At 37.0% G+C, this 72,089-nt stretch overlaps 1 pseudogene; it reads left to right on the forward strand.

Annotated features, from left to right (window-relative positions):
- Positions 1 to 33,844: 33,844 nt before the first annotated feature.
- Positions 33,845 to 44,813, forward strand: LOC120247671 (annotated as a pseudogene).
- Positions 44,814 to 72,089: the final 27,276 nt, after the last annotated feature.

Consider the following 72,089-nt stretch of genomic DNA (forward strand, 5'->3'; position numbering starts at 1 on the left):
CTTTATAGTAAGGTTCCCTCCAAATTTTGCTTTAACTGTATCTCACAAGTTTTGATACACAGTGATTTTATTTTTGTAAAAGTTCTGAATTGTGTATTCTTCCTTAACCTATATTATTTAGAAATAAAACTTAATATTACCAAATACATGGCACTTTTTCAACTAGCTTTTTTACTGACTTACGGTCAGAGAGCCAAAATGTGTGTGTGTGTGTGTGTGTGTGTGTGTGTGTATTCTCCATATTCTCCACTACTGGAAATGATGTAGATATAGAGGTACATATGGTTAAAGCTATGCAGAGAGTTAAAGATACACAAAGAGATTATTATTTTTCAATGTTTCTATAACCTTATGTGTTTTTATATTCTTGATCAGCTTAATTATTTATATATTTATATATGTGTATATATATATAATATATAGAATAGTTTAAATTCTATTTCAGTTAAAGACCTCAGGTTGTTTTTTTTTTCTTCTTTGTTGTATTTGCACATTAGATCTTTTGGCATTCTTGCAATTTCAACTTTTCAACATCATTTTGGTTCTGCTATTTCACTTGGATGCAGGGTAAGGATCCTTGAGTTTTATAACCAACCTGATAATCTGACTTGTAACAGATGAGTTTAATCAATGTACATTCATTGTGATTATGGCATCACTGGTGAATTTGGACTTATTTCCATTTTCTGATTTATTTTTCGCTTTTTGTTTTCTTTTTATAATATTATTTCTTGATCCTTTCTTAACTGACTCGCTTCCTGTTTGGGCTGTTTATTTTTATACTTGGATTTTTCCACCTATTCATTTAAAAATCAGATTGCATTGTTATTATTTTGGTGATTCATAAAATCTTGAATTATGTAGTATGTTTACATATAATTAAAACAATGAGTACAGCACCCTGAGAACCCTTGAAAGCTGCACATCTTATTTTTACACAGAGCTCCACTTTTACCCTTTTAAACAAATAAAGCATTTTTTTGGTAATCAATAGTTAATTAAATTTGCCAACATATTTCATTAAATGCTGTGTTCATTCTTGTTTCTTATGCTCCACATCTTCCCTCTGTGGTCACTTTTTTTTTTTCTTACCAAAGAAAAATTCTTTTAGTGGATGTGAATGAGAAATTCTCTTACACTTTATGTCTCAGATTCTCTTCATTTTGCCCCTACTCATGGATGATTTTTTCATGTATACAATTTGACATTTACTTATATTTTTTCTCAGCACTTCTAAAATACCACTCCATTCTCTGTGGCATCAACTGTCACACTAAAAGGTTGCTGTTTGTCTAGTTGTTGTTTATTTGCAGATAATTTTTATACCTTCTCTGTTAACTTTTAAGATTTTCTTTTATTCCCAATGACTCATTTCATATAATAAGTCATAAAGTGAATTTATTATGACTTTATACTCAGTATGTGAGGGATAATCTTAAATTCTAGAAATTTTATTAGAAATTATTTTTCACATACCGAGTATTTAATATTTCATTCTCACTTTCTTTGTAACTCATACTAAATACATACTGGAGCTTCTCAATGTCATATTTCTTAGCTGCTTTTCCACACATTTTTGTCTATGCTGCATGATAAATGAGCACTTCAGTTCTCCAAGTTCACTTTTCTCTTTGTGACTGTGTCATTTCAAGGGTCTGTCCAATATACTGTATTTTTATTTCTTTGAATGCATTTTCATTTCCAAGATATGTGATTCAATCTACAAGTACATTATTTTATTCCTCTCATTTTGTCTCACACTTTTCTGTTCTTTTAACAACCATTTCAGGGGTGCCTGGGTGGCTCAGTTGGTTAAGCGTCCGACTTCAGCTCAGGTCATGATCACACGGTTTGTGGATTCAAGCCCTACATTAGGTTCTATGCTGATGGCTCAGCTGGAGCCAGTTTCAGATTCTGTGTCTCCCTCTCTCTCTACTCCTCCCCACTCGTGCTCTGTCTCTTTCTGTCTCAAAAATAAATAACAAACAAAACAAAACAAAACAAAAAACCCAACCATTTCAAAGTCTTTCTCAGGCTTCTCTACAATTAATCAGTGGTTTATGTTGTGATCATTTGTGTTCTGTTCATTTGGTTGTCTTTCTTAGCATAACATTTTTTTCATGAGTTGAAATTTTGGTTCATAAGCTAATTTCTAGTAGAGATTTTTAAAATTTTATTTCCTTTTCTTCTTTCCATTCTTATTCCTGCATGTCTAATGGACTGAACTGCAATAGCCTCCATCCAGCCTATACAGAACTAGCTCTTCTGATAGTAGAGACTGCCATGTATGACATTAATACTACTTCCTTCGGAACATCTTTTGTGAAGTCCACATCTAGCTTAGGTGTCACTTCAATGCTCTTCCTCTTGGATACTATAATATAATTGCTATTTCTCTTGATTTCTGCCCCCAGCAAGACTGCATGCTTTATAAGGGCAAGGACCTCACCATCTGTTCACTGTTATATAACCAGCACAGCAGACAATGCTTGAAACAAAGTAACACTCATTAAATAGTTGCTGAAAGAAAGAAACAAATGTTTGCACCACTGAGTAATGTGTCTGATGGTACTGCCTCTGCACCATTTTCTCAGGACCCATGTGGTTAATTTTGGAGCTCTATGGGTCATGACTTTTCTAGGTGGCAGATGCTTACTTCTAAATAGTGATTTAGTAAGCACTTGGCTTCTAATTCAATCATTTCTTCTTTCTGAGTTTTCACACTGGATGGATCTGATGGGCCAGCAGCTATGAAACCTGGTAGGTGAAAAGGATAATATCTGTACCCTACATTTTGTTCCATTGGTATAATTACTACGAAGGTTACAGATTAATTAAACCTGCTCCTGGTTATCATAATACACACTTCGAAACCCAAAGCTCCTGGTTTCATTCTACACAGTCTTGTCATTTCTTTCTGAATAGAAACCAACTAAAATTAGCTCCAAATCATTACTGGGCTGTCAAAATGGGAGTGTCTTCAGCATATTCACTTTCTGTCAATACTACCTGAACATCCTAGAATCATTTAAACCTCACAAGCAGCTATCATTTCCTTGTTAACTCTATAGCTTACTGAAGGTCACAAGGAGATAGTCTGTAAAAACACAAAACAATGTCTCTTGATTTTTACAAAGTATTCTAAATGATTCTATAAGTACTCTAAGGTATTATATATTTATTTATACATACTGTTTTGTTTTCAAGACCTCTGATAATTACTATAATGACAAACATACGTGTTTCCTTCTTACCCATAAGAAAATTGTTTTTGTTTTCCTTTGTTCTCTTTCAGATTCAGTAGTAATCTTTATCCCAATATTTATGATAATATTTCTTTTCTAAAGAAAGCTTAATTTTTATTAAACATGCACATTTAATGAAGACAAGTCATCATTTTTTTAATCCTTTAGAACAGACACAGAAACACTATCTGCTAATAGGCCTTAAAATCTATATTCACCCTATTTCTGTTTTTTTTTTATACAGTGGGGAAAATATTTTTTTAATGTTTTTTTTTTAATTTATTTCTGAGAGAGAGAGAGAGAGAGAGAGAGAGAGTGAGCAGGGGAGGGTCAGAGAGAGAGGGAGACACAGAATCTGAAGCAGGCTCCAGGCTCTGAGCTAGCTGTCAGTACAGAGTCCGACACGGGGCTCAAACCCACAAACTATGAGATCATGACCTGAGCTGAAGTCGGAAGCTTAACCAACTGAGCACCCAGACACCCCAAATATATTTTTAAAAATTTAGTTTTAGATTTTTTTAATCTCTGAGGTATTTGAATATTTTCCTAAATTTATCATATTTCTGATAAATTTTCAAATTCATCATAATTATACACAGAAAGATCACAGCCATGGTTTCTTTCAACTATTATAGCATATTTATAGTACATCCTTCATGGCCTATAGAAACCAGCTTAGTATATAATTTATGTTTTCAAACCTCAATTTACTTGAAGCTTTCAGAAGTCATTCATTCCATATTCCAACCTCTCAGATATTTTCCTAGTTGCACATCTTTTTATACTAAAAGCCATTTAGTCTTTAGTGGGCTACAGATTGGATTTCTTTTTTAGTTTTATTTTAACTCCAATATGGTTACCATACAGTGTTGTATTAGTTTCAGATGTACAAGGTAGTGATTCAACACTTCCATACATCACCTGGGGCTCCTCCCAACAAGTGCACTCCTTCATCACCACTACCTATTTCACTCATGCTTCCAAACAACCCCCCTCTGGTCACCATCACTTCTCTAAAGTGAAAAGTCTGTTTCTTGGTTTGCCTTTCTCTCTCTGTCCCCCTTTGTTCATTTGTTTTGTTTCTTAAATTCCACATAAGAGTGAAATCATATGGTATTTGTCTTTCTCTAGGTGACTTATTTCACTTAGTATTATACTCTCCAGCTCCACTCATGTCATTACAAATGGCAAGATTTCATTCTTTTTATGGCTGAGTACTATTCCATTCCATTCATCAATCCATCGACACCTGGGCTAGTTCCATATTTTGGCTATTGTAAATAATGCTGCTATAAACATAGGGCTGCATGTACCCCTTTGAATTAGTGTTTTTGTGTTCTTTGGGTAAATACCTAGTAGTGCAATTACTAGATCATAAAGTAGCTCTATTTTTAACTTTTTGAGGAAACTCCATATGATTTTCCACAGTGGCTGCACCAGTTTACATTCCCAACAACAGTTCATGAGTGTATCTTTTTCCCCACAGCCTCATCAACACTTGTTGTTTCCTGTGTTGTTGATTTTAGCCATTCTAACAGAGGTGAAGTGATAGCTCATTGTATTTTATTTTTTAAGTTTTAATTTAAATTCCAGTTAATTAATATACAGTGTAACATTCATTTCAAGAGTATAATTTAGTGATTCAACGCTTCCATATAATATCTGGTGCTCATCACAAGTGCCCTCCTTAATCCCCTCATTGTAGTTTTGATTTGTATTTTTCTGATTGTTAGTGATGAGATGCATCTCTTCATGTGTCATTTGGCCAGGTTACAAGATTAGATTGATGGAAGAAAATTATGATCAAGAAAAGATGATTGATACACCTATTAACTTCTTCCAGAAGCTGCTCCTTTCAGAAGGTGCACATAGAGAGTCACTGAAGTTCACATAATCAGTATAATCACATTAGAAATCACAATGACAACGTGAATAAAGTTTACTGCAACCATGGATTATGAAACACTCAAAATTCTCAAAAGTTATAAATTTAAATCTGAAGACTATCAAAAACAAAGTATATTTAAGTAAAGTATATTGTTGATTAAAGTATATTTGATGCTTAAGTGTTGAAAGATAAAAGGGAAAGTCAGAAGCAAAGAAAACAAACAAAGAAACCATAAATTCATATACTATAATATTACACAACCACCTAGGGAACAACAGATTAGGCTACAAACTATGTGAAGAATTTGAATGTCAGTTCTTAGACTCCTGTGTGTGTTTCTATGATGATAAACACATCATTGTAACTTAAAATAATTTCTTTCTACACAAACTGTTAAATGCCTAAAATCCACAGAGTGAAAAAAGACATACACTTTGCCTCAGAGAATTCACAGACTAATAGAAAATGAAGACGAATTCTGATGATAGATACATTTTTCTGAATAAATCCCCAGTTCTTCACATTACTGAATGATGCATACACTTCTGTACTTTATAGTTACAAATAAGTGATCTCTTTATACTAATCAATAAAAACCTCCATCCCAATCAGGCATTAATATAAAGCCTGTCATTCCCATTTGCTGATGCACACAAGAAAAGGACACTTAATTGTTGAGTGTCACAAACTGGATATTCAGTTTGAAAAATAAGTACTAAAAAATGCTTATAAAATATTTGGTTAGAATAAATAATCAGGTGATGAAGCTTCATTTATTCTTTATTAACATAAGAAATATTAACTGGCTTCATAATGAACAAACTACAGAGAATCTTCTGTGTCTGCTATTTTCTTATCCCAAGCAGGTCTCCTATATTATGTCTCCCCTGTTTCAAAAATTTAAATAATGAATCATCACCCACTCCAAAAAGGTTCATCAAAGACAGTAACAGTAGGGGTGCCTGGGTGGCTCAGTCAGTTGGGTGGGTTTTTCCTCTTCCGTAACCTGTTTTGTGTTCTCTTGCTGTCAGACAGCACCTCACAGGACCATGGTCTACTGGGATAAGCCAACCTTCCCTCCCAATGTAACTGAGCCCTTGGTGGCTACTTCAGGTTGCAGTTCCTTTTTTTTTTTTTTCTTGGCAAATAGCAGGAAGAACTATCTCTCTTTGGTATGATTAAATAAACTGACCAATATAGTCCTTATCTCTATGTAGTTCTCTAATGGCACAGAGAGCCCCTGAACACCCAGGTAGACATGTCAAAGTTCAAGTTTAGTGGGGTTGTTATAAAGTTCTAATTGAGGTTTACAGTGTGAATCTATCCTCTCCTCTAGATTCATAGAGCTAACTAGGTATAAAGTAATTGTCCATTTGTCCAATTTGTAAACCAGTCCTGACAATGCTGCCTCTTCACACAATCTCTCTCTCAAGAACCCATCCCCTTGTCCTACCTTCACTTGTCACAGCATTGGTTCAGCTCTTCATCACTTCTCACTGGGGCCATGCACTTAGCACACAGTTCTGTGTGGGACAATTTGCCCATATTTCTATAAGGGGATATTTTATAAGCCCCCTGTGGGAAAGCATCACATCTGACATGACTTTTTCTGTCACATTATAAACTTCCAGGCATATACTCGATAGTCTGAACAAATGTTTATAGAAAGAGCACATCTCTCGGCATTTCTTCCTCTCCTAGGTCTCGTCCCCCCAATCTAGCTTTTACAACGCTACCCAAATTATCTTCCCAAAATATAAATCTGATCAAGGTATGCCCCTGGCTAAAATCCCTTTACTATGCCTAAAAGCCTTCAGGATAACATGCCAACCACCTGCCTGTGCTGCCCCAAGGGAAATCTCATTAAACTCCATCCCTACCAAAGCAGTGCCCTACACACCATACTCTCTCATGCACACCTTCAAGACTTTATCCAAGCAGTTCCCTCTGTCTAGGATGCCCTTGCCACCTTGACTCCCCAAACTAATATCTACATTGTTCAGAGCTCAAAGCAAGTGTCAATCTCTCCAGAATTCATGCCCTAACTTTTCTGTCTGGATCAGATGCTTCTCCGGGCTTCCAGAAAACTCCAAGCATAGTTTTAGCACAGCATTTATCACATTGAATGATAACTATCTGTTGACTCATACATCTCACCCACTTTGAAAACTCCTTAAAGGCTTGGGTATATCTCATTCACGTTTGAATTTCTGCTGCCTGGCACAGTGTTTGAAAATATATTAGTTGTTAAATAAATCGACAAATGAATATAGGAATGAATGAATCATGCTTTGCATGATTTGTCATTTCCACACCCACTGTGCCATTTGATTCTCTCTTTAGTCCCATGAAATTAAATATACAGATACCTGAGTCCCTATTATGTTGATAAGAAGACAAAAGGGTATCTACCGCAAGATCATGCCACCAGTAAATCAAGGATTGAAGTTTCTTTTTTATCTAAGATTTTATTTTTCTTTCAGTACTCTGTACACCCAGTGTGGGGCTCAAACTCACAACCTGGAGATCAAGAGTGTCATGTTCTACCAACTGTGCTAGCCAGGTGCTCCCCAAGGATCTAAGTTTCAAATCCAAGTCTCTCTGGCTTCAAATGCAGTGTCTATAATGTCAGTATTTGAGGATGCCTTAGCAGTTCCTCAGCACAGAAATTTAGCCACCTCATGGGCCAAATTGCCCAAAACTTATTCTGTACTCTATGAAGTACATGGTTATTCACCTCAACCTACCTGAATTATCTGAATTTCTTCTTCATTCATCTGCAGTCAGCACTATGCTGGTTCTGTCTGTAAGTGGCTAACTCAGATAATCAGAGCACTATGCCAAGGATAGCAGAAATCTAAAGTCAGGACATATCTATGAAACTAGGTTGGATTCATTCATCCAACACTCTACACATCTTCTTAACTCACACCAACTTCCTAGCAAACAAAGTCTCCTAGGCAGACAGAGACTAGTTGAGATAATGTGGATTGATCCTGGCAGATAAAGAAATCTGTTCACTGAACCTTACATTTTAAAGTAAATAAGAAAATGAAACAATTCCAGAAGCCAATTACTCTGCATATCCAGGAAGACAGTTACAGAGGCAAAAAGAGAGAGAATTTCCTCCAGCTTTTGAAAGTATTTTCTTAAATTCTAACATCTGTTCATTACTGCTGTAAAGAAAATTAGTAGTATCTTTATCCTTTTAAATCCTCAGTATTACCTACTGACACCATTTTTTTTCCTCTTTGCTTAAGTCTTTTGTAAACTGGTAGGAGTCTACACACTGCATTTACTAACTGATTCAAAGGAAATTCTAGAACATTTTCAAAATAAAAGCTACAGTTACAGTAACTCCTATTTATAGAGTCTATTCTGTACCAAGAACTGTGGTAGAGGCTAAATATTTGTTGACTTACTTATGAACTCAAAAAACACATAAAGAAGTATTATTTATCCCTTTTTAAATATGTGATAACTAATTTGCTGAGAGGTTATAGGGTTTTCTCAATATCCTAAGTCTACTAACTAAAAGAATTTGACTTTGAACAAATATATCAGTATGGTACACAGTAAGTACTCAATATTTTTATGTAAATAAGCCAGCTGTGGTTAAACCTGTTTTTACCCTAAGACGTTGAAGCTATTCATAAAATGATGCTTACTGACACTGCATTAGATTTGACTGTCTAAAATACTTAGTTAAGGAATGTACTGCAAGGGTTTTGGTGTTTTTTTTTTTTTTTTTTGGAATGTACTTTGGGGTTTAATCACATTACTTTCACCTCAGTGGCCAGTGTACCCTGAATGTTTAATTATGCTACTGGTTTTATACTTAATCAATCTTTTTCATTAAAATCCAGTGAAGCAGACAACTGAGATAATTACTGCAGAATCATCTTAATTAAAAATTTTAGCTTCTAATTAAGAGTCATTGTTTATCTCATCAGGAAACAGGACTCATGACAGGGTTGCCCTATTCGTTAAATTTTTTAGCCATTTTTGAAGTTGGACATAGCATATGATACTCCTACCTACATGAGCATCTATGTTCACACGTGCACATATGCTCAAATATATTTAGGAGTGTTTTAACTGTATCAGGGGAAAATAATAAAAAGCATGAACTCCAATAGAAATTCTGTCAGTGAAACCCTTGATCCAGTATTTATGTCTCAGCTAATTACAAAATGTTCAAAAGTGAATTATTTATACTTCCATTGCTAGTTTGAATACATAATTATATTCACAACTGAACAAAAGCTGCCTTAAAACTTCTTCTTACAAGTTATGAATTTAAACAAGGATTGTGACCATCCATTCAAGTCTCAGCAGCATAAAGAAATAATTATTATTTCCCTAGACTCCCATTTCTGGAAAATTTCTTTGCACCATGAGAATCATACAGATAGGACTTCAGAAGTAAGTCACAGTCTCCTTGGGGCATAGGAAGCTCCATCCATCCAGATGGTAAATATAGCCATGATACCTTGTCCCTGGAGAAATGCAGCTTCATTTCTTCCTGCAGCTGCACAGAGCCTACAAGTGCACGTGTACTGTGATGTAAGTCATAACCATACACTGGCAAATGTTTTAAGTAACTATCTTTTGCTTTGACAGTATGAGACCATTCTTAAAATTTCACAATGATAATTCATGAATCCAGTGCTCTATTAAGGGTAAAATTAGTCACTGGAATAGGCTTAAGGATAATTTAAATGTGATACATAAAAACCACACTAAAAATTCCTATGTGGAACTATTTGTAAGCCAAATGGATTTCATCAGCTATGACAACGACAAGCATGGCCTCTCACAAAATCAAAGTTGACAACAGGCAGGCAAATATTTTGAGCTTACATGGAAAAATTACTTGATTTTTCATGCCAGCAGTTAGCTGACATAAAAGGTATGGAGAAGGGGAGTGGGGAGTTAGAGGCAAGAAATAAAGTTCAATTCATCTACAATAAAAGTTATAAAACTGTCCCCTGAGGAGGAAAGATGGAGGAATTTGGAGAATGACAACCTACCCACCCTGCAACAATCAAGTGCTTTCTTTCTCTCTCAACAACTTATATTGCTCCCCACCCTCTTCCTCCAAGAGCAGTGAACACTACAGCTTTCTAATGAAGTAAGCAAATACTTGCTCTGCAACTACTCTTGGACAAGGGACATAGGATGATCTTTGAGTGCTTAGCATCCTCCTAAATGACTTCAAAAATCCTTTCAAATTGGAAAGGGGATTAGGGTAGAAATATAAAAACTGAAACTTTCCTTGAAGAAATCTTGGAAGTAATTAATGCTCTCAGTAAATGGGGGAGGGGGGGAGATGGAGGTAGAAGAGAATTATAGTCTAGGGTGGGATCTTTTTCCCCAAAGTTACTAAACACACCTGATTATATTATACCAGACTCCCTTGCTATGAAGCTTTATTTCTCGGACATAAAACAAACAAAAAGCATAAGCTTAAATATGCACATAACGCAGACTTCCAAATAAATACCAGCATTCAGATTTTTATACACATTCAAAGGTGCATTTTCTTCTGGGAGCAATTTGTACATAGTTCTAGATGCTTTCTCTTCCAGAAAATAAGAAACACTACTTAGCATCCATTTTGCCAGTGTAAGCAATGGGCATGTTAAATCCTGTCTGCTGCACCATGGCTCACTGTTATTACAGCCAACACATCACCTGGACTTGTACTGTATATTGATGCTGAAAGAATCCGTTCAGAGAAATTATTGACTGGCAGCAGATAGCTGATAAGGAGAGAGCATCATTATTTTGCAAAATGGTCATTGCAGGGTGCTGTAAATTAAAAATATAACCAAGGAATGTTTCACAAATGTAGCACGTTTTATAGCAAAGGGGTGGATGAATAATGTGCCTCTGGAGACCACGCACTTTTCTTTCCCTGCACTGTCTGTGACATACAGGACAGTGTTATGTTGCTGGAAGTGTCCAGCTACCAGGGTTAATTGGCTTATAAATTCTTCTGGCAGCAGAATACTGATGGCTTGATAACGGATTATTAAAATAAAGGAGCAAAAGGGCATAAGAAGAAAGATTTTCAGAAAGGTGTTGAGGTTTCTAATTCCCAACTCAGCTGTTATGGAAAATAAGAATAACTAACATTAGAGTTACAATTTCTTGAGTATTTACTATGTTCCAAACACTGGATTTACATACCATACAGTTAATTTTATGTGTCAACTTGACTGGATCACAGTGTCTGCAGGTATTTAGCTAAGCTTTATTTCTGAATGTGTCTTTAAGAGTGCTTCCAGAAGAAAATAAACATTTGAATCAGTGGACTCAGTAAAGCAGATGCACCTCCCCAATACGGGTGGGCATCATCTAACCCACTGAAGACCTCAATAGATCAAGAAGGTGCAACACCCAAAAAGCAAATTTAAAAATGGGCAGAAGAGATGAACAGACATTTCTCCAAAGAAGACATACAGATGGTCAACAGATACATGAAAAGATGATCAACATCACTCATCATCAGGGAAATGCAAATTAAAACTATAATGAGATATCATCTCCCACCCGTCAGAATGCCTAAAATCAACAACAAGAGAAACAACAGATGTTGGTGAAGATGTAGACAAAAAGGAACTCTCATGCCCTGTTGGTGGGAATGAAAACTGGTATAGCCACTGTTGAAAGTATTGTGGGGTTTCCCTAAAAAGTTAAAAATAAAACTACCCTATGATCTAGTAATCACACCACTGGGTATTTACTCAAAGAATACAAAAACACTAATTCGAAGGGATACAGGCAGCCCTATGCTTATAGCAACATTATTTACAATAGCAGGATATGGATATGAAAGCAGCCCAAGTGTTCATGTATTGATGAATGGATAAAGAGCATGTGATACATTGGGACCCTTGGTTGGCTCAGTCAGTTAAGCATCTGACTCTTGATTTCAGCTTAGGTCATGATCTCACAGGTCATGAGTTTGAGACCTGAGTTGGGATTTTGTCTCGGCTCAGGATGCTCTCTCTCTCTCCCTCTCTCTCTGCCTTTCTCTCTGTCTCTCTGATCTCTGTCTCTCTGTCTCTGTCTCTTTCTCTCTCAAAATAAATAAAGTTAAAAAACAAAGATGTGGTATATACATACAATAGAATATAATACCATAAAAAAGAATGAAATCTTGCCATTTGTAATGATGTGGATGGGGCTAAAGAGCATAACACTAAGCAAAATAAGTCAGTCTGAGAAAGACAAACATCATATGATTTCACTCACAAATAAGCAAGGGAAAATGGAGGAGAGACAGACAGACAGACAGAAACCAAGAAACAGACTCTTAACTACAAAGAAGAAAATGATGGCTATGGGGCGGGGGGGGTGGGTGATGGATGATATAGGTGACAGGGATTAAGAGTACACTTATGATGGGGGCACCTGGGTGGCTTAGTCAGTTAAGCGTCCGACTTTCGCTTAGGTCATGATCTCACGGTTCGTGGGTTCGAGCCCCGCGTCGGGCTCTGTGCTGACTGCCAGCTCAGAGCCTGGAGCTTGTTTCAGTCTGTGACTCCCTCTCTCTCTGACCCTCCCCTGCTCACGCTGTCTCTCTCTCTCCTAGAAATAAATAAAAAACATTAAAAAAAAAAAAAAAGAGTACACTTATGATGACCATTGAGTAATGTACAGAATTATTGAAGCACTACATTATACACCTAGAACTAATATAAAGGGGTTTTAACTATACTGGAATTAAAATTAAAAACGTCTTGAAGAAATAGATGAAGAAGGTGGAAAAGGAAAGAATTTGGCCCTTCCTGCCTGGTTGTTTGAGCTGGAACATGGATCTTCTCCTGCCTTCGATGTTCCTGGCTCTCAATCCTTCAGACTTGGGCTGAGTTATAGTGAATTATGGCTGAATTATACCACTGGTTTTCCTGGGTCCCCAGCTTGCAGGTGGCAGATCATTGGACTTTGTAAACTGTATGAGCCAATTCCTTATGAGAAATTTCTTCCTATGTATACTATTGGTTCTGTATTTCTAGAAAACTCTGACTAACAGACATACATCCCCTTATTTAATTTATGAAGAATACTCCTGTGAATAAGATATTATTATTCCCATTTTATAGATAAGCTCCATATTCTTAATTACTCTGCTCCACTGAGTCTGATCTTCAGAATATCTTGGAATATAAAAATTCCAGTTTTCTTAGAAGGCAAGGATTGTAATTATCAATATAGGTGCTTAAAGAAACTAAAAAACAGGGGCACTTAATTCATTTTTTAAAATAACCCAATAGCAAACAAACAAACAAACAAACAAAAAACTATAGGACAAATTTCACTAACTTACACTGAAATGCAAAGTAAAATAATTATTGTGAATTTCACATTATACTTTTAGCAGTATTGATGTTGGCAAGCATGAGCTGATCAGATATCTTTCAAAGCCTTTCACAAATAATATAAAAACACCACAAAGCACATCTAATGGAAACACAAAGTAAGTTGCTATTATTTTGTTTGTAATATTATACTTATCTATCTGCACCTTCAGTTGTGAAACACAACAATTTATCTCAAAAGGAGTGGAGACCTTCAGCTAACATAAGTTTCATGTTCACAAAATGGTAAAATTTCCCTAGAAAACTCAGCAATTTGTAACAATTTTGTAACTTTTAATTTACCAGAAAGAGAAAAGATGGATAGTTAGATGGATGGATAAATAGATGAGAAATAAAACAACTAAAGAAATTTTCATTTACAAGCAAACATTAGAATTTTAGACCCTTAAAAGTTACCTATTCCTAATTCCCCAAACACAATTTAGCCTCTACAGGGCAAAGTAGACAATATTTAGCTTAATAATTTCCTATTGCTCCTGTAACAAATTACAACATAACAACAACACAAATGTATTATCTTACAGCTCTGAAGATGAGAAGTCCAAAATGGGTTTTATGAGCCAAATTCAAAGTTTTTGCTGACCTGCATTCTTTCTGGAGGCTCTGGGAGAGAGTCTACTTCCTTGCCTTTTTCAGCTTACAGAGGCTGCCTGCTTTCCTTGCCTGTGGTCCTGTCCTCCATTTTCAGAGAACATCACTTCAACTTTTGCTTGCAACATCACATCTCTGTTTCCAATTCTGTGTCTCTTGCCTTCTTCTTATAAGAACCCATATGATCATGTTGGGTAATCTGGGCTACTCTTCCCATCTGAAGATCCTTACCGCCATCAACATGGCAGTTTTGCCACAGAAGTTAACATACTCACAAAGTCTGCGGATTGGGACGTGGACATCTCTGGGAGGCCATGATTCGGTCTACCACAAACTTTCTGTTAGACAACTATGACAGCTCTCTGGGGAAAGGAGGGAAGCCACGACCTCATTTATCTAAGGAAGTAACTTATTACTAATCATAAATGTAGAGAAAGGAAGCTAGACCTAAGGGATCTCCCCTAGAGATATTTACTCATTTGGTGAGCTCATCCAGTTTAAGTCTTAAATACCATGTACATGCCAAGGATTAAAAAATTACCTCTCCTGATCAGATTCTATAACCAACTACCTACTCAACATACCCACTTGGATGTCTAGTAGGCACTCTGACTCAGTATATCTAAAACTGAGCTCCCCACTCCCTCTTTCCCAAGCCCGCTTCTCTTGCAGTCTTCCCTACCTCCATTAAGAGCAAACTTCTCCTTCTAGTCATTCAGGACAAAAACTTTAAAATTATCCTTGCCTCCTTTATTACTTTCACAGCCTACATCCAATCCATCAGCAAATCCTGTCAGCATTCCATTCAAAATGTATCCCCAGTCCCATATCTTCTCATGTCTCCACCCAGATCCAAGCCACGGCCATCCCTCTCCTGTGTTCTTTCAATAATCTACTAACTGGTCACTTTCCCTTTCCTCTTCCCCCTATGGCTTATTCTCAACATAGCAGCCAGCATGGCCTTGATAAAACCTGAGTGTGGTCGATGTTATGGGGTACCACTGAGATGCCCCCTTCAGAACTGAACTACTTCCTATGAGCAGCCCGAAGCATTGGCTGCCAATGGCTTACAGCTGAATCTTCTCTTAGACTTGTCCTCATCCAACAGGAGCTGCCTCATTGACGTTTTGACCTTCCCTTAAGGTGTAAACAATGACTCATCAATGTGGAGATGCAAAAGCTCCACCCCTTTTCCTCAATGTGAAACACATCTAAATGGCCATGCCAATCGCAGGACCCTCTGTGGATCAGCTGAGTTCTCTGCTGCAATTATTTCCCATTTCAGCTCTTCCCTCTGCCAGTCCTGCTCCCCAACTCCCTCAGAGGTGTTGCTTCTGAGAACATTTGCAAAATAAATCTCCTAAACACAACTATGCATCTCAGAGTCTGTTTCCAGGAGAACTAGACTTAAGACATTAAATCAGATCACATCACTTCTCTGGTCAAAAACCTCCAACTACTCTCCATTTCATATAAAAGCTAATGTCCTAAGAATGGCCTAAAGGTCTTAGGTAAAATGGCCCCTGTTGCTTCATCCCCTACTACTCTTGTCCATGCTACAGTAACCAACCACACTCCTTCCACTGGCTGTTCCCTTTTCTGGAAAGTTCTTCCTCCACAAATCCACACTGTTTGCTCACATCCATCTTTACTGAAATGATACTTTCCTAGAGAGGCCTTTCCTGACCATCCTATGACAATAGAATTGCCCTGCACTCCCACACTCCACACCCTGCTTTGTTTTCCTCCACAGCACTCACCCTAACATATGCGGTAAGACACTATTTACTATATGTATTATCTAGCTCATCTCACTATGAAGCATTTTGTCTTTGATTTGCTGCTATATCCTCTATGCTTCAAACAGTGCCTAGTACATAAGAGGTCCTCAAAATACTTGTTGAATGAATGAATGAATGAGGGCCAATTGTGTACCAGACACCTCTCTGGGTTTATTTGCATATATTATCTCATTTCATACCTACAACGACCCTGAGAGAAAAGTAATAGGATATCCATTTTCCAACTGAGAAAACAGTCTCAGATAATCACACTGGAATATCACATACAGAAGTGATAAAGCCCAGATGTGAACCCCTGTTGGTCTAAACACAAAGCCATATCCTTTCCACTATACTAGGCATTCAAGTACACACTTCAAGCACATAAGAATGACTACCTGATTGACTCAGAGAACCTGTCCCACTGCAGCTACATTACTCTCTTCCCAAACAAATGCAATCTCCACTGAGAAGACAATTTTAAGAAAAAGGTAAAGAAATTGAATGAGACTGAAAGCATGATTGTCCATTTTACAAAATGTCCATGTGTTTACTGTTACTGTAGATGGTGTATACAATATTTAAAATTCCTAGCTTTCAACAAGAAACAATGAAATCTGGCCATGTGTAGCAACATGGATGGACCTTGAGGGTGTTATGTTTAGCGAAATAAGTCAGGCAGAGAAGGACAAATATCACATGTTTGCACGTATAGGAGGATTAGGAGGAACTTAACTGAGGACCATGGGGGAGAAGAAGGGAGGAAATGGTGGGGGAGAGGGAGGGAGGCAAACTATGAGAGACTCTTGAATGCTGAGAAACAAAGTGAGGACTGATGGATGTGGGAGGGAGGGAGGAGATGGGCATGGAGGAGGGCACTTGTGGGGATGAGCACTGGGTGTTATATGGAAACCAATTTGACAATAAACTATTTGTAAAAAAAAAAAAATTCCTAGCTTTGTAGTAATTGCTGTTGGATGTGCCCACAAAAGACTAATTAACATGCAGATAACTTCTTACACACACCAGACCCTTCCTCAAAGCTAATTACATGGTTAGTGGCACTTGGACCAGTAGGGGGCGGGCAAGAGGCACATGTGTTGATAGAAAACAAAAGCATGGGTTTTGTATCTGAGTTAATGGGAAAGAATAACTCTCTTTCTCCCACTTAGCAAAAGAAAGCTTTCTAAAGGAAGTGGATTACAAGAGATTTCTGAACTCCAGAGAGAAGGAAGTTTAGCAAGTTGACACTATGGTCTTATTCAGTGCTCAACACCCATTAACTTCAGAGAAAGCTTCTAGGCTGGATCAGTTGGGCACGATGCAATGCAAATGGGAAATGAGCCTGACCCCACCACAAAAACCTTTAGCTCCATATACATGTGGGTCTGATGGAATCCACTGACATAAAAGGAAGGTGAGAAAGCTCTAAATTGGCTTTTACCATCTAAGGATGTTCACACACAAAGCATGCATTGTACTCACTAATGAAAGACATGTGCTAGAGTGGTTACACATTGCAACTGAATGAAAACTAATGACATGAAACAGCCGCAGTGCTTCTAGACTGACCCCTGTAAAACCTCAGGCCTGACTTGTAACAGGCAGCGCTAAACCAATTTATCACTGAATTATGCATCATTTAATAAAGACTGGTGTGACTCAACCTGCCACAAATGCTAAAAGTTTGAGGAAATGGCATCCAAAGTCCCCTTGTCCTTTTCCCAAGCTCATCTTTAACCCTTCAGTGACGGATGGACTGACTGAAGTAAAAGTTGAAACTTTATAAACTATACTAAATAACCTTAGGGTAGTCTGACCTTGTGGTTCCTGGGGTCACTTACTTGAAAAGTACTACCCTGGCAGAATTAACTCCTGTTTCTGTAGTTCAATGGAGTGTGAATTAACTGCCCATAGTTTAGGCTCTGCCCATAGTTTTACATTTTAAAAAAGAATCGTGTTAACTCCATCATTGTCACAGAAACAAACAAACAAACAAGCAAATCAATGCATCACAGGAAGATGTTTCAATAGGAGTGAATAATGCAGGGATGAGACTAGGGACACCCACATTAATTTTAGACCACTGGAGAGAAATGATTTTAGCAAAACTGCAGTGGAAGTCAAGGAAATCATAGTAATTTCTACCATCAGTCCCATACAGAAGGTTTTTAGTAATACTCAAAGAATATAGTTAGATATGCTCTAGAAATTTCCCCAAATCTTTCCTTATTTTATTTTTCTTTTCAGGTATACAATCATTTTTTATAAGAAAAAATTTGTACCACTTTAGGAATGTTTAGGTGCCTTGAAGTCTTAGAAAGCTTCTTTTTTTCTTGACAATGCACCAAAGATCATGTTTCTCTTTAAGCAAAGAAAAAAAGTGAATGAAGCCAAAATGCATTTATTATTAAGTTCAGCAGCCATAGGTTATGTTGAAAACTGTAGTACTTGCAATGCTCCTTCATCTGGGAAGACACTCTATTAAAAATCTTCCCATTGTGCTTTTGCATTTCATCCCTTCTTTTTCTTCCACCAAGGTAATGAAAGCATCAAGAGTCTCTGCAATATTGGATAAAGAAAATCGAAAGGAGCATTCACAGTCCAGAAAACTGTTACCAATCATTAAGAGTTTGTTATTAACTTTTGTTTTTCTTGAAGTACTTTATTATTTTAGATGTTTCAGACCAGAAAAAATATCTGGGATGAGAGACAGAAACTATTCTAAGCACTTTACATGTATTAACTCCATATGTACTCAGAACAATAATAAAGATCCTATTATTATCGCCATCTCACAGCTGAAGAAACCAAGGCACAGAGAGGTAATTTACCCAAGGTCAATAGCTATAAGTGGTGGAGACCAGATTCAAATCAAGGCAACCATACTCCAGAGCCCATGCACTTATTCACATCATACTATCTTCAGAAAGGCAGTGAGAACAGCCTGAAGCTTTCATTTTAATATCAACAACAACAAAATTATTCAGTCTCTGTGTATTCTTATTAAGGTCCCTACAGGTGAGATTATATATCTCAGTGAATTTCTCTCAAGTAAAATAAAGTGGATCCTAAATGCATTTCAAAATTTTATACAAAATATGAAGTATTCTTTTACTAGGGTAAAGGTGGTTAATTTCAGTTAAAATAACAAAGCATTATAATGAGAAGAGCCAGGATGAGCTGTTCAATCTTTTAGCTTCATTATTTTCTGGGTTTAGTAATTTCATGTTTCAAAATCACCACATCAGAGATTCTCAAAGCAGGTGGCACCAAAGCAGGTTTTGACTATCTCCATTCCAATCGTATTTGGGAGATAAGCAACATACAAATTAGAAGTCTAGCAAACAGAAAATAGAAAACAAGGCATGTTCTTCTGCAAAAACTGAGTAAATCCTAAATTAATCATTTCAAAATCAAATGTCTACCTTTTAAAATTTTTTTTAAAGTTTATTTATTTTTGAGACAGAGAGAGACAGAGGATGAGTGGGGGAGGGCCAGAGAGAGAGGGAGACACAGAATCTGAAGCAGGCTCCAGCCTCTGAGTGGTCAGCACAGAGCCCCATGCGGGGCTTGAACCCATGGGGGGGTTCATGACCTGAGATCATGACCTGCGAGATCATGACCTGAGCTGAAGTCGGACACTTAATCGACTGAGCCACCCAGTCGCCCCGAATGTCTACCTTTAAAAAACAGCAAAATGGAAACAAAATTTGGCAGGAATATGGATCCTCTCTTTCCAATCTGCTCTATGATTCAGCCTCAGCTTTCCCCTCCCATTTTTGGATGTTTGACCTCCTAGCAGCTTTGATTTGCATTGGCCATGATTTGAAAGGGCCTTACACATCTTTTAAGCATTTTGATTGTTTACATGGAAAATTTGAAATCAGTATCTCCAGGAACTCTTGAGAAATCTGAAGAGGAAAAAGCTTAAAATCAATTTCTAAAAACCAAATTCCAGAGTAAAATAATAAAGTCACATCCAATAAACAAGTAGAGAGATGATCATCCTCTACAGTAAATATTATTTTCTTTGAACACTTTGCCCTCTGTTATTGCAAACAATAAAACAAATGCACATGCATGTGTGTGTCTGTGTGTGTGTGCATACACCCACATTCTTTTCTTTTCAAAGGATTTGCTCTTGGCAGAAAAGAGTAAGGATCCTACTGAAGACCTTGGGTCATGAAGGAAGTAGGTGAGGGGCCACTCTCTTGGCTTCTGTTTGGTGTCTGAAGATGATCTAGAAGTAATACCGAAGGGTCTTTCTCTCTTCAAGGTTCTGGAGGCCTGTACCAGTCTGTTCTTTATTTTACCTTCTTCTGATCCAGTATGATGCTCTGTACTTCACAGGAGATTGATTACTGTTGACTGGTTTATATTGTCTGGCAGAGTTAGGGGGAAATTTGAAAGTTAATGAACAATTTAATACTCCAGAGGATATCTGAATCATCTGGAGAATTTCAGTAGTATAGGCATGACAGCTCTGATATACGTAATTTTAAAAAACACTGGGGGTACCGGAAAGCCATTTCTTATCACCCAAATCACTTTAGAATGAATCTTGACAATGATCAGCAATGATACATTATGGGTGGCATGCCAACAGAGCCCAAATGTGAGATGTCAACCATGAGCTAATGTTTCTCTGATAGGTATGATTTAAAGATAGACCATTATGGTCTTCAACTATGCACAAAGATCCATTTTATAAAATACTATTATTATTTAATTATGAATGTGGCAGTAGGCTCCAGGCTTTTATGTATGCCCTGAAGCTATCACTAAAATATTTCAGATAATATAAAAGCATGTACCTGTGTAAATGCTAATAATAACAATACCATGGCAGAGCAGAGCAGAAAGTTAAAAAAATAGACAGAGCAGAACTGTATGTGGGGGCTCTGGTAATTGGAAGAGTCAATGGCCATATGATTCAAGAAAATAGTCTCCCTCGAGAAGGAGACTGATTGTCCTGCATTTATACAGCAGCTAACCAACACTAAGCACACTTTCCTTTGCATATTATTGGTGCCAGCCCGATGAGGCAGAAAATTGCATCGTGTCATTTAATTTCCCAATCTTTGTTTTCATTGTATTAATCTTTTGGCTTTGCTTCACTTTATAATTTGAAGGCTCAGCAAGAAGCAAACCAAATGGAAATTCAGCTTACTTTCATGTCTAGCTGAATGTGTTTGGTGCAGTTTCCAAAAGTTTAATTCTACGTAATACTGTCCATGAATAATAATAGGCTTCTTCTGTATGCAGACCTATTAGTGTTTATTAAGAGTTGCCTTAAAGTTTCTGGGAAATGTGCCCAAAAGTCAGTCACCAAAACATGATTAACAAATTGGTTACAGAAGGAGAACAGATAATTTTTAAAAACAGAAGTATATCATCCTGTCAAGAAATAAGAACTAAAACCCTCAAAAATGGATTTAACCTAAGTGAACTTATCTTTTTCTTTCTTCCTTCTTTCCTTTTTTTATCTTCCTTCCTTTTTCCATTTCTGGCATTCCAATAAAGAAAATAAAAGGAAATAAATACAAAACAATGTAGATAATTCAGATGCCAGTGAGGTGCACAAGAAATCAGTATCTTAGAATATAAATAAAAGCCACTCATAGTTTTTAATGGGTGACAGTGGTATGTAGAACTTTGAATTGCCTGGACTTTGGAGTGAGACCAACCTGGCTTCATCTCCTGCCATCTCTACTTGCCAGCTATGTGTGCTTTGATGAGTTGTTTAACTTCCCCAAGCCTCATTCCCGTGTCTATAAAATAGGGACTCTATAAGGAGTATCTGACAGGGTTGTTATGAAAAGTGAATATAAAATGTGTATAAACACCTAGCGCTGTACCTGGCACCTAAGACACCCTTGATGGGGCCTATGTGACATTGCTGCAGAGGCTGCTCACTGTTGCTACCACTGTCATCAATGTGTACTCAATAAAAGTGAATGAAAGGGTGTAAAAATCAGCCAGGTCAGGTTGCTTACCTCTACCACAATAACTCCAATGTCACAAATATTGCATTTGAGAATGCTGGGCTTTTAAGATGGAGTTTCCTTTTCCTCCTGACTTGTGTTATTTGTGATGACACTCGAATATACCTTCTATATCACTTTCATTGTTATGAATGTTATTATTCAACCTATCCACTTCACCAAAGATGCTGAACTATTGATTCCTTTATGTTTGTGGGTCAATCAAAAACATGGTTTATAATGAGGCATAAATAACAAAGAAATACCAGAGAACCAAGGAGGAATGCATGAAATCACATCTGGAGTAGACACTGGGGTCACTAAGCTTCTCAGATCTCATAATCATTAAGTCCCTCTTTAAGGCAATATTCTAAGAAGTCCAATGGATCTTACAAACATGAGTAAGAAGAAAAGAAATAAAGAGGGAAATCTACTACACTTCCTCAAATAAAAGGAAGGTTCATCTGAAAATCCCTTTCTAATTAAAATTGTCTAGTTCTTTACTGGTCACCAATTCCTTTGATAGATCTCGACTCATGTGGCACACCAGCCAAAGCAGGTGTCATTGAGTCCATTTTATTTTTATTAAAAAAATGTTTTTTAGTGTTTTATTTATTTCTGAGAGAGAGAGAGAGGCAGCGTGAGCAGTGGAGGGTCAGAGAGAGAGGGAGACACAGAATCTGAAACAGGTTCCAGGCTCTGAGCTAGCTGTCAGCACAGAGCCCAACGTGGGGCTCGAACCCATGAACCATGAGATCATGACCTGAGCCGAAGTTGGACGCTTAACCGACTGAGCCACCCAGGTGCCCCATTTTAAAGATGGGAAAAACTGAGGATGGGGAAGGTTATGTGACATGTCCAAAGTTATATAACTACTAAATGGCAGATTTGAGGCTTGAATCAAGGTCATCTGACTCCAAATACAGTGTTCACACATCACACTGGTGCTTAACCCTTCACAACTTAAAACCTTTGCAATCTCTATTCAGAGAAAAATACAGTGATTAAAGAAACAGCCTGAATATCCATAGAAATGGACCAGTAAAGGTTACTTTCTTAAGAAGAACATTGACTGTGACGTAATTGTTTTTAAAGAATTTGATAAGAAATAGAGGTAGAATTTTTTGGTATTTATTTTTGTTACCTTCCCTTTGAGAAGAGATAGAGGTAGAATTTTTTGGTATTTATTTTTGTTACCTTCCCTTTAAGTAAAAAAAAAGTGCCACATCGTATCTTTTTCTTTTTAGCTCAAAAGATGGGAAACACTGTTTTCTCATTTTCCTCAGATTCCTATCATGCTATTTGTGCCAACCAACCCATTACAAACTGTAGAAATGACATCCTTCCCTGAGCTGAACTCCCCAGGCATCCACAAGTAGCAACTGAAAGACCCTTGGCTTCCTGTGACTTAAACTTTACTTTTTCAAGAGTCCCTGTAAATAATGCCAAATTACAAGAACTTGCACTCCTAGTCAGCTCAAAATACCTGCTAAGTTTGTTACTATACATTCTTCTCAAAGTGAGTCATCACTGTTATAAAATGAATTGGTCTTATATAAATGTCAATTCTGGGTTATATTTGTCAAGAAACCCAACCTGTTTCTAATACCTTGTTTGAAATCAGAGGATGGATGAGCTTCTGTCATACAGTATGACATGGTATAAATTTATCTAGCCTATTTTTGCCCAATGGTGAAGGTGCCTTAGGAACTTAATTACCAGCACTTTGTGCTACCTGACAAGCAACTTCTTAGCTCCATGAATGCTATCCCAAATAGTTAATCATGAAGCTATCACAGATAAGGTAGAAGTATGCATGCATCATCAGGACAAGTAAGTTATATATGTAAAAAAAAAAAAAAAAAAAAGACCATTATGAGTTCTGTAGTTAATGTTTAAGATTGTTCTTTAATGCTATTACCAACTGCCTTTTCAATTTTTCCCCAAGATTTTTTTACCTGTTAAGGTATCTTTTATTAGCTCACTTCATTTCCTATTAGCCTTGGAATTTAACAAGGCTTCATGGCAAAGCAGGTCTGGAAGAAATCTTATTAACTTTCCCTTAAGATAATAAGTCCCATATGGAATAAAGAAAGAAATCCAACTCCCAAAAGACAGCAGTCATTAGAGTCAATGGAGGGTTAATGTGATTTTTAATAGGAGACCCATTACAATTCTCAGGACCCATAAAGTTGGTACCACACTGGGCATCTATTTAAATATAATCAGAGTGGTTCCATTATTACCCTCCCTTAAGGAAAAAGTAACATCTTTCTCCCTACAGTCTCAGATTTTTCTCAGGGAATTATATAAGGTCTGTCATCTCTTTTCTTATAAATAAACATGACACTCATGTTTGTCTTTCCTGAAAATCTTTCACTAATTAAAAAAAAAAAACCTTTGTTCCATTGCACATCAGAAAATGAATTTGAATTGAGAATTAAAATAAGTGGCTCTAGTGTGAAAATTAGTAACATAAAATTTATATTTTATATAATTTTACATAAGGTATGCATGCATGTAATGTATAAAAATATGTTTTCTACCATAAGGATTGCTGAATATTCCATACTTCATCTAGAGCCTCCTCTGGAAAGCATCAAACCTAGAAAGAAAAGATTGATGATACAATGCAAATAACTAATTCAGAAAACTAAGAATAATTTCTATCATTGAACTTGCTTGAAAAAATAAAGACTGCCATTTGGAAAAGCCTCTGGAGAGTAAAAGTACAGTCAAAGAGAAGTTATATTAGAGATGATAGGGCAAATGTTACTTTTGGGTTTGTTTTTAATTTTTTTAATGTTTATTTACTTTTTGAGAGAGAGAGAGACAGAGTGCGAGTGGAGGACGGGCAGAGAGAGAAGGAAACACAGAATCTGAAGCAGGCTCCAGGCTCTGAGCTGTCAGCACAGAGCCTGACACAGGGCTTGTACCCACAGACTGTGAGATCATGACCTGAGCTGAAGTCAGATGCTCAACTGACCGAGCCACCCAGGCACTCCAACAAATGTTAGTTCTGGATTCAGAAAACCTGGGATTGGATACCCTAACTGGATGAGTGACTTTGACCAAATCATTTCACTTCTATAAGCTTTTATTTCCTTGTCTGTAAAATGAATCGGTAGACATGATCAGGGACAACAAATAGATATCTGAAGTCCCATAAATAGTAAACTAGTAGGGGCAGACTGGAGGACAGAGTGAACCCACGCTCAGCAGGAAAGACTATTGTTCAGTCAGTAATGTCTGCCAAGGAAGAGGAAAGAGGGGGCATGTGAGCACGAATTTATCATCACCAGATTAAAGGATTCCTAAAATTCTCTTTCAAATTCTCACTTTACTTGATTCTATTAAACTATCACCTAGAAGAAATTTATTTTCTGGTCCAGTATTTTTACTTGCTACAAATGAATGTTCATCTCAGCTCATAGCAGAAAGATGTGAGCCACTAACTTTGGAAATATTGAACAGTATGATGCCCAAATTGACAAAAGAGAGACTCAAAATAAAGAAAATGTGGAAGAAAAGTTGGGCACAGTGGGTCTGAAGATTCCCTATGTGTCTGAGAAGTTTCTAAATGGAAAAAACACTGTTACTCCATCTTGCCCTCCCTCACAGACAAACAAGCAAACACCAAATTAACTCCATAAAAGAAGAAAATTGTTTAAGTTGGTAAAGATTTCCCTGGAAATGATCCATTTCCCCCAATCCAATGACATAGCAATATTCATTGCTTATAATGAAGTATAAAGACTGGATAATGCAGATTAAAGTATTGCCAACGTCAAGGTTTACCAATAAGCTGATTTGCAAGACAACAATATTTCATATCATGTGCTGTAATGTTATATATCAATGTTTAATAAGCATTTCATAAGTTTTGGCAAGCAAATGAGAAATGGATTACCACAGAGAAGTGATGAAATATTTATAATGTACAATAGCTACTATTACATTGTAGCTGTTCAAGAAATCTTAATAGTAAATTGAATGGAAATATAATGCTGTAATGGATGTGGAAGTGTTCAATCGGCCATTTATAATGAAATATGAAAGTGTTTAAAGAGAGTAAATACATTTGTAATGGTTTTTGATTAGCTATAACTATATATGATTCAACCATCCATTATGAATAGTGTACAGATATTATGATGGTGTATAATATTAGAATAAAGTGGCAGCCTTGGAGAAATTTTTTAGGAATCTTTAGTAACTGTCAAAAATTAAATCTTTTTCCAAAGTATCATTACTTTGGAAAAAATTCTTACACTTACCATACTTTCCTAAGAATTTTAAGTTGCATTTCTTTAATAGGTGGTCCATATTTGTGGCTAGTGGGACTGTTTTTCATTTTTTATAAATCATATATTTGACCTCTGTTTTTGTTCATATAAGACTTTCTATTTATAGTGATGGGCCAAAAACAACAAAGAATTATATCATGCGTGCTCATTCACACACACACACACACACACACACACACAAACACACTCTACCAGGAAAGAAAATATTCTCTAAAATTAAGACAATTGTATAGAATCATCAAAAAATTTCAGTCTCTGTACTGTTTAGTACAATTACTATATCTCAAATGACCCTTCGTTCCTTCAACAAACACTTCACACCTCTGTTTAACACCCGTAAATAGTTTTCTGTTTCCACAGGAAACAGACAACAGTCCCTACTAGGCCTACAGACTGTGTCAAAGCTCTTGTACAACCTGTAGCCTCATAACTCCATTCTGGTTCTCTAAGCTCCAGCTGCACCTGCCTTCTTTTGAGACCTCAAAATAAGTCCATCTAGTTCTTGTGTCAGATGCTTCACATATATTCCCTCTGCCTGAAACACCTCTCCTGCCACCCAGCCCCATTCTTGCTTCAGAGCTCAGTTCCTTCATTACTTCCCACATGCTGGGTCAGGCTCTCCTACAAGGCTCTTTCAGCACTCTCTACTTCTCTACTTAACCCCTTGTCACAATCATAATTAAATAATTAATGGCATCTGTAAGTTGTTTCACATCTAATTCTTCTACTAGAATGTAAACTCCATGAGCGAAGGGACTGTGAAATGTCTTATGTCTCAATTGTCTCCAGCCTGGGGAATGTATCTTGCATATAACAATCTTCAATGAATATTAATTTATTCAAAGGGTAAATTAATGGGTATATAAACAAAAAGCCCACTCACAGACATTGTGCCAGTTACTAAGAAGAGAGAAACAAGGTAGAACCCAAAATTACTTCTGGGGCACCTTGGTGGCTCAGTTGATTAAGCATCTGACTCTTGGTTTAAGCTCAGGTCATGATCTCTTGGTTCATGAGATGGATTCCCCTATTAGGCTCTGTGCTGACAGCATGGAGCCTGCTTGGGATTCTCTCTCCCCTCCCCCCCTTAAAAATAAATAAATAAACCTTAAAAAAAAAGAACCCAAAATTACTTCATTAAATCTGAGTTTGGTCTCCTAGAAGCCAACTGCTGTAATCAGATCAGAATATTATTTGTAAGTTCAATTTTTTTTTTTTTTTTTTAGGCTTGTAAAGTGTTCCTGCCAGCATACTGCAGGTCAGAACCTATGATATTTTTACCTAACCCATTCAATTGCTTATTAAGACAGATCCTGGTTCAGGATCTGGCCTATTTTATCTATCTTTGATTCTATTAATAGCTAAAATTTCACTCTCTAAAGGTAAATCTTAATTGTACAAAAAAAACATTCTTGTATACTTCACCTCTCCTTTATTCTGGGCAAAGCAACAAACAAGAAAACAGCATAATAAGAATAATGGGATTGTGCTAGTCAGAGATTTCCAGAGAAACAAAACCAAAAAATCTATTTATGTAGCTATCTGTCTATCAAGAAAGAGAAAAAGAAGAGATTTAAAGGAATTGGCTCATTTATCTTAAAAGGCCACTTGGCCTCTCAATTGTAGGGGCTGACAAGTCCAAAATTCAAAGGGCATAGTGGCAAGCAGGAAAATCCAGCAGGATTTCTACATTATGATCTTGAGACAAACTTCCCTTCCCTCCAAAAACCCTCATTTTTTACTCTAAAAGTTTCCCATTGATTGGATGCATCACACTCATATTATGGAAGGCACTCTCTTTCACTTAAAATCAACTGATTGTAAAAGTAAATCACATCTACAAAATACCTTCATAGTAACATCTAGACTATTGTTTGATGAATTGGGTAGCACACCCTAGCCAAGTTGACACATCAAATTAATCATCACAAGGACTCAGACAGATTGGATTCTTAACAAACATTCATTCCTTCCTATCCCCAATGAGAGGAATATACTTTCCTGCTCAATGAATTGACAACATTTGCTTTGGCAAATAGGATACATGCTCATTCTGAGACAACTTTTTCTGTGTGATTTGATGGCCTGACTGTTCCCTAGTGTCCTGAGAATGGGTTTGTTACACAAAGGGACTTTCTTTTATTTTAGACCCCAGAATTAAGTAGAGCAGACCAAAATCTAGGCACCAACCTGGATCAGAGATGAAGTATAAGCAAAGCCACTATCACTGAGGCACCACCACTGACATGTAACATGAGGAAAAATAAAACCTTATTTATTACATAAACTACGGAGATTTGAGGACTGTTTGTTTTACAGAAATATCACCAGCAAAAGCTAAACTAATACAAACACTTTTGTGAAGCCTGCCACATTTGATAGTACAGCTGATCCTTGAACAATGCAGGGATTAGGGGTAACTGACCCCTGTACAGTCAAAACTCCATGTATAATTTTTGATTCACTAATAGCCTATTGTTGAACAGAAGCCTTACTGATAACATAAACAATCAATACATATTTTGTATGCTTTATGTAACATATATACGCTATATAAATGTGTGTGTAATATATACTGTATTCTTAAAATAAAATAAGCCAAAGAAAAGAAAATGTTAAGAAAATCATAAGAGAAAACACATTTGCAGTACTGTATTTATTGAAAAAATTCTGTGTATATAGTAGATCCATGCAATTCAAACCTGTGTTGTTCAAGGGTCAATTGTGTAAGGCATTGTATTCAATCCACTTATGCTTTCCAATAAACCATTTATGTTACCAATGATAAATATCCATTAGCTTTATGAAGCTCATTATTACCTGGATAGATGCACAGTATGGCCTCTATGGTAGAGATTTTATGTTTTACACAACATAATGTAAGCAGAGCTATTTAAAATTTCCTTAGGATTCACTATGTTTCAGACAATCCTCTGAGTCTAGCATCTACAAAGGTGTGTATGACAGTTTCTCCCTCTAGAAGTCAATAGACTAGGGGCACCTGGGTGGCCTCCGACTTCGGCTCAGTCATGATCTCGTGGTTCGTGGGTTCAAGCCCTGCGTCGGGCTCTGTGCTGACAGCCAGCTCAGAGCCTGGAGCCTGTTTCAGATTCTGTTCTCCCTCCCTCTATCTCTGACCCTCCCCTACTCATGCTGTCTCTCTCTCTCTTTCAGAAATAAATAAAACATTTTTTTTAAAAAGAAGCCAATATACTAGTGAGGAAAACTGTACATGACAATGTGTAGAATTACAGGAGTGTCACATTAAAGTATACCTTATGAATTATGGCTATGCCTCTCTGCTGCAGCCTTCTGACCAAAGCCTTCCTCCCATGCCTTAAGACTTGACTTGTTACTACTTTCTTCTATTGGCTTCTGAGAAAGATCCATTGCCTTAAAACCAACATCCATATACTCATCTTTTCATCTAGACATATATCTTTTCTCTTTGTTAAGAGAACACAACTGAATGACAGACACAGTCATGACTCAGAATCCCATCTTTCCTCCTAGTCTATGAGTTCCTTTTGAAATTCAAATAGAAAGAGCTCTTCCCAACATTCAAAGTGTCTGTCGCCTGTCCCAGCCAACTCTACAACCTTACCTCCTACACACCCAACATGAGTATTCTACTCCAGTCAATTTCCTCACTGCTGCCCCAATGTGCCCACCATGCTGAGTACAAAGAAACTTTTGTCTGTCAGCTTCACACTCAGACTTCTCAACTTAGCTTTGTGGTGTTGGCACTGGGCTCTACAAATCACGTCTCTGTTTTGCCAGGCAGGGGCATTCAGGGAAAGGACTGGGAAAAGAAAAGGCTCTTGCTATTTCCTATTTCCTCCCTGCTTTGGTCAGACTGAGGAAGAGTCCTTTGCCCTAGAAGGTTGCAGTGGCAGTTCTAGTTTGCTGCATTTTTTAATTCCCAGACTTCCAGAGCCAATAGATACCAGCACAGTCCCTCTTCTGTGGCCTGAGTCTTACCTTCTTGAGATCACTCCTCCAAACTTATAAATTCTAATAATCCCAAATTCTTCTCTTTGTTCTACCAACCCTACAGATGACTGCTTCCTGCAGTCAGTGCTTCTTGTCACACCTCTTCATCTTCTTTCACCTTTTCAGCTTTCCAACACCTGGTCAGTAATTCTTTACAAGAAATTCTCCCTGATAAATAAGTGGTATGGTTTATGCTACCTGATTGGATCCCTACTGATACACCCTAATATAGCATACTTCCTCTTAATTCTTGATTTTTGTTTTGGTTTTGCTTTTATTCCATGTTTTCTCCTCACATCAAACAAGTGGCTGCACCTCTTTTATCCTCCAGTACTTGACTCTAGTCATGGGTCCTTGTGGAAGGCTTCTGCCCCAACCATTCTCTCCCTCTGAACTCCAACAGTATGGTGCTTACAGGAAGATACACTCTCCGTGGAATGCAACATTGAGGACTGGAAAGGAACATTTCCAGGTCTCAGAAAGCTGGTTCAGGGCACTTGGGTGGCTCAGTCAATTAAGCCTCTGACTTCAGCTCAGGTCACGATCTCAGGGCTCATGAGTTCAAGCCCCATGTCAGGCTCCGTGCTGACAACTCACTGCCTGAAGCCTGCTTCAGGTTCTGTCTCTCTCTCTTTCTCTCTCTGCCCCTCCCACATTCACACTTTGTCTCTTTCTCTCAAAAAAAAATGAATAAACATTTAAAAAAATTTTTAAAGAAAGCCTGGCTCAAGAACCAGCTCTGCTACTCACTAGTCCTATGAATTTGGGTCTTTCTGGGATTCAGATTTTTCTCCTATAAAAGGGGGGAAATTGGATTAACTATTCTCTCAACCTCCTTATAACTGTACTCTTTCAGAACTCTTTGTTGCATTTCTTTTTGGTGAATACTGTCTTTCCAAGAAGATTATATCTGCATTAGGCCAAAAGCTTTGTTTGAACTAGCTGTAGTATGCCTCCCATCCCACCCCATCCTTAGGATGCCTGGCACAGCTCTATGGATTAAGAACACAGAGAGGGATCTCTAAACCTCTTCCAACTAAAATCTCAGAATTGCATGGAAAATCTGTGTAAACCAGAAGTTGCAAATTAGTGGTATGGAAACCAAATTCTGCCCATAAACATTATTTGTTTGGTCCACGGTGAACTTTTGTTAACTAGCTGCCATGGTTTTAAAAGTAGATTTCATATACAAATTTAAAATGCATTCTTTAGATTTCACAAACGAGAAAATTTATGATGAGGAGGTAAGGGAAATTGTCCAATGTCAAGAACTCCATCAAGATGAAAATGGTCACTGAACTATGAATGTCTCTTTTGATTTTGGAGTTCCTGAACTTTCTTGCTTCTGTAAAATGATACCATGAAGTGGCGATGGAGGAAAGAGTGCTATAACAAAGGAAAGTTTAAATCTTGAACTATATTTGTCTTTGTCATTTGCCAAATTCTCTCATTTATCATCGATGTACAGCAGGTTTTAATACTCTACATAAGACTGCCTTTAAACATTTTCAATGCAATTTTATTTTCAAGTAATTATAAGTGATCGACATTTCATTTCATTTGTATTGGCATTCATAATTCACAGAATTCACTATGATTGATTTTGAAGAAAACTGATACCAAGGTACTTATTCTCTGTAATGTAAAATTAATAGCAGATGCATGACTGAGGAAAATTTTTTCCTGCTGTTTTCATAGCTTTCAAAACTCCTGGACTCTACTCTGTGTATCTCCCAGATGCTATGTTGTCCCTCTTCCCTATTGAACTCACTGCAGCATTTAAAAGTGGTAGCTACTCTCTGCTAAAACTCTTTTGTTGCTTTCTGCTTCAAAGTAACAATAGCAGCAACCATTTCCCCAGTCCGAGCCCTAACTATGTGCCACATAGCAGATTAAGTGCTTGATAAATGCTATCTTGATTAAATACAAGAGAAACTTTGAAAGTAATACTATCCCCATTTTGCAGGAAAAAACAGATGAAGTTCAGAGACAATATATAGATTGCCATCAATGACACTGTTAGCATGAGGTGGCACCAGTGTTCTTGACATGGTACCACTTCTCTGTGTTCTTCCTTCTTCTGTCTCCTCTACTTCTTAGCCTCTTTCACAGGCCCCTCTTCTTCTGCTGGACCCTAATATGTTGGTATTTCCCAGGCTTCCATCTTCACCTATGTCACTGGCAAATTTAATACACCAGCTGTATATGGCCATCCTGCTTCAAGGAAGTATATACTTGTAGTTAGAAGGGGATTCGGTGCCCACTGATACTCACTCTATCTCTTTCCAGCTATATGATCTTAGACAAGGTACTTAATCTTTCCAGGCTTTATTTTCTTATTTAGAAATAGGATAATAGAGATATCCCAAAGATTAAATGAGATAATACACTTAAAGCAACTAGCATTTAATACATATTCAATAAATATTATTAATATTAATATTATTATCATTTTATTACTATTATCATTATTCTTATTATTTTAGACTTCCTGGTTCATGTCACCATAAGTATCCCAATAGCCCTTCAAACTCAACCTGTCTAAAAAAGGTTTCATATGCTCTTGCAAGCCTGCTCCTCCTCCACATTCTCTTTTATGGTGAATGGTACACTGATTCATTCAAATCAGAAATCTAAGTAACATCCTGCTCCTAATACAGGCACTCTCCTAGGGATTGAAGAAAAATTCTCCCAATCATTAGCTAACCTCTGGAATTTATCATCCATACTTGCATAAGAGGGGTCTCTTTCAAAATTTCAAATCTGTTCACATCTGCCCACCTCCTTTAAACTCTCTCAGTAGATCATCATGATCTTTAAAAGGAAATTCAAGTGCTTCAGCAGAGCATACAGCCCTTCAACATCCAGTCTCTGCTGATTTTCCAGTCTAACCTTCTACCCCTCCATTCCCCAAAGGCACAAAATTACTACTGATGCCCTGAAGAGAAACTAGTAATTTGTGTCTTAGAATGCTGGCAAATGCAGTTTCCAAGAGTCAATAGAGGCCTCCTGGCTAACCTTTCCTGCCCTTCTAAATGCTGCTCATGCTCTCTTCTTTCCACATCTCTGACAGCTCCCAAAGTTTGTTAGGCCCCTCCTGGGTAGTGATCACAGCCTGCCCTTACCTGTTCCTTAGCTGGTTCACAGAGCACCCTTGTTGCTGGTCATGCTGCTCAATCTTACTTACTAGACTCTGGGATTCCTGAGTCATTCAGCAGCTCCATAACCTAGATCCAAACAGTATCCAAGAGAAGCCTGCCAAGGAAAACTCTGCTAGGAACTCCAGCTAAGTTCTAACATAAAAAGCAGGCCTGTTGATGGTACAATTACAAATCTGTATGTGCAAATATAAAACTTTAGTTCTGAGAACAACTTTCAAAGTCTACTCAAATCCTTTTAACTTATATACAAGAATCAGAGAACTTAGGTAAGTGACTTATTCAAGTTCATATAGCTGTTCATACAATCTAGGCTCACCCTAGAACACCTGTTTAGAAAAAGTAAGTGATCTGAACCTATGTCTCAAAGTAGAACACAATCACCCTCCAAGCTCACATAACTAATGTCTTCACTTATAATCTGTCATGTCACAGAAGAGGTCTTGGACAGTGTGGAGAAATACTTAGAAAATAAGACTTTACAGCTAATGGAAAAATCCTACGATGGTGGAAAATGGAGATTGTGAAGTAGACAGAAGTATCAAAGCTGAAAACAGGTAGGCTAAAATCCCTAGAGAGATTAAAATTTAAAGCACTGCTATAGGAGTTGGTGCATTTTCTGAAAGTGGATTACAAATCTGCCTGCAAACTACTTGGCAGCCAACACAGAGAGGCAGGTCGAATCTATTCTTGAATCATAGTCTAAGATAAAAACAAGCCAGTGGCTCAGGAGAAATCTGAAAGGAATATCTCCCATGGGTCTTTGTGAAGGAAAAAATGTGAAATAGAGTAAATGATGTCTTTAAAATAATTCTGAGTTTCACAATATTATTTGTATAATATTATTCGATAAAGGCCCAAAGCCTTAAGAAAGTGCAGTTCAGGAAAATTGAAAGGAAAATTGGGTGAAGGGCTAAATAAGATAGAATGTATCTATTTCTCCACACAAAACAGGCTGTGCACTCCATAAGGGCAAACAGCCCCTGTCTTGTCCATCACTGTGCTCCTAAATGCACCATCTCCCATAGTAGAGAGTCTCAATAGTTCAAAATGCTCAACCAAAAAACCAAATAAATTAATCTCCACCTCAGTCAATCAAATGAGGAAAGTAAAATGTGAGAAGTACAGCTTTTCAAGGAAGGACCACATTATTGACTACGATCCCAGCAGACATCAGTTCCAGGCCTTACATTGGTATGCAAAGAATTTGAACAACAGTTTCAGAAGAAACATTTCAAGTTTGCACTTAATATTAAATTGGAAGAGACAGCAAATAATGAGAAACAAAGGAGGCAGATAAAAGGGTTTTAGATATTTCAAGTACCTACCCAGCTAATAAATGCAAATGAAGTTCAGTGCAGATAAGCACAGAATTATGAGTCTGGAAGCAAAGAAGAAAAAGGAGGACTATCTGCTTAATGGAAATGAGCTGCACGGTGCTGACCAGGAATGAGATCTGGGGAATTATTGCAGAAGAAATCCCTCAAGCTTTCAACTCACTTCGCTACAATGGAAAAGAAACATGATGATGAGCTGTATTAAACCACAATACACAACTATCAAGTCACGCTCCATATTGGGTGAAAATGAAACCACAGCAAGGAAAGAATAGGATTTTTTCTTTAATTTAAACTCTCATTCCATTCAGGGCAAACCATCCTCAATGATTTTTTTTTACATCTCAACCTTAAATAATTGTCTTCTCTCAATTTATTTGGAATTTGGTTTCTTATGATTTGCTTGTATTCTCTGCCATTTTCTATATCATTCCACAATTATTCAAGGATCGGCAGAACATAGCCATCATACCTGATAACAGGAGCCATCAATCTAAAAACTAGAAGACACTTGGGTTACAAAGGTTGAGTATTTCTTCTGACAAAGACTTACATTTTCTTTATTGGTCAAAAAAAGAAACATAGGTTCATAGCTTTTAAAGCAAGAAGACATTCTAAGTACCAAGTAGCTAATACTAATACCATGTTACAGCTGAGTTTCTCAGACTCAGAAGTGCAGTGATGTCACCTGACCACATTGCAGTTTACTCTAGAACTATTTGAGTCAAATTCAATACACAGTTGAAGGAGATAGGCATGGTAGAAGGAATACTTAAAGTCTCCCCTGGCCAAAAAGAGATCTCCCTTTTCTGGCTTTGGTTCCTGAAATCCTATATTCATTCACTCAACAAATTAGTTCTTGAGTCCTTGCTAAGGATTAGGTACTCTTCTAAGTATTGATGATATAATAGTAAACAAAAGGAATAATACCTTTACCTTCATTGAGCTTAAGTTCTAGTAAGGGGAGAAAAACAATAAACAAATATACAAAAGAATGAGGCAGACCCTCTCAAGTAATGGGAAGTACCAGAAAAATAATGGAGAAAAACCAGAGGAGGGTGCAGGATGACTTAAGGAAAATGATCAAGAAAGACTATTCTGATAAGGTGACATTTAAAGACTTAAAGAATGAGGAGTCCATAGGGAAATACAATTATGACCTGGACAAGTTAAAACATTAAAAGAATAATCATTTACTAAAATCTCATTCTAAATTAATTTCTCAGATTTTTAATCTAATCACTTTGTAGACTTTGGAAAAGAAAAGAACAGAGAATAGATTATATTTCATATGAAGGAAGGATACAATGGTTAGGAACACAGGATTCAGATTAATGAGCAGACCCTCAATCTTGATCAAGAATAAAACAAGAGAAATGCTTCCTGGGAAGCACTGTAAACTGAAGGGATAGAAGGATTTGAAACACAATTATCAGAGTATGGTCCACTAGATTTAGTCCCATTTTCCCCAATAATAACCTTACTATAAACATGGCATTTTCTTCATCTAATCAGTGACTTCCACATAGATAACTTATATAAACTAACAGTGGTTCAGTTCTCTTTTGAAATAGGAAAAGCTGTAAGATGCTGTGGGGGGAGCCTCTAAAAGATCCTCAATGGCCTCTGCCTGCTGGTATTCATGCCCTGTGTAGTCTTTCCTCCTGCGTGGGGGTTCGACCTTGACATTCACTTCTATAAACAAAATTCAGGAAAAGTGATGAGATGTCCCTTCTGAGATTAAGTTGCAGAGACCATGGCTTCTCCCTTATGCACTTATTCACTGAGACAAGTCAGATTCCGTGCTGTGGGCTGCCATGGATAGGCCCATACGGCAAGAAACTGAGGAAGGACTAAATCCTGCCAACAACCACATAAGTGAGTTTGGAAACTCCCAGATAAGCCTTCACATGAGACTGCATCCCCAGCCAGCACTTTAATTGCAGCCTTGTGAGAGAAACTGAGGCAGAGGCTTCTACCTAAGCCATGTCTGGATTCCTGACCCATAAAAATTTTGAAATAATAGATGTTTGTTGTTTTAGGTTGCTAAGTTTTTAGAGTCGTGTATTACAAAGCAATAGATAACTAACATATACACCAAGAAAGCACTTTCAGTTTGTGTCCTTCCTCTCTTTGACATCTTGTACTTTCACCCAACACTGCTTATGTAGTAAAATTCTGTCTCCCCAGCCTTCTTGAGCAAAACAGAAGCTGAACGTTGGGACTAGAATGAGGCTAACTACAAAGGTAGCAAGTTAAAGGACAACAATAACAGATAGCCATTAAATTCCTTTTCATTCTGAATATAATCTCATAACATCACATGGGATATTAACAAACTCTTGCAAAGTGTTTGTTGTCTATAAATTTAATTGTTTGCTCAATCAGTCAGAAATTGATGATTTTCTTTCCTGTGGTTAGTCTGGGGCATCCTTAAGCTCAAGTAACCAAGGAATACCTCACCCTCTCCATCAGAAGAAGAGAAGCACATTTCCAACCCCCTGTCAATTGTACATATTACAGCCATTCTCTACTTTAGCCACTCTTTCCTGGTAGCCCCCTGAGGTTCCCAGTTTGACTTCGGCCATGCACAGAAGAAAATGTGGCAAACTTCCCACTAACACCAACAAAGAAAATTAAATCAATTAAGATCATTAAGAGTTTGTAAATCAAATTGAATTACTTTGGGATTAAATACCATCATTTCTCTAATGTATTTACCATACCATACCATAATTTCTCATTTATTTAGCTGAACCAAAGAGAAGCTCTTATTATGTCTAAATTAATAATACACTCCTTGCTTATCTTTGAAAAGTTAAGGAATTTCTCCAGAACAGTGTACAAGGTTGCTCCAATCATCCCAAAATAAATATAATACTAATCAAAACAGACAGCCCCTATAGATCACTGCCACTGGCTATTAGCTCTAAGGTACTACACAGTAGGTCTTCTTGAGCACAGTAACTATGGTGATATTAGACTTTTCAAATTCAAGGAGGCAATTCTGGACTATAGAGAACTTCCAAAAATAAAGACAAAAATTCATTTTAAAAACCTTGGAAAGTATCACTCCCTTGCCTCGTGGCCTCACCATGAGGGGAACCAGTCCAACAGAGACAATCCAAAGGAGGAAAGCCTAGGAGAATTCCCCTACTTCCACCTCTTTGTTTTAATCTTTCCACAGCATTGGCCTACATAAAAATCAATACATACATCAACTTTTCATCATCAAAAGTCTTTCAAATAAGCTATTCCGGAAATAGCCATAGATTCAAGGCCAAACTCTCTGCTGTGGCACCACTGAGTGCCAAGTAGGAACACCTAAAATAGAATTTGGCCCTAACAACACTCATCCTCTCCAATATCATTTAAAATTTGCTTTATGGGGCAGGGGGAGGACGCCTGGGTGGCTCAGTCGGTTAAGTATCCGACTTCAGCTCAGGTCATGATCTCACGGTTCGTGGGTTCGAGCCCCACGTCGGGCTCTGTGCAGACAGCCAGCTCAGAGCGTGGATCCTGTTTCGGATTCTGTATCTCCCTCTCTCTCTGACCCTCCCTGCTCACGTTGTCTCTCTCTCTCTCTCAGAAATAAATAAAACATTAAAAATTTTTAAATAAAATTTTGCTTTATGAGAAGCAATAGAAAAACATGCTTTTCTTGTAAACCATTCTTGATGTAGCTCATCTACAAAGAAATCTAATTTCAATTTTAAGGTTTCCAGGGGTGCCTGGGTGGCTCAGTAGGTTAAGTGTCCGACTTCAGCTCAGGTCATGATCTCACAGTTCGTGGGTTCGAGCCCCACATCGAGCTCTGTGCTGACAGCCAGCTCAGAGCCTGGAGCTTGTTTCAGATTCTGTTATCTCCCTCTCTCTCTGAAACCTCTCCCGCTCACGCTTTCTCTCAAAAATAAATAAAACATTAAAAACATTTCAATTTTAAGGTTTCCATTGCCAGATCCAATAAAAGTGCAAGTCTATACTTTTTTAATGTATATTTTCCCCAGTCTTATTGAGAAATAATTGACATATTATCAGTGTATAAGTTTAAGGCATGTAGCATGTTAGCTTGATTTACATACATTGTGAAATGAATACCACAACAGGTTCAGCTACCATCCCTCTTCTCATTTAGAAACAATAAAAATAAAAGAAGAAGATAAAAGGAACAAATTCTCCTTGTGATGAGAACTCATAAGATTTACTCTTAAGAACTTTCCTATATATCACACAGCAGCAGTGCTAACTATAGTCATCCTGTTGTACATTGCATCCCTAGTACTTATTTATCTTATAAGTGGAAGTTTATACCTTTTGGCTATCTTCCTCCAGTTCCTCCTCCCCCCGTCTCCTGCCAGCCTCTGTTTCTGATAACCACAAGTCTGACCTCTTTTCTATGAGTTTGGTTGTGTTTGTTTGTTTGTTTGTTTTAGATTCCACATATAAGTGGGCTCATACAGTACTTGATTTTCTCTGACTTATTTCAGCTAGCATAATTGTGTGTGTGTGTGTGTGTGTGTGTGTGTGTGTGTGTGTGTGTACCACAGCTTCTTCGTCCAGTCATCCACCTATGGACACTTAGGTTGTTTCCATGTCTTTGTCCATTGTAGATAATGCTGCTATGAACACGGGGGTGCAGATATCTTTTCAAATTAGTGTTTTTGTTTCCTTTGGATATACTCCCAGAAGTAAAATTTCTAGATCACTGGTAGTCTTATTTTTACTTTTTTGAGGATGCTCCTTATTACATTCCATAGTGGCTGTGCCCAATTTACAACCCCACCAACAGTGCACAAGGGGTTCCCTTTTCTTTACATCCACAGCAACATTTGTTATCTTTCATCTTTTTAAATGATAACCATTCTAAAAGGCATGGAGTGATATCTCATTATGGTTTTAATTTCCATTTCCCTAATGACTAGAGATGTTGAATATCTTTCTGTATATGTATTGGACTTTTATATATCTTTTTTGGATAAATGTCTATTCAGGTCCTTTGCCTATTTTTTAATTGGAATATTTGGAGGTTTTCCTACTGAGTTGTATGAGTTCTCTATATATTTTGGATATTAACCCTTATCAGATATATGATTTGCATATATTTTTCCCATTCTGTAGACTGTGTTTACTAATGGCTTATTTTGCTGTGCAAAAGCTTTTTAATTTATTATAGCTCCATTTGTTTATTTATTATTTTGTTTGTGCTTCAGGCATCACATCCTAAAAAATCATTACCAAGACCCATGTCACGGAGTCTTATTCCTATGTTTTCTTCTAGTTCATGGTTTGAACTCTTACATTTAAGTCTTTAATCCATTTTGGGTTAATTTTTGTGAGTGGAGTAAGACATGGGTCTAATTTTACTCTTTTACATGCAAATACCCAATTTATCCAATTATACCAGCACTATTTATAGAAAAGATTATCTTTTCTCTATTGAGTATTCTTGGCACCCTTGTCAAATATTAGCTGACTGTATATACTTGGGTTTATTTCTGGGTTCTCAACTCTGCTCTACTGGTCTATTGGTCTATTTTTATGCCAGTACCATACTGTTTTGATCATCATAGCTTTATGGTATAGCTTAAATCAGGACATGTGATGCCTCCTGTTTTGTTCTTTCTCAGGATTTCTTTGGCTATTCATGGTCTTTTGTAGTTCTATGTAAATTTTAGGATTTTTTTTTCTATTTCTGTAAAAAATGACATTGAAACCTCAATAAAGGCTGAATTGAATTTATAAATGGTCTTTGGTAATACTGGCATTTTATCAATGTTATTTATTCTATGCCATGAACACAGGATATCTTCCCATTTGTTTCTTCTTTGATTTTTTTTTATCAGTGTCTTAAAGTTTTCAGAGTAAAGACCTTAACCTCCTTAGTTAAATTCATTCCTAAGTATTGTATCATTTTTGATGCCTTTGTAAGGGATTGATTTATCATTTTCAGAAACTTCACTGTTACTGTATTAAAATGCCACTGATTTTTGTATGCTAATTTTGTATCTTGCAACTTTACTGTATCCACTGATTAAATCTAAGAGTTTTTTGGTTGAGTTTTTAGGATTTTCTATAAATAAAATCATGGGATTTGCAAATAGGGCCAATTTTACTTCTATATTTTCAATTATGAACCTTTTAGTTCTTTTTCCTGACTGCTTTAGCTGAGACATCTAGCACTATGTTGAAAAGGAGTGATGAGAGTGACCATCCATGTCTTATCCCAGATCTTAGAAAAAAGCTTCAAACTCTCACCATTCAATATGATGTTAGCCATGGACTTGCCATATACAGCCTTTATTATGTTGAGATATGTTTCTTCTATGCCTATTAAGAATTTTTATCATGAATGGATGCTGAATTATGTCAATTTTTTTTCTGAATATATTGAGATAATCACATGATTCTTTTCTTTCATTCTATTAATATGATATATCACATTAGTTGATCTACATATGTTAAACTATCCTTGCTTCCCAGGCATAAATCCCACTTGATCATACTATATGATTCTTTAAAGGTGCTGTGGCATTAGTCTATATTTTATTTTGATGCAAATGTTGGCATCTATATACATCAGGGATATATAATTTTTTTTCTAGTAGTGTCCTTTTTCTGGTTTTGGTATCAGGATAATGTTGCCCTCATAAAAAGAGTTTGGGAGTGCTTCAATGTTTTGGAATAGTGGTGTTAATTTTTCTTTGAATTTTTGGTAAAATTCACCAATGAAGCCACCTGGTTCTGAGCTTTTTCTTCATCAGGAGATTTTTTTTTATTATTACTTATTTAATCTCCTTAGTGGTAACAGGTTTATTTGGATTTTTTATTTTCTTCCTGAATTAGTCTTGTTAAGTTGTTTATTTCTAAGAATTTCCCCATTTCTTCTAGATTGTAACATCAGGTTCTTCTATCAGTTTTAATGTTTCATTTTCCATTTATAATTTTATTGATTTGATCTTCTGTTTTTTCCTTGTTTAGCTAACGTTTTGTTGATTTTGTTTATCAACTCAAAAACCCAACTCAGTTTCCTTAATCTTTTCTATTGCTTTTCTGTTCTCTATTTCATTTATTTCTGCTCTAATTTTTATTATTTCCTTTCTTCTGCTGACTTTGGACTCAGTTTATTCTTCATTTTCTACTTCTTTAAGATATGGAGTTAGGTTGTTTATTTGAAATCTGTCTTGCTTCTTAATGTAGGCATTTGCTGCTATAAACTTCCCTCTTAGAACCGCTTTTGCTGCACCGAAGTATTTCCTTTTTTGTTTCTCTTAAGAAACTTTTAACTTTCGGGGGCGCCTGGGTGGCTTAGTTGGTTAAGCGTCCGACTTTCGCTTAGGTCATGATCTCACGGTTCGTGGGTTCGAGCCCCGCATCGGGCTCTGTGCTGACAGCCAGCTCAGAGCCTGGATCCTGTTTTGGGTTCTGTGTGTGTCTCTCTCTCTCTGACCCTCCCCTGCTCACACTGTCTCTCTCTCTCTCAGAAATAAATAAAACATTAAAAAAAATTTTAAGTGCTCGTGTTAGCATATTCCTTACTATTTGAAGTTTATTTTTTTTAAAGGTTGCCCTCTCTCTCGTCCGATCAGCTTTATTCCACCAGGACCTTGTTTATTCTTGGTCTTTTTGGCTGCTGCACTTTTTTAGCATTGGGATTTTNGTTTCAGTCTGTGACTCCCTCTCTCTCTCTGACCCTCCCCTGCTCATGCTGTCTCTCTCTCTCTCCTAGAAATAAATAAAACATTAAAAAAAAAATTAAAAAAAAAAGAAACTTTTAACTTCCCCTTTAATTTCTTCTTTGATCCGTTGGTTATTTTCATGTGTTCATGAATTTTCCAGTTTTCTTCTTGTTACCGATTTCTAGTTCCATGACATTGGGCTCAGAAAAGACACTTAATATGAATCCAATCTTCTTGAATTTGCTAAGACTTGTAACCCAACATGTACTCTTTCCTAGAAAATGTTCCATTCGCATGTGAGAAAAATAGTATATTCTGTTGTTGTTGGATAGAATGTTCTATATATGTCTGTAAGGTCTATTTGATCTATAGCATTGTTCAAATCCACCATTTCTTTATTGATTCTCTGTCTGGATGATCTACCAATTATTGAGAGTGGCGTATTAAAGCTCCTAGCTATTACTATATTACTTTTTATTTCTCCCTTCAGATCTGCTACTTTTTGCTCTATGTATTTAGGTGCTTTCATGTTGGGTGCACAAATTGTTACAACTTCTTAATGTATTGATCCCTTTATCATTATATAATGACCTTCTTTGTCTCTTTGCCATTTTTAGTTTAAACTCTATTTTGTTGTCTTCTCAAATCAAAGTTGCTGATTGTCCTATAACACAACAAGGTTGGAGTGGAATGAAAACTGGAATGAAAGGTCTCCAAGAGGCATATTTTAGACAAATTTATAATCATGGACTTCTTAAAAGTAAAATAAGTGAACTTACAACAGAAATTAATAAACTTCAAAAAGAAACAGAAATGCACAATCAAGAGAATTCAGTATATTTGTCATATGAAAAGAGAGCTGAGACTTTAACTGTTGAAATCAAAGAGTTTCAAGGACAACTAGCAGACTACAATATATTGGTAGAAAAACAATACCAATACTGAAATGGAAGAAGTAATGAATGATTACAACACGCTTAAAGCTCAAAATGATTGAGAAACACAATGTATGGATATCATATTTACAGAAAGCAAGAGAAGGAAAAACATACTAGAAGTGTAGAAGAAGTTGAACTGGAAAAGCAAGCAGCATATGGCATTATCAAAAAGCCTGTCTCCTGAAAAACAAGTCAAGTACATAGAAATGAAAACCACAAATGAGAAATTGTTACAGGAATTAGATATACTTCAGCAACAACTAGATTCACTGAACATGAAAAAAGAGAGCTTGGAAGCTAAAATAGCACAGTCTCAGGTTAAACAGGAGGCTGTATTGCTGCACAAAGCACTTTATGAGTTGGAGTCCCATCGAGAACAAATGGCTGCTAAAGACAAAAGCATGGGATCTCCAATGGAAGAGAGAGAGAGATTACTTAAGCAGGTTAAAGAAGATAATCAGGAAACAGCCAGCATGAAGTGACAGTTAACAGATATAAAAGAAAAAATGAAGCAATGTAATGAAGAAATTAGACAACTGGATATGGATTTAGAAGACCAAGGTGAAATGAATCAGAAGAACAAGGAATTGAAAAAGCAAGAGGAAAATATGGACACCTTTATTGAGACTTTTGAAGAACTAAGAATAACTGGAGCAGAAGGCAAAGATAGAAGCCAACATTGTTATACTTTTGGAGCACTATAGTAGAAATATAAATTGTATGACATAGATATCCTGTATCACCAATCAAGAGCTGAAGATGATGCAGGATGATCTCAATTTTAAATCTACTAAAATTAAGAAATCACAAAGTACAGCTAGAAATTTGACTTCAGAGAGCCAATGTCTACAACTGGATCTACATAAAATTGAACTTCTGGAAAGTAAGATGACTGAGGAAAAGCATTCTCTGAGAAGCAAAATTAAGCAAATGATAGCTGATCTGGAAACATATAATGAATTGCCAGTTTTAAAATCATCAGGTGAAGAAAAGAAAAAGAAATTGCATCAGGAGAGAAGAGTATTAACAACCCGTAGAAATGTCTTTAAGAAAAGAACAGAGAATGGGCACCTGGGTGGCTCAGTCGGTTAACCCTCCGACTTCGGCTCAGGTCATGATCTCACAGTTCATGAGTTTGAGCCCCACATCGGGCTCTGTGCTGTCAGAGTCTGCTTCAGATTCTGTGTCTTTCTCTCTCTCTCTCTCTGCCCCTCCCCTTCTCATGCTGTCTCTATCAAAAATAAATAAAACCTAAAAAACAAAAAAGAAAATAAAACAGAAGCTAAATATAGAGTATGAGATGCTAAAAACACAACTGCAAGGAAATGAGACACATTCTCAGCTTACAAATTGGGAGAGGAAGTGGCAATACCATGAGCAAAATAATTTTGTGATGAAAGAATTCATAGCAGCCAAGAGTCAAGAGAGTGATTACCAGTCAATTATGAAGAATATGACCAAGCAGATTGCAGAGTACAATAAAAGCGTCATGGACACCTTACATATCATGAGTGAAAATTGAGTCTCAACCAGTGCAAGTCTCTGTAGTAGTGTCCTCTACTGCTAAACTCTGGACAAGCTGACTGAAAAGAAATAGCTTACCCTGAAGAGTTTTACCTAAAAATTTTGAGTGCTATAATTTTTGTGACCTCCTTGAAGAGAGACATTTTAAATAAAAAAAGAGTTCAGTACAATAAACTATTTGTAAAAAAAAAACAAAAAAAAAACCAAAAAAACAAGAGTTCAGTAAAAAGTCTGCATATTAAGTAAATAAGTAAGTAAATAAATAAATAAATAAAACTGATAGCAACTTAACTTCAATAGCATTCATAAACCCTACATTTTAATTTCTCCTCCTTTCACACTTTAGGTTATTGCTGTTAAAACTTATATGCTTTTTACAGTAACTAATAACATATTACTGTATAGTTATTTTTAATACATTTTTAACTCTAAAATTAGCATTGTAAATGAATTATGCACCACTATTACCATACTGCAGAATCTAATTATGACTATATATTTACCATTACCAATGAGACTTACACTACTTTTTTATATTTTTATGATGTTAACTAGCATTCTTTTAACTTCAACTCAAGGAACTCCCTTTGGCACCTCTTGTAAGGTAGGTCTGGTGGTAACAAACTCACCCAACTTTTGTTTGTGTGAGACACAAATGACAAGCTCATTACTAACATCATACTCAATGGTAAGAGTTTGTGTCCTGCTCAAACAAAAACTGTCCTTCATTTCTGAAGGACAACTTTAATGGTATAGAATTCTTGACTGACAGTTTTTTTCTTTCAATATTTTGAATATATCATCTCATTTACTTCTGGCCTGAAAGGTTTCTTTTGAGAAATCTGTCGATAATCTTATGGGGGCTCCCTTCTATGTAACTTCTTTTCTCTTGCTGCTCTTAAATTCTTTGCCTTTGCCTTTTGACAATTTAATTATAATATGTCTCCGTGTAGCCCTATTTGGATTCACCTTATTTAGGATCTTTTGGACCTCATGGATCTGGATGTCCATTTCTCTCCGCAGATTTAGAACATTTTCAGTCACTTTGCTTTAAACATATTTTGGTCCCTTTCTCTTTCTCTTCTCCTTTTGGATTTCCCATAATGTGAATACCATTTCTTTTCATTGTGTTCCATAATTCCCATAATTCCATTCACTCTTTTTCATTCATTTTTCTTCTTTGCTCCTCTGACTGGGTAATTTCAAATGTTCTATCCTCCCAGTCACTGATTCTTTCTTCTACATGGTCTAGTCTACTTTTTAAACTCCACTGAACTCTTCAGTTACTGTGTTTTTCAAGAATAAGATTTCTTAGGTTTTTATGGTTACCATTTCCTTGTCAAATTTATCATTTTGTTCATGACTTGTTTTCCTAATTTCATTTAATTGCCTGTCTGTGTTTTCTTGTAGTTCACTAAACTTCCTTATGAAGATTATTCTGAATTCTTTATCTGATATAGATCTCCATTTCTTTAGAGTCAGTTATTGGAGCTTTATTAGTTCCCTTGGTAGTATCTTTACCTGATTTTTTATGATTCTTGATTCCTTATCTTGAGTGATTTAGCAATAAGGCTCTTCTTCCAAACTTTACAGGTTTGCTTTAGCAGTGGCAACTCTTCACCAATACATTTGGGTTTCTAGGTTACGTCTTTGGGCAGGTAGAGCCTACTACCATGATCTATTTTGGGTCAAGCCAACTGTTCAAGCTCTGAGGACAAGGATGGGGATGTGATAATGGCTGGTAAAAGTTAGACAGGGCTGCTGGCTTGATTCCCTACCCAAGTGAGGCTGTAGAATGGACTCCATAGTTGCCTGGATTCTCTGGTAGCCTCAAGAGATAGTTGGGTATTAGTTAATTCAGTAATAGATGGTACTATGAATTAGCTTCCCTGTCCTGGTAGGACAGCAGGATGGGACTCAGGGCCAATGCAGTTTATTGTTTGTGTACTTGAAACAGGCCAGTGTACACTGAATTTCCTGCTCCAGTGAAGTCATCAGTTTCGTTCTTCAGAGAAAGCCATGCTATGCTATGTACATGGCTATGTACAAGTTCCACTGTACATAGGACCATTGGATGGGCTACAGAGCTTCCCATGTGTTCTGGTTATGTTCTTTGGTCAGACCATCTAAAGGCTATATTCAGCCCATTGCTGAATACATATTAAGTTAGCTACCTGGCACAGTGGGAGAAGCAGCCCTAATGATGGTAAAGCTCTTTGTTGATTTAACTTATACCAACCTGCACCCCAAGTTCCCTGACAAAATAGGGCTGCTGGCTTTCTCTGAAAACTATTTTTTTTTTAATGTTTTATTTACTTCTAGGAGAGAGAGAGAGAGAGGCAGCGTAAGCAGGAGAGGGTCAGAGAGAGAAGGAGTCACAGACTCCGAAACAGGCTCCAGGCTCTGAGCTGACAGTCAGCACAGAGCCCGACGCGGGGCTCGAACCCACGAACCATGAGATCATGACCTAAGTGAAAGTCGGACGCTTAACCGACTAAGCCACCCAGGCGCCCCTCTCTGAAAACTATTGACTCACTCACCCACTTCTCAGCTCAAGTGCTGCTGGACCACACATCTTCCAGCAGCTGTCTCCAGCCCTTTTGGTCTGAGAGGGCTAGAACACACTCCACAGCAGGTGGGGCTATGATTTAACTCAATGCCTGGTTGTGAGTAAACAGGGCTCTAGGGACCTCAAAATTCATTTAAGCTTCCACATCACACAGATCTGCACCCTGCTGAGTTCCCTAGTCAGAGAGCAAAACCACAGGTGAGATTACCACTTGGATACCACAGGTATGAACTCGACCTGCCAAGATCCATGTGCTGATTTTTGCAAGCTCCTCCTCACTTTCCCATCACAGTCAGATTCCCATTGGTTGAGCATCACAGATTTCCCTTTAGTCTTTGTGGTGTGAGACCAGAGTAGGGGCTCCCACAAAACAACCTTGGGGGAGCTAGTGGTCCCCACTGTGTTCTCTTTTTCCACTGAATGACGGAGGCTCAGCAGAGACCTGTTGGTGTGATGCTGCACTGGCCTGGGAAAGGGGCAATGCAGTCAGTTCTCCTACCCTTCTACTGCAGTCTCTCTTGATCTGTGTCATACAGGGGATGCTTTAGCTTCACCTATGTATTTTAGGATGCTCTCAGTGGTGTCTTGCTTTTGATCATTGTTAGTTGTTTTTTTCTTGTGAAGAGAGCTAAGTCAGGAAGAGTCTGGTCACCATTGTGGTAAAATCACCCCCCACCATCACCCAGGCATTTGCTTTTTAATCTATGTCCCTTACACTTACACTAGTGCTCAGGTATTAATGAAAACAAATGTTTGAAAAGTCAGTGATCCTTAATATCCTGCACCAAGTACAAGGAGCACAAAAGGGCAAAGTGGGACAAAGACAATGTTTTTTTAATGTGTTAATTTCCCAAGCTATCAAATAAAATGAAAAAAATAGAAAGGTTGATGTAACATCTTTTCATGAAGAAAACAAAATTGGGGTGGCTCAGGCTGATTAAGCATCCAATTTCAGCTCAGGTTATGATCTCATGGTTCATGGGTTCAAGCCCCACATCAGGCTCCGTGCTGACAGCTCAGAGCTTGGGGCCTGCATCAGATTCTGTGTCTTCCCCCCTCCTATATTCTCTCTCTCTCTCTCTCTCTCCTCTCTGTCTCAAAAATAAACATTAAACAAATTTTTAAAAAGAAAACAAAATTAATTACACTGCTTCCCTACACATTTTTTTTTCTTATCTTTTTATTCATCAGACTATGTGTTGTGCTTTTTTTTGCACTCTTTTAAAAATAATGGGGCTCCTGAGTGGCTCAGTTGGTTAAGCCTCTGGCTTCAGCTCAGGTCATGATCTAACAGTCTGTGAGTTCGAGCCCTGCATCAGGCTCTGAGCTGTCAACACAGAAGCAGGCTCCAGGCTTCGGATTCTGTGTCTCCCTCTCCCTTTTCCCTCCCTCACTCACACTGTTTCTCTCTCTCTCTCTTCCTCAAAAATAAGAAATAAACATTAAAAATTTTTTAATAAAAATTGTTCTAGACTTCATAAAAATTGGCAGTATTTTCCATAATATGCAAAATTCATCATGTTTACAGAGGAAACCTGTGAAAGACTCAATGACTTTAAAGACTACAGGATGAAACAAAGAGATGGTTGTAGAAGTTTCCTTATATCCACATTCCTTACCTTTAGAAAAAGCAAAACTGCATTCATTTGAAAAAAAGTATTCATATAAATGATACTATATTCATTATATAGAATAATAAATATATATTGGTTAAAGTGATTAATTCTGTAAATCAAAATTAAAATACTGGATGTTTTAATGTTTTCATCTTATAAAATTATTTAACATCCTTTATTAACTTTCTAGAGAAGTTCCCAAAAATATATCTACATTGGACTTCCCAATCCCTTAAAGGTATAATTTTATTAACCTTTTTTATTAAAATTATTCTGCAGTCTAAAAATAAAATGATTTAAAAATCCATCCTTCACAGGAGGAAAAACTTGTGAAATCCAAATAAAGTCCGTCGTTTAATAGTATTACACCAATGTGAGTTTCTTACTTTAATAAATGTACCATGCTTATGTAAGATGTTAGCATTAGGGGGAGCAGGGTGAAGGATATACAGAAACTCTCTACTATCTTTGTAAGTCTTCTGTAAATTTTAAATTATTTAATAATAATTTTTAAATCATATTTTGAAATTCAGTATGATTCACATTTGGAGAAGAAAAACTTCTAACATTCTATTTGGAACCTACTCATAAACGTGCAATTAGCAGACAACATGTGTTCTTAATTGACTTCTGACATGAAGCCTATTTTATAGGTCTAAAGACCACACTAAGGCAACAGGGTTATGAGCAACATGAGCACAATATATCTGTATTCTCACTCAGACCCTAGCCTTTCAAAGTCTCTGTAAATCAACATCTATTTGCAGTCACAGAAAAGTAAAGGAAGCAGTTCTTTCTAGGCTAAAATTCTCCCAGATGAGTAAAGCATTTTAATAAGCAGATATTATAAAAAGAAAAGCATATTCATGAACAAAGCAGAATACTGAGTTTACCTGTCTATGTTCATTATTTTCATGGAAATATTACATATAGAACTAATATCAACCTTGAATTATGAGAATATTGAAGACTTTGCGACTGGTAGAAGCATTATATAATCCCTTAATAAGCAGTGAAATCCCATTTACACCAAAGTTTAATGGTGTCTACATAACTGCCCAATGAAAAATCCCACTGTCAGCTCAAACGCGACATGGAAATGATTTTTCCCAGCAAAAAGCCTAAGTACCCATAACCTTCCTCTCCACAGACCTAACCACAGACCTAAACAAGAAAATTACTCAGATTGAAATGGATAAAACGTATAGCTGAGAAAACAGAAAAGTTATATTCAAATAATAGTGGACATAAATATTTTACAGTATATCAGAGAAAACAACTCATGGAATCTATAGATGATGGAGGCAAAAGAGATAAAATCTACTCAAATTTTCAAGTAATAAAAAGCATTCTGTTACCAGGAGTGTTTGGATTCCAGCATGAATGAATGGGAGAAGGCAGAACAGCATGGAGAAGAGGGTATAGAAAAGCCTGAAAAACTAACAAGCAGGAGAAATGGGAACCAGATCAGAGCAGAAACAGGTTCCACAGTGACCAGAGATACAAAATTACAGGTCATCAATTCCTAGACAAGAAGGGCCAGAAATAAATAGCTGAGTCCCTTGATATATATACCTTTGGATATTTTTGTTTAATATAATTGTACTTAAACCAATAGTATAATAATACATAAAATAATATATATAATAAGCAATATAATAATAAGGTACAACTCACATTCCACAACAAGGGTTCTTTCATTCTCAATACCTTTATTGTTTTAAACCTGAGTGAAAGAAACTCTCCAGGTCTTCATAGTCCTGCCTGTTCACCAGACTAAGTGACCACCCTGATAATGGTGTTCACTCTGTGCCTAGAGGGGCCCAGGAGGGCAGGAGGTTATAGGCTGACCCACCACTCACCCTCCAATGCAGAATGCTACTCTACCAAGCCTTGTTTCTGGGTGCTCCAAACTAAACATCACTCATTTGACTATGTTTTACTTTTAAAATGAAGTAGCAATTGCCAGTGGGCTCAAAGGAGCATAATGAAATATTTGTTTTCAAACAGAACATATGAGATTTATCCATGCTAAGAACTGCTTGTTTCTTATTATGCTTAATCACATTGAATATATGTTACAGATGTTACTTTGTATATTTCATAATTCAAAAGAAAAAAGACTGCTGAAAGTTCTAAAATGATATTTGCATACATACTTACATACGTATGTGTACATAAACATTTATACAGATACAAAACATATATATTAGCCTTTTTATCTGCTCTTGCAAAACCATCTTTCAGGAAATATTTTATTTTCACTCTGTAGTCCTCCAGAGGCAGCAAAAAGTACTGCATATTATCTTAGTTTCAGATACTCAAATATAAAAGTCACAAAGCTCTCTGCAGTATCATGCACTGAATCAGTGGAAGACAGAATAAGGAACAACTTTCAAAACATTACAGTAATTCCACAGTTCATAAAAGTTGTATACCTTATTAAGATTTTACTGTAAATAATTTAATATTAGTAAAGATGATTATTTTTAAGTCTATTAAATTAGAAATGTACTATATTTATAATCCATTACACAGGTCTCCAGAAGTTCTGAGTATACACTGAAATAAAATAAATGTTATCATTTTCTTCTTACTTTCATGACTTGAGGTTAATTGTAAGCTTCTAAAAACAATCTCCACTTCACTTGAACTAGCTTCAAATGAGAGATCAGCAGTGAAATAAGCAAATGTTTTTAGCTAGAGGTCTGGTTTCAATTAACAAGTATACAAACACTTATTCTTTAATTCCTTGAAGCGTTTTTTTTTTTTAATCAAATGATTTAGTAAAGGCATTTGGCCTGCTTTCCTAAAAAGGATTATAGATGCAAAGAAAATCAAAGTATAATGAAAATGGGGGATATTTTAATAAAATGTAAAATCATTAGACTACTCCAGACTAAAACTCATACTTGCCCAAAATATCTCCACATCTTCACATTCCCTGGGGAGGGTAGCCCCTAGAGTAAGGGGCAAGCAGATGAATAAAATAGGTCCAAACAGTGGACTCAGGAACCTTCTAAGCACTCTTCATTGTTCTTCAGCTAATACCTGTTAAATGCACCCATGCTTGTCACTGGGCCACAGGGAAACACAGATGAGCCAAACAACATAGCACCTTTCTCCTGGAGCTGACACCTCGTAGAAAGGTAGACAGCAAATCAAGTATTTGATTTACCCTTCTAATAATGGCTAGGAAGAAGAATTTGAGAAGGAAGTTTTCCAAGCTAGATAGGAGACAAATATATTTAGGGAGATGGGGCAAGTAAGGAGAGGAACATCCATCTCCTTAAATAAAAACAACAATGACTATGAAACCAAAAACAGCTTCAATATGGAGAGATCGTTCTATGTTACAAAGTATTTCACATGCATCCCCATTTAATTTTCACAGCCCTGTGGGGGAGAAGTGAGGGTAGGTTTAATTGTCTCAATTACTCAGACCAGGAAATTGAAGCTCAGAGAGTAAGTGCATTCACTTAAAGCGCCACTACCTAGGCAATTAACCCTTCTGTGGGTAGTCTTCATTGGGGTGAGCCCGGTGGGGATCATACACCCTAACCACACAAGAGGAGTCTGCTGCACTGCCTGGACAACAAAGGCCATTCCTCAGGATCAAGACTTTCCTCCTTAAGTAGCCTTCAATAAGTGTGTGAGTAGGGAGGCCTGGGTGGCTCAGTCACTTAAGTGTCTGACTCTTGGTTTCAGCTCAGGTCATGATCACATAGTTTGTGAGACTGAGCCCCACATCAGGCTCTCCGCACATTTTTTGTCTCTCTCTATCTCTTTCCCTGTCTCTCTCAAAATAAATAAAAAACATTAAAAAAAAAATAAGTGTGATAGTAGGCATGTCTTTCTTCTGGGGCCCAAAGAGGAAATAGTCCATCCCACAGCTTGAGAGGCCCCAGAAAAACAGAAAAATCTCTTACAAATGCACTTTCTCAAAAGTGACCAAGTAAAATTGTTTCAAAATATGATACTATTTCAAATTACATTAAAAAGTTTAGAGGGGAAAAAGGACAGTGAGTACATTATCTCCTTTTAGTTTTTTTCAAGGAGAAATAACAAAATTAATCAGTCCAAAACAGTTTCCTGTATCTATTGTCACATAGTAAAGGAAGACCTTTTCTTTTTCCCACCAGCTCTTCCAAAATTGCAGCACTAGATGGGATGGGTAGGTAACTTTATAACCTTTGGGGTTTTCTTTTCTTCTTATAAAACTGTCATGCTGCACACATCTCAGCAATGCGTCTGTCTTCTCTTTATCGAAAGCAGCTCTATAAAACCGAAATACAATGTAAAAGATGACCTCAAGCGAGGCTCTGTGGTTTGGCTGTAAATGAGGCGGTGGTGCTTGGCATGCAGTCCCACCCCCAGCCCCTGGTTCTGGCTCCCTGAGAGCTTTGCAGGACTGCAATGCAGTAAAGGGTGTCCATAAATGAAAGGAGATGGGAGAGGGGGAGGGTGAGAGGGAGGCTGCAATTTCCTTGTGTGCATTGAGCCTGAGCATTTTCTATTTCAACTAAATATGAAGAATCATGGCCTTGTTTTAAGGATTTCAGCAAAAGAAGACAGTTTAAAACCAAATGCCTGCTCTCTGCTATGGCAGTTCTACTGGCAGGTTGTAATTTGTCGGAGAGAGATAATGGAAACGCAGCTATGTTTGTATAATCCATGGGCTGTTTATCAGCTAGGTAAAGCCCAAAGATACAGTAGCAGCAAATCTTTCTGTCTGGAAAAAAAAAAAATCTTTCAATTCTATTGAGGAAGAAAAAGAAATTTCCACCATTTTAATAAACAATGCAGCTCCATTTCATTTCTTTGTAGGTAATTCTGAAGCAAAGAGAAGAGGTTAATGGAGGAAAAGAATCTGTGGGACAACAGGTATGCTTCATATCACATAGGGAACATGAATGTGCATTTGTCAGAAAGAGAGATGTCTATTCATTACCTGATATATCTTTGGTCCATAATTTTGAAACAAGTAATATAAATGACAGTTCTAAACATATCACTCCTTTGATATTAGGATTGCAACAACCAGAACCTTCCTTTGGGGGCAAACGGTGTTGTAATTAATGGAGCTAATAATTTGTTACATTTGCTTTGTTTTTGTTATTTCTGGCTTTCCTAAAAGAATCGAGTCATCAGCAAAACCTCACCCTTATCTGTAAGTATTAAACAAGCATTTACTAGTTTTGTAGTGAGAAATAACATACACAGATATAAATATGATTGGCTCCTTAAGAACTATGTAAAGTAAACCCTGAAAATTGCTTCTTTATTCAGATATCGGTATTTACTTCTGAGTTTCCATTTTCTAGGCTGCATATTTTACTATGAGATACAATCTTGCTTCATCTTTTCAATGTCAGCATGTCAGTCTTCGACTGAATCAACAATGATGAATATAGAGCTTATTTAGTAATAAACAGCAGGTACATGCACAGACTATAAAAACACCGTGTAAATACATCTCAGAATACAGTAGCACTAAATTTCCATTTCAGCATATCTTGCAACCAAGCTTCATAACACTAAAGAGACTAGAGTGAAATGACATTTCAGACCAGGGCTTCCCTGCATGGTTTCTATCCTGATCAGTGTCTGCACTGTTTAAATGCAAAGAGTACAACACATAAATCATAAGCTTTTTCTTCCGCTTAAACATCCCTTACTGGAATTTCATTCTCTGTAACCTCAGGTGAGCTTCAAAAATGAATCCAGCATTCAGCATCCAGCCACACAAATTGCAAACCGTTTTTGCTTTTTATCTTCAGATTCTTTAGGGGAATACTTGCTCCCTGGACTCACACAGTCCAATTTTACCAAGTCCCTGAAAGGATTGGGGTGCTTCTCCAATTCACAGAGTCCTTGTCAGGATTCAATGCAGCAATCTCCATAAAGAACATCACACAGCACCTCACACATAGCAAGCACTCATTAAATAATGAGTCTTATTTGGTATTATCATAAGTAGTGATTTTCTAGCTATTTTCTCTACATCAGAATATCTCACTCAAAATGTTATAACACACCGAGAGAAGGATTGTTACAAATGAAACTGCATGATTTTTAGGGGACCTGTATTCAAATTTTGGCTTTGCCATTTAACAAGGTCACGACCTTGAGTAAGTTACTTTAACTCACTTACCTTCAGTTTACTCATCTGTGCAATGTAGATAGTTATACTTACTTCACAGGTTTGGTGTCTGGATGAAATAACAAAGCTTCTCACCCTAAAAGGCAGTATGGCAGACAGTTACAGAGCATGGAAACTGGGTACACATGTCTGTGCTGCCAATTGCTGTGTAACCTTGAGTTCTTTATCTGTGCCTCAGTTTCTTCATCTGTAAATTCAGCATAATAATAGTGAATATCCCTAAGATGGCATTGTGAGGATAGAATGGGTTATAAATGACTTCCAGAAGAGTGTCATGAAGGTAGCAAATATTAGTTATGGTGATAACTGTCCTTTTTTTCATTTAGTAATAAGATATTTATTGAGTAACTACTATGCATCTGTCACTGTGCTAGTCACTGACAATACTAAAACAGTATAATCCCTCCACTAATGAAATTTAGAATCTGATGGGAAGATAAACATTAATCCAATAACCACATAGCTAAACGTGCACTTGCCAATAGAGATACATGCTTTAAAAAAGAAAAAGGAAAGATTTTATGAAAACATAATTAAATAGGGATGTTCACTTGGGGGAAGAAGAATTGGAACTGAGAGCTGAAACATAACAAAATAAGTAGGTAAAGAGAACTGGGCAGATTGACCCAGGGGAAAGGAACCATGCATGCAAAGTCCTTGTGGTAAGCAAGCATGTTGTACCAGAGCAAGTGACCGGAGACTGGAGAAAAAGAGAGCATAAGAGGAGCCCAGGCTGGCAAGGTATGCAAGTGCCACACCATTCAGCACTTGGAGGCCAGCGTGAGCACTGGAGATTTCATCCTAGGAGAATAGGAAACTTTGTAAGAATTTAAGCATTGGAAGGCAAGGGATGTTGGTGGCAACACAATCAGATTTGCACCTTAAGATCTTCTTGACTGATATGGCCTGGATACAGAGTAGTTTAGTGTATGCCTGGGAGACCAGTTAGGGTCTCCTAACTGGGGAAGGCTGCAGGTGCTTTCTGCTACCACTGCTGCCTCTTTGCTACCCGGCAAAGGAAATCATCCCCGATCCAAGATCCACTCTTAGGTCTACGTCAATGATCAATTCAAACAGCATCCATCACTCTTCTTTGTTACTTATACCCTCTTTTTGCCAAAAACATTGCATAACACAACTTGTACACTCTTTTTAAATAGTTTATTGTCAAGTTGGTTTCCATATAACACCCAGTGCTCATCCCAACAAGTGCCCTCCTCCATGCCCATCTCCCCCCTTCCCCTTTCCCCCATCCCCATCAGCCCTCAGTTTGTCCTCAGCATTCAAGAGTCTCTCATGGTTTGCCTCCCTCCCTCTCCCCAACTGTTTTCCCCTTCTTTTCCCCCATGGTCCTCCATTAGCTTCCTCCTAATCCTCCTATATGTGCAAACATATGGTATCTGTCCTTCTCTGCCTGACTTATTTCGCTCAGCATAACACCCTCAAGGTCCAACCATGTTGCTACACATGGCCAGATTTCATTCTTTCTCATTGCCATGTAGTATTCCATGGTATAGATAAACCACATCTTCTTGATCCATTCATCAGTAGATGGACACTTAGGCTCTTTCCATGTTTTAGCTATTGTAGAGAGTGCTGCTATGAACATTGGGGTACATGTGCCCCTATGCATCAGCATTTCTGTATCCCTTGGGTAAATTCCTAGCGGTGCTACTGCTGGGTGATAGAGGAGTTCTATTGTTAATTTTTTGAGGAACCTCCACACTGTTTTCCAGAAGGGTTTATACACATTATCTTGTTAGATCCCATTCTTGGTCAGAGGCAAGAAATCAAGGGTCAGGTTCAGCCCCTGGCATTACTGACACGTCCCTGTGGAATACCGTTACTAACCCTGGCTCTCTGTAATGAAATTGGTTTTCTTTCAAACTGCCATTGATTGTGGCAATCATCTATTACTTCATACTGACTTCTATAAACAGATTCTCACTCAACAAGAATCCAGTATTTATTGAACATGTACTATGTGGCATGCCCATCTCAGCTGCAGGACACCAGAAGATAAGTGGCCTGTCCCCAGTGTCAAGTATCAGAAGTCTCGTGGGGAAGACAGATATAAACTGATTAATTGCAACACAATATGGAACTGCAAACATGAGGGGCATGAACAAACTGTAGAAATCCAGAGCTGGATATAATTAATTTCTGTCTGGAGTGGTACATAAAATCTCCACAGAATTTGTTGCAAAACACAATAAAAATTAGATAGCCTTTCGATTAACAACTTCCTTCTGGCATTTTGTTCTTACCCTTTAACCTCATTGCAATTGCCTTGTAGTTCTTGCACTATATTATTAATGGAAATGTTTCCCCTCATTATCCAGCAACTTTGTTACATAGACAATTATGTTCTGGAAGATGCTTGAGAACTTCTTTAGGTGATAAAAGAATTAACCTTTTAGACTAAGGCACCACTTACTGCTGGGCACAACTCTCAAGGATTCTGATTACTTAGAAAATACACAGCATCTGTTTTGCATGTGTACATAGTATAACCTAGCAAATAACTATTCCTAAGAATAAAATCTTATCACAGCTAAGAGATGAAAAAATAATAATCTTCAAATCATGCTTCTAAAACAGTCCAGTCTTAATTTTTTGAGCTTACAAAGAATAGAAATGTCACAAAAAAATCTCTGGGGCCCAGGGCTAACTCTACAGGCACAGAAGCAGCAGCCATCTGCATACAGTGACTTCAGGGCTGTAGAAAAACTACCTGCCCAAAAAATATCTTCCTCAATGACGAGGCTACTTGGACATTAGCGGGGATGTGAACACAATGCCCTCTTACATTCTCTGAGAAGGACACAAGAATTAGGGGGAATGTGGTATAAACAGACAGGTGACTCCTACTCCAGGCTCTCTGGAAAATGTCCTTCTTCCATCCCATTAATCTCCATAAAACAAAGAACAGAGTCCAATGGCTTTACCCAGGCACTCAGGGCTCTCTACGATCTAATGCCAACCTCCATTTGCCAACTTGTATCCCACCTTCCCAACAAGTCCTTTAATCCTTAATCATTATCCTCAGTTCATCCTTTCCTCTTTCCCTCCAAGCAGAGATTGGGGCAGGTGGAGTTGACGGTAACTGCAGAAGTAGTTCCATTCCTTGAGGGATGTCTTAGCACCATTCTGTGAGTTCCAAAGTCCTAAATTATATTATTGATAATCAAATTAGCAACTAAACCAAAGACTCATCTCAGAAATAAACATCTAGAAATAGACACCCGACCAAGGTAACGAACTAAAAGCACAGGTAGCCTTCCTGAGGAATCTAGATTCTGTATCCTTAAAGGCGTTACAGAACAGATCAGGCTTTAATCTGAAAATGACATGTTAACCAAAGCTCTAGTTAATGAAATCTTTGTCACCAAATGAAAGATAAGAGCATAATTACAAAAATAATAGCTGACATTTATTGAGAACTCGCAGTATACTAGAACATTCTAAATGCTTTGCATATATTGATTCATCTAATCCTCATAGGTGTCCCCTGAGCTAGATAATGTTTATTACGCTCACACTACAGGTGAGAAAACTGAGGTTGGAGGTTGAGTCACCTGATCAAATTCACACAGTGCTTAAGTGGAGAATCAGAATTTTACTCAGGCTATCTAATTCTGGAATCTATGCTCTTAACTCAGTAGCCAGGTAAAAAGAAAGAAAAAAAAATCAGTCAGTAGACCTATATACAAAGTGGTTCTTCATGTTTCAGGTTTTCTGGGATAAAATACTGATTAAAAGTAAAAAAAAAAAAAAAAAAAAAAAAGGATATGATTGTTATTTCCTATAATTGCTGAATTCTTTGCTTTATCCAACTAAAATCCAAAAGAATAAAAAGCCTTTATATGCAGGAAAGATGAGCAATGTCCTGTCGCAAATTACAGTTAAGTTTAAGGAACTAGATTGAAAATTTTCTCCAAAAGTCTAGATGAAAGAAACCCTGACCTACCAGGTTTACTATGACTTTATCCCATTTGGCAGATGTCTTAATCTAAAGAGAGTTCATTATTTTTTTAAAGACTTTTCACTGAAAGGAAAGATTTAATTTTAACTTTATATTTACCTTAATACTTCTAACCAGGAGTCATAATAATTGCTGTATAAAGTGATTATCTTGCTTGACTTGTTTCTAAGTTACACAATGAAATAATATGCATCTATTAAAATTAGTTTTAGTAGTAGTTTTTAGCAAGGGATAAAAGTCTTATACTATAGTGACAAATGAAAATGACAAAATTTTATACTAGTAATATATATTCATAAGAAATAGGCTAACAGACAATGTTGATGTTAATAAAATGGTTGTCTTTGGGTGGTAGCATATCCTGATTTTTTTCTTTATGCACTTTTATATTTCTGCTTTTCTAGAGTAAACATCTTTACATTTGTAATGAAAAAAAGTAAAACTTTAAAGTAAATATGAACAAGAAAGTCATTAGCAATCCAAGTTCTGTTTCTCCGCTCAGCTCTTCTAAGGAACATTTTACCATCTAGTTAAGAAAATTCCCTTTGAACCACACACCAGATGTAAGTTTACCTTTATGAGACCTCTCAGCATTTTATAGACAACCACTAATCCAGAATAATAAGGAAAATCAGGCATTCTTTCTCTAGAGGGGAACAAAAACATTTTTTCTCTAATTTAGAAGAAATAAAATGGGCTTTATACTACATCTGAATCCTGGTTCAAATACTTCAGCAAATTAGTTAAGCTTTCTGAGCCTGAGTTTTCCCACGTGTAAAAAAAGTTGCTATTAGAATTAAATTCAATAGCATAAGTCAAGTGTTTAGCTCAGATGACTGCAGCCCCATACCACATCCGATGGCAACTGCAATGCTAATTCCTCTTTCTCTCTCGGCCCTTAAACCTGGCACTGCATCCATAATTGGGAGGAAACACAAGTAAAGTTCACGTACGAACTGTATTTTAGATTCACTTAAAATACCAGTGGCTCCACACTGAGGGATACAGAAAATTCTATAGTATTTTCCTGTCAACATGCTTATTGTTCTGGTCAATACAGAATAATTCTGGGTCTTAATGATCATTTAAATCTCTGAGCAAAAATAAAAATGATGTTACTTGATTTTAAATACATTTTTCACAGCATAACTTGTGTTAAATTTAATTGTCTTGATTATTTTCTTTCTGTCTGTCTCATTTTCCCTCTTAATGTCTTTCTTTCTTATTTTGGACATATGGACCACATAATGGTTACCTTATTAAACACTGAACATGTTAAGTATAATCTGGGAGCTGGGTAATATACCAGGTACAATTGGACTGATAATGCTAAAATATATTATAATCTCCATATGTTGAGAAATACATCAAAGAAAAATTTTCTTCTGTTTAGAAGGGTCAGAACTCTCATGTGATGTATATGGTGGGCATTTTCTCCATGTAAACATTACAATCTCTGTCTCATCTCCTGACCTTCAAAGTTTCCTTAAAAGCATTCTAGTCCTTTCTAATATAGTTATTTTAATCAGGTTTTACAGATCATACAGTCCTTCTCACCTAATATCAGTGACAGAACAAATATAAAATAGGATTAGATAAGCATAATTGAGATTTTATCAGAAGTATGTCATTTCTATTAGCATTCATCATTCTTAGATTTGTGGTGCTGGCAACTGCTCTCGCTGCCCTGCTAATTCCCACTTATTTTTTCAGTACTTATATGAAATAAGCCCCATTCTGGGAAGCCTTTTCTGATTCTTACTCCTACCCCTTCCCCCAACTCACCACCTCAGATGAGACTGGGGGCTCTAATTACATTCTCTCCTTATATGCTAGATTTTTACTTTATATCATCATCACAACAGTAATGAAGTCATTACTAATAAAATGCTCTGCTTAATGTCTATCTGAATAAACTGTGACTTCCATGGGAAAAGGTGTACCTATCTTGTTCATCTTTGTACCCCAGGTCCTTCAGCCATATCTGACCTAGAAAAGATGCTCAATAAATAATTGCTGAAAAAAAATGAATGAAGCCAAAATTTGCTGCCAGTAAAAATATCCAGGGTTATGCTTTCAGCTCTGCGTAAAACAGCCTAAATCTCAAGAGTCAATTTAGAATTATACTGTATTCCTTGTGTAGTTTAGTAAGATATGTCAAGGAACCATTTTTCAGCTTCTAACACATATCTACACCAAAATAAGCAAACGCTGGCTGCCATTCACACAGCCATTTGTGTTACCAAAGAATATTTACAACTGCAGGTTTGACGGCAAAAGATGCTTTCTAAATTCAGAAACAAAGGCTACTGCTTTACTAAGTACCTATTTTCTTGAAGATTTACTATGACAGTCTATGAAATATCTACTTTCAGATATAACAACGGCTATTTCTGACAGTTATCGGAAAGATGATATCCAATGAAGAGAGAATACATATGAGGCATGAACAAAATTAAAATCAGAAGAATTTAAGTTAGTTTGCTTGGAAAGAATATAAAACAGAAATTTCTCTAGTGAACCAAGGTCAGATTCTCATAGTTGCCCTAAACCCTGTAATAATAAAGAAGCCCAGAGAGCCAATAAGATCAGTTTTATGAAGTACAGTGAGTTTTTTGAGCTGATGGAATGTTTGCTGTAGAGTAGCCTCTAGGTGTGTACATTACTTTAATAACACGGTAATTCAGGTTACTCTAGTTGCCTTCTGAAGAATGATAAACAGCTTCATTCTGGGACAGGAACTAGGCATGGTGTCAAGTGGGCAGCTTAAACTCCCACCGTGTGCTAAAAAAGAAATAATGAGAACACAAGAGTGAAAAGCAAAGTTTCAAACCCTCATTATAGCAAGCAGCAAACAATTAACAAAAAGCAACACCAAAGGTCTTGAGACAAAATAGGCTTTTTCCTAACTTTGTTCAACAAATCATTCATATGCCAGACACTGAGCATGATTTTAGTGATTAAAACAGGTACAATGTGTGCCTTCACTGTATTTACATGATGTCTTTGGAAATACAAAATTCAACCACTGCTTTCTAAAGAATATTGGCAAATGTCTTTTACTTGTTTATCATTAGTGAAATGCTATAAATGGCATGTCATGTGTACCCAGTCACTTAGAAACCTTTCCAAGAACTGAACTAGACTTTGTGCTCACAAAGGACTACAAGTGACAAATGAGTGACCCAAATCATAAAGACTAAGAGAGGCCAGAAAGGGAGGTTCTCAGGTCCCAGATGGTATTAGAGCTGGGCTTTGAAAAAAATGAAGTCCTGGAGAACAGGGAAGAAGACCATGAGGAACTGAGGAAAGGCACAAAGAAGACATGCATGCAGGAGTGTTGATGGCATCCAAGGAGAAGTCAGTAGGCAGCTGACTGAAGCATAAAATACCAGTAATGAAGCATCGAGATGGAGCTGGAAAGGTGGGAAGACTCCAAAAATTTCTTATACCTTATACCATAAAGTCCTGAGCACTGAAGAAATTCTTTCATTAGAAAGACTAACCTGGTAATAGTTTCTAAAATCTGATTTGAAAAATGGTGCCAGCTGGCTTAATTAGAATCACCTGGAGCACTTTGTGAATGATACATAGCCCAAGACCTTCATTCCTTCATTCCTAGTAACTTGGAATATATCTAAGAGAATGAATATATCTTTCTTTTTATTTTATATATAACATATAATATATGTATATATTACATACATGTATATTTTTAACTAGTACTTTGATTTCTTACATGAGTCTGAGACACAGCCAGGCATGTAAAGCACTGATATAGAAGATAAAATGACTGAACTGGCTTAGGAAAAGTGACAAGGACCAGGCCTAGGGAGAGTGTGGACTAGCCTGACTTGAAAGACAGAATGTTCAGTCTAAGTCAAAACTCTAAGGTCTAATTGACATCTGGAAATATTTGTATGAACTTTTGACCTCCAAAGGTACATTACTCTCACATCACTGTGCTCAATGTTCAGAATAAAAGCTTTATTATGCAAAGACTCTAAATGAATCAAAAACCTACATCTGCACATCTTGACTCCATCTGTTTTCTCCTACCCCCATCCCATGAGGAGGAGAAGGCAAGCTCTGCAAATTAGAGAAGTTATTCCCTACTCTATCCCAGCCCCAACAATGACATGAATCGATGCTTAAGTAAATGAAGAAAAAACAGTCTTTTCAATCACTAGAAAAAAAGCAGATGCCATTCATTCACAGATCTTTGGAACTATATCTAAAATACCCATCCCATACACTTGTGGGCCCGATTCTGATTTCTCTATTCTATTCCATTGGTCTATGTGTCTGTTTTTGTGCCAATACCATACTGTCTTGATGATAACAGCTTTGTAGTAGAGGCTAAAGTCTGGGATGGTGATACCTCCCATTTGGATTTTCTTCTTCAACAATACTTGGGCTATTTGGGGTCTTTTGTGGTTTCATACAAATTTTAGGATAGTTTGTTCTAGCTTTGAGAAGAATGCTGGTGCAATTTTGATTAGGATTGCATTTAATGTGTAGATTGCTTTGGGTAGTAATGACATTTTAACAATATTTATTCTTCTGATCCATGAGCCTGGAATGTTTTCCCATTTCTTTGTGTCTTCTTCAATTTCCTTCATAAGTTTTCTATAGTTTTCATCATACAGATCTCCTATAGGTTTATTCCTACGTATTTTATGGTGTTTTGTGCAATTGTGAATGGGATCAGTTTCTTGATTTCTCTTTCTGTTGTTTCATTGTTGGTGTATAAAAATGCAACTGATTTCTGTACGTTGATTTTGTATCCTGCAACTTTGCTGAATTCGTGTATCAGTTCTAGTAGGCTTTTGGTGGAGTCTGTTGGGTTTTCTATGTAGAGTATCATGTCTGCGAAAAGTGAAAGTTTGACTTCTTTGCCAATTCTGATGCCTTTTATTTCCTTTTGTTGTCTGATGACTGATGCTAGGACTTCCAGCACTATGTTAAACAACAGTGGTGAGAGTGGACATCCCTGTCTTGCTCCTGATCTCAGGGAGAAAGCTCTCAGGTTTTCCCCGTTGAAGATGATGTTAGCTGAGGGTTTCTCAGAGATGGCTTTTATGATGTTTAAGTAAGTTCCTTCTATCCCGACTGTCTCGAGGGTCTGTATTAAGAAGGGATGCTGTATTTTGTCAAAAGATTTTTTTCTGCATCCATCGACAGGATCATATGGTTTTTATCTTTTCTTTTGTTAATGTGATGTATCACATTGATTGATTTGTGAATATTGAACCAGCCCTATAACCCAGGAATGAATCCCACTTGATTATGGTGGATAATTCTTTTTATGTGGATTGAATTCTATTTGTAAGTATCTTGTTGAGGATTTTTGCATCCGTATTCATCAAGGATACTGGCCTGTAGTTCTCTTTGACAAAGTGGGAAACAGTATCCAATTGAAAAAAGACAGCCTCTTTAACAGATGGTGCTGGGAGAACTGGAGAGCAACATGCAGAAGAATGAAACTAGATCACTTTCTCACACCATACACAAAAATAAACTCAAAATGGATAAAGAACCCGAATGTGAGACAAGAAACCATCAAAAGCCAAGAGGAGAAAGCAGGAAACGACCTCCTTGACCTCAACCACAGCAATTTCTTACTTGATACATCCCCAAAGGGAAGGAAATCAAGAGCAAAAATGAACTATTGGGACCTCATCAAGATAATAAGCTTCTGCATGGCAAAGGAAACAACCCATAAAACTAATAGGCAACTGACGGAATGGGAAAAGATAGTTGCAAATGACATATCAGATAGAGGGCTAGTATCCAAAATCTCTAAGGAACTCACCAAACTCCACACCCAAAAAACAAATAATCCATCAAAGAAATGAGCAGAAGACATGAACAGACACTTCAAAAAGGACATCCGGATGGCCAACAGACACATGAAATGATGCTCAGCGCCCCTCCTCATCAGGGAAATACAAATCAAAAGCACACTGAGATACCACCTCACGCCAGTCAGAGTGGCTAAAATGAGCAAATCAGAGAACTCTAGATGCTGGCGAGGATGTAGAGAAACGGACACCCTCCTACACTATTGGTGGGAATGTAAACTGGTGTAGCCCCTCTGGGAAACAGTGTGGAGGTTCCTCAAAAAATTAACAATCGAACTCCCCTATGACCCAGCAATAGCACTGCTAGGAATTTACCCAAGGGATACAGAAATGCTGAGGCATAGGAGCACATGTACCCCAATGTTCATAGCAGCACTCTCCACAATAGCTAAAACATGGAAAGAGCCTAAGTGTCCATCAACAGACGAATGGATCAAGAAGATGTGGTTTATCTATACCATGGAATACTACATGGCAATGAGAAAGAATGAAATCTGGCCAAGTGTAGCAACATGGATGGACCTTGAGGGTGTTATGCTGAGTGAAATAAGCCAGGCAGAGAAAGACAGATACCATGTGTTTTCACTTACAGGTGGATTAGGAAGAACTTAATGGAGGACCACGGGGGAGGAGAAGGGTGAAAACAGTTGGGGAGAGGGAGGGAGGTAAACCATGAAAGCCTCCTGAATGCTGAGAACAAACTGAGGGCTGATAGAGGTGGGGGAGAGGGGAAGGGGGATGATGGGCATTGAGGAGGGCACTTGTTGGGATGAGCACTGGGTGCTATATGGAAATCAACTTGACAATAAACTATGAAAGAAAATAAATAGATGATAGATAGACAGACAGATAGATAGATAAGTAAATAAAAATAAAATACACATCCCGCACGTGAAAAACAGAAAAATTCAGTTATGTCCACCATGGATATTGAGTGCTTTTGTATGCTTTGGAGGGTCCCAACATAGGGAAGAGACCTGGGAGAAACTTTTAAAAAACAATGAGATAAGGTACAGAGGCAGAGTAGCAAAATCCTCACAGTGGGCTAATTTCAGCCTGATTATAAAGCGCCTGCCATCTGCGAACATCATGCCTTTCTGAATATGTTGTTGTTGTTGTTGTTGTTGTTATTGTTTTACCGCCTAAAGTCTGCAGGAGAAGTTCTGGTTCATGAAGGAATTCCTTCTCTTCCCATCTGAATTCTAGAAATTTGAGAGTTCCAGAAATTCAGAGTTTAGTATTTAGGAGTTAGTAGATCTTCCATATTTTTTTTTCTAAAAATGAACAAGGCTGTAATGGTTTATATAATCAATTATTATTCCTTTAATCCAGATTTTTAAAAATTTTAATTTTGCATACTTAGTTAAAATTACCATGCTCTTATATAACCTAGTTTCTTCATTAATGATCTTTGATAGCATCGGGCTGATCTTAAAAAGGGAAACTGAGGCTCAGAGACTTGATGCCAGGCCTGAGGTCTCAATGGTTTATCAGCATCAGAGCCACCACTACAAAAAGGTCTTTGCATTCAAGAGTAAATTGGAGGGGCGCCTGGGTGGCTCAGTCCATTAAGTGTCATATTCTAGGTTTCAGCTTGGATCATGATCTCATGGTTTGGCGGAGTCAAGCCCCCACTTGGAGCCCCGCGTCAGGCTGCACGCGCTGATTGCACAGAGCCTACTTGGGACTCTCTGTCTCCCTCTCTCTCTGCCCTTCCCCCCACTCATGCTGTCTCTATCTCAAAATAAATAATAAAAACTTTAAAAAAATAAATTCTGCAATACAATGCTGCTTGTCTTAAAGAAAAGCCTCAGATTTCATGTATTTTAAGTCTATTGCTTTTTATTACATAGGCATTTTTCCTTCAGTAATCAAGAAGCAACTCAATGAGAAGCCAGTTTTAAATTTTTGTGGGTGAGATTCCTGATTTCAAATAACTGTTTTACCAAATAAAAGAAATTAAATTGTCCTTGAGACAGATTAGGATGGGAAAGCATAAGATATATAAAGTATGCTTGGTTTCTCCAACAAAGGTTTTCAATAGAGAACATTGTTGGGGGTGGGGGTGGGTATCTGCCCCTGAAGGTAGGACTATTCCTATTACTGGCATTCTTTAACATCACTGAAGCATGATAAAAATAAAGCATACCTACCTTGTTTTATTACTGTTCTCAAATTCTCTACTGACTGCCCTTGGTAGACACCTTGCAGAGGGCCAAGCAGGAGTTGTGCTTAGAGATAAGCCAATGACACAAACCACTACCACAAATATCTCTACCAGCAGTAGAAATAATATTAGAGAAACACTGGAAAACATTTTAAGATCTTAGTAAAGATTATAACAACGGGCAGCAAAAAGCAGTTCAAAGTGTATGTAGGTGATATGTTGGATGAAAGAGCTCTGGAATATAGCACAAGAAAGCTCCACAGACTGAATGAAAGACTGTTTCTAGATTGTTCAACCTCCTCAGACCAAAGGAATTGGCCCCAGTTCCTCTATTCGCATCAAACCTGGTTTGCTCTCACCATCCATTCACTGATGTATTAATCATTAAATGATAAGCAAATGTAAAAAAAAAGAAAAATAGACAGATAATGTAAATACTTTGCAATAATTTCAATGAAGCTGAAAGAATAGCTCAAAACGTGACATGGAGAAAGGGTCCTCATGCACCTCACCCAGCCTCTTCTATTCCTGATTTTGTGCTGTTCAGGATAACTATCCAGGTCATCCATTCCTTCTAAAGTCTATCCTGTGTGATAGAGAAAACACTTGAGATTCCTGGGTGGGTGTCCTATGACCTGGCCTACTTTTTCACTCACAGTTCAGATTCTAACCCTCATCAGAGGTATATGATGACCTTCACAAATAGGGAAACTGACTTTAAGTAATAGATGCCTCCATCCTACAGTGAAGGATTCTGCTGCCCAGGGTTTCATGGCCAAAACATGAAGGTCCATGCTAAGAACCATGTCTGCCTCTCAGAGTGTCACAGTGCACTTTAGTCATACCATATGTTCTAAATAGTCACATGCAGAAGAAACATGTTTTACTTTGTTTAATCAGGTATTTCTGCAAAATTAGTAGAGCATAGAACTCTTCTTCTGCAGAGTACCTATAGTATGAATATATGTGTGGACTGGCATTCTGCATTTAGAGCCAAGTGAAACCCCTCCACTTGAACCTATATCTAGATGTTCAAAAGTCCTATACTTAACATTTGATTTTACAAATAAAGGAATGACTTGAGTTACAGAATTCCAAAACATAAAGGCAAGGCTAAATGGTAGCTAATCTTAAACACAGAAACCCTCTGTTGCATGCATTACTAGTGTTCATGTATGTGTAAAAGTTAATGATAGTAGAACAATGTTGAATATCTCACTGCTCACATATACTGCACAGGCACCTGGATATACAAAGCCCATGAGCACTCAATTGTTTGCCTCAACTTCTCCCACACCCCAAGAAATCTCTCTCTAGTTATGAGGTATCAAAAGGTTAAAAATTTGAGTTTTACTTTCTTTAAAATTTTCAACTTAAGTCAATGACCATTTTCTATTGTTTTTGGATGTATGGTATCTCCACTTCACAAAAACAGCTACACATTTCTTCAAATGTATGCCATCATTTAATAGGAAGTTTTTTAAAGTATTAAAAACGCATGAGTATCAATTTAACTAATGTGCTATTTAACACATTTCTAACCACCTGTTATTTTGACAGTACATTTAGCAGATGTTATCTCTGAGGCCAATTAGGTTTTTTCATCTGAGAAAGACGTGGGAGGTGACAAATTATTGTTGCCATGTAAGAGGATAACTTCACATTCATTACTATCAACTCACAGCCTATTTTTTCTGGCACCTCTATTTTTTTTTTTTTTTGTCACATTCTTTCCTTTACCTTTAAAACAACCTCCAGTAGTGGACTTTCTCTCTTTGGGAGCTGTTAGTTACAAGATGCCCTGAATCAGGTGTCATTAGCTGATACAACATTCATCTTCTTTCAGAATTAGAAAAATCACCAAATAATGATTAGAGACAGAGTGCTTTTAAAATATTCTAATCATATATCTCAATTCAATATTGATTTAAATGATTAATTTTTCTATGATGATACAGCATCATGACCAATCAAATATAGTGTTTACAAGGTACATTAATCATAGTTTACAATTTTTAGGGGTATGATGGATACTGAATGTTTTTTTGAATCAATAAATGCAAAAAAAATTTTGCATTAGAAATATGGAAGCAGATACATGACCTGCTCAATTTTCATATGTCTTCAAAATTCCAGTAGCCTCTTAATTATAAATTATACTTACACTTATTTAAGGGTTTATATTTAAGAGTTTATTTGATCAGCTTGTTTTTATCAATGGAAAACAAGTGCAAAACATGGAGCTATTTCTGCACTTTATACAATGTCAGACTGCAAATAACAACTAGTAGTGTGATCTGTTCAGAGAAAAAATATCTTAAGTAGAACTGTATGAAACAATCTGTGTGTGTTTCGTTTCCTTGGAGAACAGTCAAGATGTTAAAGATTATACCTAAAGTAGACCTGAAAGAAATAGATCAAGATTTTGCTAAGCATAACTGAGATCTTGTGACAAAGGTTTTCTCTCTAAACTCTGAATTATAATATTTCTTTCTATTGCTTTTTACTTTTAATACAAATTCACACATTCACACTTTTGTATTATGGATAACTGATTGATTTTTTTATTTATTTCTATGTGATTTTGTTTATTGCTGATTTCATCTTGTTCACTTTTGCTCCAGTTTTTGTCCTTTTTGTTGAAATCCAGTAATATATATTCCGTTTCAGACAGCATTCCAGACTCTCAGCTTACCCCTGTTTCTAATGCTAGGCAATTGCCTACATTGTTTCAGTGGCTGCACCTTCCATGGCGCAAATATTTCTCAAAGGTCCTTTCATCTTGACATGTGCCAGAACAGGGCTTCTAAATACATGGAACTGGGCAGGGGATCTCAAAGTAAGCATAGGATCACATCATGTGTTTTCTGGCATTCCCTGGACCGCACCACTACAGAAGAGCATAATGATGTGAGAACAAAAATCATGACAAAGGTGATGTGTGACTGATTTCACATCCCTGACACATGTAGCTCTGGAGTTGAGGCTGATCTGCCCAGTAGGCAAGGTGGGACACAGTGTTCACTGCTTGTCACCAACACCAACAATCCCAGGATCAACCCCTAGACAATGTGCTTGATCTTAGGAAACAGACTGAATTGGTCTAGAAATTTATCTGAATTCAAAACGTTGTTTCTCTAAGTTTTGCATTTAGTTGTTCCTTCTGAGAGTTTTAACAAAGAGATGTTTTCACTGTACTCAGAAAACACCCCAGTACATGAAGAAAAGAGATCTGAAAGGTCTCTGATGCCACCCAATGATACCTCAAATATGGGGTTCATTTATGAAAGCACCCTTTGGGGATACAAGCTTAGTATTAGAGAGGGCAGTTTGAAAACACTATTTTACGACACCAGCTTTTCCGTGTGTTTCATTTGACACTTATCAAGGACCTATTACATAACAGGCATTCGCTCTACACTGAACACTGAAGAAAAAGATAAGACTATCCCTGCTCTTAAGGAGCCAAGAATCTAGTGGGGTTAGAAGACAAGAAAATAAATACTTTGGACTAGAAGCAATAGTGCTGTGACTCAAAAACCAATAAAGAACTATAAATGTTTAAGGCCTGAGCAACTAGTCTGCCTGAGGATGTCAGAGCCAATCCTAGGCAGGATGTGAATGTGAACTGTATTAAAGAATTGGTTAAAGTTTTCCAGGAGAAGAAAAAATAAGTTCTAAGAAAAAAGAAGACCACGAGCAAAAAAGCACAGTCATGCAGGAACCTGGTATGTCCCAGAAATGATAAAAAGTTCCTGAGACAACAGTGTGGGTGTTTGAGGATTAAAGCCCTAGCAGGAGATAAAAGTAAAGCAGACAGATGTAAAGTCCCTCACAGTAAATGTACGTAGTCCACCCATTATTGGATCTTTTGATGAGGAGCTCCTCTACTCCTCCTAGCTGAGGAGGCTGACAACACCTTGTTTTTTGGCTTTAGCTGTGGACAGGTGAGTGAAGCCTGACCCATGGGAATGCTCCATACACTCGACCAAGTGATAAGTTCAAGAATAGATGCATAACCCAAACTAGGCCAATTGGAATCCCTGTCAGGCCTACCAGCAGATCTGGTTTGATGTGTATAACCTGTTCAGCCACAAAAATCTCTTCAGTCAACTCAAAAGCATCCTACACTTGGTTTAATGTTATGCTGTTGCCATTTTTAAATTCTCAATAATTTTATCTTTGAGCTTGTGCTTTATAAGTCCTACAGGACAACGAGGCATGCACATGGACATAGAAACTACACACCCTATTTGCAGAATAACATTTATCATGCTCCATAAACATAGGCTTCCAGTGGACCCACAATGTTTAGTGGCTCTGTGAGACTCAAAGGACAAAGTAAGTATGTTACATTTAAAACGGAATAAATGGGGATGCTGACAGACCCAAGAGCCCACACTTCCCATTTGAACCAGAATTTGCTTCCAGTGCAGAAAAAAGGCAATGGCACTTTCCATAACAAGACCAAATAACTTCATCATATCCTTTCTCACTGTGTCACTTCCCTATATTAAACAAATTCACTAACAATGATGACACAGAAGGAAAGGAAAGATAGGGAAATGCATAGTTCCTTTTCCGTTGAGTTATTCTTCACTCATTGATAAGTTGAAGGGGAAGAGTAGAAAGTGAGTATATCAAGAAGTAAAATAAAAGCAGTCAAGTCAAGTTTATTTTATACAATTCCATTAGTCTGGTAAGAACAAAATATGTATGAATAACATGTATGAATTATAAATTGTATAATTTCAGTGCTTCCAGGTCTGAATTAAATGCTCTTATATTTGCATTGAAAACTGGCATTGTACGATATAAAGATAAATGGTTCATTCCTAATATTTTAGTTTTTCGTTACTTGGTAAAATATAAGAAAGTTTTAAAAACACAATAACAAGCTTAAAGACAAG

Source organism: Hyaena hyaena, unplaced genomic scaffold, assembly GCF_003009895.1.
Source record: "Hyaena hyaena isolate Hyena2069 unplaced genomic scaffold, ASM300989v1 scaffold_538, whole genome shotgun sequence".
NCBI lineage: Eukaryota > Metazoa > Chordata > Mammalia > Carnivora > Hyaenidae > Hyaena > Hyaena hyaena.